At 42.0% G+C, this 72,089-nt stretch overlaps 2 protein-coding genes across 9 annotated transcripts in view; one reads left to right on the top strand and one right to left on the bottom strand.

Annotated features, from left to right (window-relative positions):
- The window catches only part of LOC114682206 (zinc finger protein 501-like), an 18,892-nt gene extending 11,131 nt beyond the window's left edge, over positions 1-7,761 (bottom strand). For 3 of the 7 annotated variants that reach the window (XM_028856009.1, XM_028856008.1, XM_028856010.1), the window contains exons 1-2: positions 7,630-7,761; positions 3,559-3,688 (exon numbers count right to left, since the gene is read on the bottom strand). Coding sequence is in view for 3 of the 7 variants with exons in the window: in XM_028856005.1 (XP_028711838.1) it covers positions 2,960-2,980 (21 nt within the window). In the remaining 4 variants the exon portion in view is untranslated. Of the gene's footprint in view, positions 1-2,959; positions 3,056-3,558; positions 3,689-7,629 lie in introns of those variants that run through there. The other 4 variants (XM_028856005.1, XM_028856007.1, XM_028856006.1 and 1 more) reach the window with 3 other exon arrangements.
- Positions 7,762-20,657: 12,896 nt separating this feature from the next.
- LOC114682213 (zinc finger protein 883-like) lies at positions 20,658-58,884 on the top strand. 2 transcript variants are annotated; one of them, XM_028856016.2, is made up of 5 exons: positions 20,658-20,793; positions 22,200-22,345; positions 44,886-45,012; positions 50,992-51,084; positions 56,383-58,884. In XM_028856016.2, exons 1-5 carry the CDS (start codon positions 20,742-20,744, stop codon positions 58,158-58,160), a joined length of 2,196 nt encoding a protein of 731 aa, XP_028711849.1. In that variant the 5' UTR covers positions 20,658-20,741; the 3' UTR covers positions 58,161-58,884. The 2 variants fall into 2 exon arrangements, with proteins under 2 accessions (XP_028711849.1, XP_028711850.1); XM_028856017.2 differs by lacking the exon at positions 22,200-22,345 and having other exon boundaries at positions 20,670-20,793.
- The last annotated feature ends 13,205 nt before the right edge of the window (positions 58,885-72,089 follow it).

The raw sequence follows: 72,089 nt of genomic DNA, 5'->3' as shown, positions 1-72,089 counted from the left end.
AATGGAGGCAATTGTTCAAATGAAGTTCCCTCTTCCCAGGTATGTCAAGTTGGCAAGCAAGATTAGCCATCACAGAAAATATTCACACATACGAGTATGTTCAAACAATAACAGAATATCAAATTCAAGGTACCTACTGTAGCAACAAAAATATACCAACTTATCAGATAAGAAAATAAATTAAGGTTATAAAAAAATAAATAAATACTACATTCATGGACAAAATTATATATCACAAAAAATACAATAAATGGATGAAGTCTACATCACAATATCATTAATTTTCCTTAGGTCAGTACATTTTCTTCTTAGATGTAAAACAGTTTATTTCAATGTTGTTACAAAAAAAAATTATATACTGACAAAATAGGTAGAGGGGAAAGATGCCCATTAGGAAATCTGATGACCTGGGTTCAATCTCAAGGCCCCATATGGTGGAAGGAGAACCAACTCTCAGAAGTTGTCTTCTGATCTCAACATATATGCCACAAAAAAAAAATAAATTCTTAAAAAATTAACATACAAATACCAACAGAGTAGTGTAGGTTAAATTCCTGTTCTTCAAAATCTAATTCTTCCCCCTGTATTAGTTGCCATGGGTTGCAATAAAAACTTATACAGAATGGATGAAATTAAATTTTTTTCACAGTTGTGTAAGTTAACAGTCAAGGCTGAAGGTGGTTCAGTTCCTCATAATGTCTCCCTTCCTGGCATCCAGGTGACAGCCTAATCATAGTGTTTTCCATGCAAAAACAAAATAATTCTCCCTCTTTTTTTCTGGAACTCAAATTGTGGTTTTAGTCATGGTAGACGAATGCTCTTACACTGTGCTAGCACCCAACCCTTCTTCCTCTTTTGCATAAGGAAGTTCAGCTGTATGTTGTTAGCATCCCACACATATTTCCTCATTTAACGCTAATTACCTCCTATAAGCCCTATCTCCAGATAGTCAGCATGTGGACTTGGATATAAGCTTCAATAGAGAAATTCTGGGGAAAGGATAAACACTTCATCCATAGCCCTGATTGCCATGCCTTTATCCAAGTGAAATACTGACAAAACACAACATTCACATAAGCCAACCTGGAGCCTCTCTTTGCTGAGATCCCTTCACAATGTGAATGCAAGTGATGTACAGTCTTCTGAGAAGCCAGAGGGGTCACATGCAAGGGATGCACAGTCTTCTCTAAGGAGACGTCAAAAGTGTCACTCACAAAATCACATTTTCCCTTTGGCATGAGGGCTGAGAATGTACTACACAAAGAAAAAAATCTTTTTCCTCTGGTACTCTGAGTCAGAGAAGCAAACACTCTTATACTCTTGATGGACTGGTTAATATAAGTAGAAAAGAAAGATTTGCTTCTGATCTTACTGGAAAATTAATTATCATAACAAACATCACCTGAAATAACAAGCAGTGTAAGAATGCCGTTAAACTCTGTCTCAAATGCTAACTGAAACTGAACAAATACTAAATATAAAATGACACTTAACTCCTACCAGTGGTGTAACTTAAGCTATGTTTTACTTATATTATTTAGGATAACTATTAATGTAATACAAGTGTTGCTCAGCGCATCATGTGCTTACTACAGGGACTTAAAACATAAACAACAGTATATTTCAGGTACCGGCCATTGCATATGGCCAAGGTATACAGAGTTATTAATGGACAGTATACACATGCCAGTTTATAAGCATAAAAAGGAGCAAGGAACCAGTGGACATCTGAGGACATGCAGTACTAAAATCTAGACATGTTTCCATCTCATCTTTTATGCTTTAAAATAGTTTAAAAGTTGCCTCCTCTAGTTCAGGCAGGAAAAAAAAAAAAAAAACATAGGAAAAAAAATGTTCTATGGACTAGGACTGTAGCTCATTTCCACAGCAGTCAGCTAGCATGTGTTAAGTTCCATGTTTGACACATTTTTTAAATCCTATAATAAAAAAAAAAGTAAGAAAGATTAAAATTAATTGAAAATGGGGACTTCTTGGGTCAGAAGGAGGAGCAGAAGCTATCTACAGGCAACTCCAAGAACGAGATGATTCAGGGTAACAAAAGACAGACTTTATTCTGAACAGAGGGGAAGAACACTAAGAAACACCAAAGAGGACAGCATAAGTTGAAATGCAGTGAGAAAGACGAGGCAATGAGAAGTAGAAGTGGCCAATGGCCTCAGCTCAAGCAACGCAGAGAGGAAAGAAGCCAAAGACATATCTATGAGGTAAGCTAGGTAGCCTTGGGGAAAACAGACTGGCAATAGCTACCTACACAAGAAGTGGCCCATCACAATCCAGCATGGATAGATGGTGGAACTCATAAGGCCCCATCATTCCTTAAGGAGTAGGGACAGTTAATGAAAGCTGAGTATTCCTTAGTGGTATTGCCACTGGTTAAACAGTCCTTGCAGTCAATAATCCCCTACCCACACTCATGCCAGCAACTCTACTTAAATGCAGATGGCCATTAAAAAAATAAAATACAAAAAAAGGAAGAGAAAGGCTTGTTAGAAAGAAATATTCAGGGTGATATTTTCAGTGGTGATAAAAGGATAGTGGGGGTGGATCAAAGTATACTACACATATGTATGAAATTATGAAACAATTTTTTAAAGTTGTATCATTTATGTTAAAAGTCAAACTCATGAAAGTTTAAAAAAAATTTAATCATCTGAGAACAGAACACAATGCACCCTGTGCCCACTGATGGCCCAGCCTGCTGCCCTACAGTCAGTAGGGAACTAAAGGCACAGAGAGAGCTCCAATAGGAGCTGAAGTAACCTTGCAGAAATGAGACAGGCCACCTGGGTCCCAAGTACCAGCCCATCACCCACCCCACAGAAAGAGGGGACCTGGGATCCAAAGACCCAAGACAGGGTTCCAGCCAATTGACTCCAGAGCCACAAATGATTCCCACCAATTATAGTCCCTGGTTCAAGACGCTGGCCCACACACTCACCATTTCTGGCTTCCAGGGCATCGAGCGTCCTCCCTATGGAACTCCCCGCACCAGCACGTCACAGGGCAACAGAGTCTACAGCACAGCCACCTAGACCTCCAGAGTAGAGGAGACTGAGCCTAGGGACGCATCCCAAGATGACGAGCTTCAGAGTAAAAAGTCCTAGCAAGACTGGGAAAGCCTGCCCCCTCCTGTTCATCTGCCTGATTAGACATTCCTCAACCCAGTGCCTTTAGTTGTACAAGGGGGGGCTACCTCTAGAGCTCTAAGTACCAGTAGAGTCACCAACCCATGAAAGAATAAAACCAGCATAACAGGTACTGTGAGTTGAAACACCAGTCATACATATACATGTCTACATGTATTTCTGTGTAACCTAGCAGTATCTTTCAGTTACAGATAATCAGTACCTAAAAGTACCTATTGTTTTGCCAATATAAGCAAGGTGTCATTAAATTTTGGAATCCTATCTATCATAGGGGGTGATAATTATCTACACTAGACAGCAAGCCCCTTAAGATGTTATTAAGTACAGTATAATTGGGCTGGTCAATAATTTAGGCTAGGACAGGTGGGCTCTTTTTGGTATGAGTACCTACCTGATGGCTGAAGAGGCAGCTGAGCTTCAGAGAGTGACCTGACTGTCAACTGGTACATCTTGAGTCTCCTCCTTGAGTCTCCTCCTCCAGTGCCCTATTGCAGTCTTCCTCTCATGGAGATAGCAGCGATCTGAAAGAAAGGGTGAATACATCCAAAGACCTTTTCAGTGCAGGTACCAAACTAATACACTTTCCTGTTGTTGGTATTTTGACTCTTTTGGGGGGCCCTCCACCCAGCTCCCAAATAAATCCACACTCAGAGGCTTATTCTTACTTATAAATTCCCAGCCTTATCTTGGCTTGGTTCTAGCCAGCTTTTCTTAATTTATCCAATCTACCTTTTGACTCTGGGCTTTTTCCATTCTCTTACTTCTGTAAATCTTACTCTTAATCTGTGGCTGGCTGTGTAGCTAGGTGGCTGGCCCCTGGAGTCATCCTCCTCCTCCTCTGGCTGCTAGCTCTTTTCACTCCTCCATCTCTCTTTGCTCACCTCCCCTTCCCACATTTCTCCCTCTCTATATATTCTCTCTGCCTGCCAGCACTGCCTATTTCTCTCTCCTGCCTTGCTATTGGTCAGTTCTTTATTAGACCATCGGGTGTTTTACACAGGCACAGTAACACAGCTTCACAGAGTTAAACAAATGCAACATAAACAAAAGTAACACACCTTAAAATAATATTCTACTACACTTTCCCACTCACAGCTTCACAAGCAATGTGACAAATAGGCAACTCTGGATCCAAGGTTCAGGAAATAGAGCTCCCTTTCAATGAGATTGTCCTGGTTATGGATCCAGAGAACTAATTAATGGCAACTTGCTAACATTCTGACATTCAGTATCATTCAGTCTTTCCTTGCAGATAAAGTTTCTGTACTTGTTCCAAGTCAAGGAACTTCCCCCAGCAAGTATTAAGCAGCTGACCTAACTAACTGGACTCTGAGTTATGGGGAAAAAAGAACATGAAAGTGGGAGGAGGGCCTATTGGGAGTGCCTGAGGGGAGTAGGGGTGATATGATTAAGACACATTTTATACATGTATGAAACTGTTGAAGAATCAACTTTAAAAAATACTGTTGTATGTTTTGGTTGTGAGTGTAGCCTTCAATGGAGCTGTCTCTCCAGTCATAAAAAATATTCTTTTTATTGAGAAATTTTTTTATTCATTTTACATACCAAGCATAGATCCCCCTCACACCTCTCCTCCCACTTCCTCAGCCTTCCTTCCCAGCCCACCCATCCCCCCATTCCCTCCTCCAAAAAAGTAAGGCCTCCCATGGGGAGTCAGCAAAGCCTGGTACATTCAGTTGAGGCAGGCCCAAGCCCCTCCCCCTGCACCAAGGCTGTACAAGGAGTCCCACCATAGGTAGTGGGCTCCAAAAAGCCAGCTCATGCACCAGGAATAGATCCTGATCCCACTGCCAGGGGCCCCTTGAACAGACCAAGCTACACAACTGTATTGCTTACGCAGAGGGCCTAGTCCAATCCCATGGAGGCTCCACAGCTGTTGGTCTAAAGTTCATGAGTTCCCACTAGCTTGGTTTGGTCGTATATACAAGTATCCCACATCATGATCTTGATGCCCCTTGCTCATAGAATCCCTCTTCTCTCTCTTCCACTGGACTCCTGGAGCTCGGCCTGGTGCCTGACTGTGGATCTTTGCATCTGTTTCCATCAGTTACTGAATGAAGGCTCTATGATGGCAGGGTCTTCACCAATCTGATTACTGGGGTAGGCCAGCTCAGGCACCCTCTCCATTATTACTAGTAGTCTAAGCTGGGGTCATGCTTGTGGATTCCTGGGACCTTCCCTAGCACCCGGTTTCTCCCTATCCCCATGATGTCTCCCTCTATCAAGATATCTCTTTCACTGTTCTCCCACTCCATCCCTGTCCCAGCTTGACAATGTCATTCCCATATGTTCTCATCCCCGACCTCCTACCCTCTATTTCTCCCCCTCAACCCCAGTTTACTCAGGAGCTCTCATCTAAAAAAAAAAAAAAAAAAGCTGATAATACAGGACATGAGTCAATTCAGCCTGACTATAAAGACCATGTATCACCACTAGACAACATGACTCATGTAACTGACCTTGTCTTTTTCAGTCCTAGATAATGAACACTGATTCTAGTAGTAGAACTCAAGATATCAAAGGGCAACAATACATTTCTTAATTTCTCATCACAGGAGGAATTTGAAAACATGTATAATGCAGGTGTGCCAAACATTTCCATCACTTTCAGCACTTACAAGTATATGATTTCTTGTACAGATAAAAAAAAACAAATCACTATGCCTGGAATATCTTATTGTAAAAGTGGCCTGAAGACACGATTAGAGAAAGCATTTCCTCTTGTTGAAATTTTGGAGAAAGACACATCTAAATATTCTCAATTTGTTCATTGATTTCTCACTAGGCAAAGCTGTTTACAAACACTTGAAACTGATGCTGCAATGAGGCAAATATACATAGCACATGGAGAATGTTTCTAGAACCCGAAATTCCATTCCTAATCCCCAGAAAGACTTAAAATCTTCAAAATTCAAGTTGAAATGGACCAATGAAATTAGAATGGCTGTACTAGCCCACCTAGAAATCAATACTCACCTAGAAAGCAATACTCTAATGCTTTCCAGTGGTACACAATGTGAGGGAAGGGCCAAACCCACTGCTTTTTAAGCCAACATCTTTTGTTGGCTTATCTGCAAGTTGGTCTTTAGGTAATATTAAAAATCATGAGGCTAGAGATGGCTAGAGCATTTTAGGATACTTGTTGGTCTTCCAGAGGACCCAAGTTCAGTTCCCAGAACTGATGTCAGGCAGCTCACAACTTGTAACCCCAGCTCCAGGATATCCAATGCTTCTTCTGGCCTCTGAGGCACCTGAATCCTAATGGCATACACTCACACTGATACACATACACACACACACACACACACACACACACACACACACATAAATAAGATTAAATTTACTGCGAAGTTGTGTTTCAGTCTTACCTACTGACATAGATTACCTAATCAATATCATTTGTTCAACTCAGCAATTACTTCATTCCTGACTGAAGTCAATACGAGATGTGTCCTACCATGCATAAGGTATGGCACACTTTGGTTTTCTCCTAGCTTCGGTGAGCATTACTATAAGATGAGCACTACATGGGGGGAAATGTCATCCAAATACTAAAGCCATGCCACTCACTAAATTCAAACGAAAATTGACAGTTCTTAAGGATTGACCAAGGGTGATGACATAAATACCTCAAAATACTACAACTGACCTCATATAGACATGTGTGAACATGGCCAACATTAAAACAAAACTACGATCTATTGTTATTCTCAGATACTTAGGTATGATAATCGTTAACAAGTATTACTTTTTGATGATGTAACATGCATGCTAAAACACATTCACAAATCATTCATGTAAAACTCAATGACTTTTTGCACAATGTTCAGGAGTCAAATAACTTGTTTTCCTCTCTTTTTGTGTTATACTCACAGGAATTTTTTTTAAGTCCTTGAGAAATTATTTTTTCTCTAGTACTCCGGAATTAAAAAAAAAAATAAATTATACAATATTGCATATTTGAAATGAGGAACAGTTAACATAACGGAAACTGGAACTTGGTGCTTGAGAATATGGGCAAAGAGGCAAATTTGGGGGAAGCGCTCTTATGGAAGAAGGAGGGGCGGGTCAGGCTGGCATTCAGGAGTCTGGATTTGGGACTCCAACGCCCAAACATTAGGGAAAATTAGAGGAAACAGGTGGGGTCACAGGAAGGAAGCGGGGACTAAGCGTCCGGGGGACGACAGCTCGTCTCCAGGGAAAAAAAAAACTTGACAGAATAGGACGAACACAACCTGCAGGAACCCCGCAGCCAGCGCAGGGCTGCCCCCCCCCCCGGTCGCCCCAGCGGGAGGGACAGGACGCCCGGGGCTCGGGCAGCCCCGCTGCCCAGGCAGGGGACCCAGCGCGGCCGCCCAGCAAGGCCTCACCGCAGATCCCGCTCGGCCACGGCGCTTCCTGCTCGCTCACCGCCACCTCCGGGCGCCACACGCACACTCACCAGGTCCGCTTCCCCGGGACGCCGGCGGCGCCCTCCAACCATCATCACCCAGCACCCACCGCGCCGCCAAAGCTGCGCAGGAGCCTCCCCGGCGGCTGACACCAAGCCCAAGATGGCGGCTCCCAGACAAAGGCCGGGCGACCGCCAAGGCCCGCCCCCGCCCTCCGTCTGTGTGTCTGATTGGATACGCCTCAGCCCACGGGCTGCGATTGGACAGGACTTCAGGTCCTGCCCCCTGAGTGACAGCAGTTGGCGCCAACGCAGAGCTGAAGGAGCCCAGGATGACAGGTTCCTGGCTGCAGCTAATTTTAAGTAGGGAGGGCTTCTTGTGAAGCACAACATATTCCTGTAATTGGGCATTTGCGGTTTAACCTTCTATCCTTATATCTAATATCATATAAGCTTATGAATTAGATGTGTGTGTGTGTGTGTGTATGTGCGCATACATACGCATACTAGTCACAAGAAGAAGTAAGATGCCAATTTCTCACAGTCTGTAATATTAGGTTATGGGCCCTGTAGCTAATGATTTAAGAGAACTAGATTACACACACACGTATATAAGCAAAGCTTGCTATGTTACAGTGCCTGCCTCCATGACTTTTGGCAAGTGGGCTAGGTCATATGGTTTGATCATAAGAACTGAGTCTGGGTAATGCTTAAAGGCTGAATGTATATGATCTTGGGCAGGCCTCATTGCTTTTCCCAGACATAGCCAAGGACTACCTATCAAGACTTAAATTTGTTTGCATTAAAGATGCCCTGCCTTCTTGTATCCCTGTGAGCGAGATTTTTACTTTGTTATAACCTTATCAAGTGTCCGTCAGAAACTACCTGGTGGTTAATTTTGGGGGTTAGTTTGTATGTGCATATGGGTGTCAATATGCCCTGGTGTGCATATATAGAGGTCAGAGAACGACTTCTGGGAGTTGATTCTCTCCTTCTACACTGTGGGTCCAGAGGATTGGACTCAAGTTGTCAGGCCTAGAGGCCTGTGCCTTTACCGACTAAGCCAGCTCACTAGCTCCCCTGCCCACACACTTTTTAAAGAAGTTATCCCCTCTCTTTTTTACATACACTATGTATTTTCATTATATTCACTTGGGACTCTCCCCCTTCTGGATCCAACCATCATCACCCCGCTGTAACAGGGATGCTGGTAGTTGCCTAGTGGTTTTCTGAGCTCATTTTCTTGAATAGACAGAGAATTGACTAACTGGGAAGATAGCAGACCAAGCCACAAGAAAAGTACAAGTAACTGCTTTTTTCTTTAAGGGTGGGATGAGCCATTAGCCTGGGCATTTACTCAATGCTCAATGGACACTGGCTTGGGTATTTTATAGGGACCCCTGAGTCCTCCCCTTCCCACTATTGGTCCTGTTTAGATATCCACCCTTGCTGCCATTTCCCTTCACAATGTTTTCCAGGAACAAGAAGCCACTATCTTAAGGATGCTGCCTTCTCTTTCCCTGCCTGCCTATGTTCCTCTAGCCCCATTTCCCCAAATTCATTCCAATTTTGAGTTACCCTCTCTAACTGAGCCCAATTTGTGCTGCTTATATACTCAATGGATGTGGGACCATCTACCGAAGGATGGTTGACCTACCATGTCCCACACTCTTACTCTTAAAACAGATTCTTTCTCCCCCAGAAGCCACCAACTATCCATAGCTCCTCATCTCACATTGAGGAGAAGGGCCTCTGGAAAGGTAGGTCCCTGTGCCTTTCCCCCTCCATTCTGAAATGTTGACTGGCTTTATCTCTAACAGGTATCCACAGCTGCTATGAGTTCATGAATGCACCCATCTTGTCATGTCCACAGTACAATATTCAATATATTTTTTTCCAACAGGGTTTCACTATGTATCTATGGCTGGAACTATATAGACCCTGCTGGCCTCAAAATCAGGGAGCTCTGCCTGCCTCTGTCTTCAAAGAGCTGAAACTAAAGGTGTGTGTCACTATACCAGGCAGTTTCAATTTTATATGACATTATTTCTTTTTCAGCAAAGTTCTCAGTCCACACTTACCAATTAACACAATCTGTGCATATAGTGCGTACTTGGGGAACTAGTTGAACCCAAGACAAGATGAACAGTTGAATCCAGCAAACGATTGAAATTAAGTAATGTAGTTAAGACTGGAAAGCTACAAAGCAGCAGCAAATATTTTCCTGTTAATTTAAGAAATCTGCTGGCGCTGGAGAGATGGCTCAGCAGTTAAGAGCACTCACTGCTCTTGAAGAGGACCAGGGTTTGGCTCTCACGCCCACATCAGGCAGCTCACAACCACCCCAAACTCTAGTTCCGGGGGATCCAATGCCTTCTTCTGAGGAAGGCCCAATGGTGCACACCTTTTGATTCCAGAACTCAGGAGGTAGAGGCAAGCTGATGTCTGTGAGTTCAAGGCCAGCCTAGTCTATGTAGAGTTCCAAGACAGCAGGACTAATAGAAAGACCCTGTCTCAAGAAAAACCCAAAAAACAAAAGGGCACACTTCTTCTAGCCTTCACAAGTACAAACACATATATGGTATATACTCACAGGGACACAGACTAATTAAAATAAGTAAAACAAATAAATGATTTAAAAGTAAACATACTGAAAATTTGGATAATATCAACTAAAAAGGATATCAAAGATCTAAAAGGACAAAAGGAAGAACATGAGCCATATGCTGTGGGATGTCTTTCTGTATGCTGTGAATATGTGTTGCTCCCATTGGCTAATAAATAAAGCTATTTGGGCCTACGGCAAGGCAGCTTAGAGGCAGGCAGGAAACCCAAGTAGAGAGACAGGAAGAGAAAGGCGAAGTAGGGAAGACCTGAGCCAGCTGCCCAAGAAGCAACAACATGCCAGCAGACCAGTAAAGCCACAGAACATGAGACAAAACATAGATTAATAGAAATAGGTTAATTTAAGATATAAGAGCTGGCTGGCAAGAGGCCTGCCATAGGCCATACAGTTTGTAAATAACATTAAGCCTCTGAGTGATTATTTTATAAGTGGCTGCGGGACCACGGAGCTGGGTGGGACTGGAGAAACTTCTGGCTACAGTGTTTGGATTTTGGAGTCAGGCAGGGTCCATCCTGAGTCCACTTGTTTAACAGTTGAAGCTTTGGGCTATTAGGGAAATAAATATATGCATACATGTTTGTATTGTGTAGGTACTTTTGCCTGTGAGTACATGGGAAAGCTACAGGTTGATTACAAGTGTCTTCTTTTATCATTCTCCACCTTTTTTCTTTCTTTCTTTCTTTCTTTCTTTCTTTCTTTCTTTCTTTCTCTCTTTCTTTCTTTCTTTCTTTCTTTTCACTGTGGTGGTCCCCCATAGGCTCATATAGCTGAATGTATGGTCATTAGGGAGTGGTACTACTTGACAAGGATTAGGAGGTGTGGCCTTGTTGGAATAGTTGTAGCCTTGTTGGAGGAAGTATATCACTGGGAGTGGGCTTTGGAGATTCAAAAACTCAGACCAGACCTAGTAGCTCTCTCTTCTGCTGCCTGTGGATCTAGATGTAGAGCTCTTGACTTCTTTTTCAGCACCATGTCTGCCTGCGTGCTACCACACTTCCCTGCATGCTAAAAATGGACTCACCCTCTGAAAATGTAAGCCAGCCCCAATTAAATGCTTTCTTTTATGAGTTACCATGGCCATGATGTCTCTTCACAGCAACAGAACACTGACCAAGACAAACAGGGTCTCTCATTGATCTTGGAATTCTCCTATCTCCACATCTGCAGTGCTGGGATGGCATATGGCTTTTTGCATGGGTGCTATGAATCCAAATGCCAGAGTTAATGCACAAGTGCCAAAACCACTGAGCCAATAATTAGCTGACCTGTCAGCAATGTGCTTTAACTGATGCTGCCACTGAAAGGGAAGATCTGCTCCTCACACTTTGGATCTTGACTGGCCTTGTCCACTATGGCTCATACAAAGCTGTAATATGAAAGTGCATTAGCTTGGTACATAGGCAGGAAAGATTTTGAGGAGTCATTTTCCTTTTACTTCGAGAATCTTGCCATCTCCATGAGAACAAGTGCCTAGTAACTAGCTAGAAAATGAAATATTGTTTGGAGGAAAATCAACTGGTATCCCAGTTGGCAACCAGCTCATCTTCTGGAGCTGAGCCACCTTGTCAGGCATCAGATAACTACATACATCAGAAGGAGCCCAGTGAATTTCAGCATAGATGGCTAACCAGCCCAAATCTGAACTAACAACTTTTGGAGGGGCTTGTATCCAGCCTTATCTAATTAGTCATAGCCTTAACAGACAGATGTTAATGTAAATGACATCGGCAAATTGTCAAGTACTATTTTAAGCATATAGAAAACCGACTCGGGAAGTAAGAAGGTCCTCCCTTCTCTCCTCCAAAACTCCATGTTCCTGCAGTAGGAAAGAGTTACCTGGCTAAGAATAGGTGCCATATAGATATTGATTTCCCTTTCCTTTTGTTGGATGTTGCTGAGTTCACAGAAATATGTATAGAAATATATTGTTCCAAAAAAAAAATCACACAGGGGCCCCAGCCTTTCCCGGGGAACAGATGCCCAACTCGGCCTCAGTTGCCAGCCAGCTGGCAGGGCTCCTGCAGGAAGATTCCCCTTCTCTAAGATTCCCCAGCAGACCCTGCAATCTACATGCCCTACCCCCACACCCATCCACCTGAGACCCCCGTCACTTCCTGAGGCTTGGAAACCAACCCCCAGCTCCCATCCAGTCCAGAGGTGAGTGACTCTCTTCATACCCAGAGAGGCCTGCCCGTAGGACCCATTCCTGGGCCCCAGCCTTTCCCAGGGAACAGCTGCCCAACTCTCTGGCCAGTGGGCAGGGCTCCTGCAGGAAGGTTCCCCTTCTCCAAAACCCCTCACCGGACGCTGCAATCTACACGCCCTGCACCCACACCCATCTGCCCAAGACTTCCCCGCCCCCCACCACCTCATGAGGCTTGGAAACCAACCTCCAGCTCTCATCTGGCCCAGAGAGAGAGCTCTCATGGGGCCTAGAGAAAGAGCTCTCATTGGACAAAGAGCTGTCATTGGACCAACAGTAACCTCAGGAGACAGGGAATCTGTCAGCCCCCATTAGACCAAGAGTGACTTTCTGAGAAGCAGAATCTGCCACGTCTCATTGCACCGAGAGGCTTCCTGAAACATAGAATCTGTCAACTCTGACTGGACCAAGAACCCTGATAAGACCAAGAATGAATCCTTGAGTCACAGAATCAACTAGCTTTGGTTGACCCAAAAACAGCTCTCCAAGACACAGAAGCTGCCTGCTCCAGTTAGACGAAGAGCTAAGATTAGACCTAGAAGGGCCCCCTGAGATACAGACACAACAAGTACAGAGTGGACCAACAGCAACTCCCTCAGAAATAGGCACTTTTTATGCCTATTCGATAAGGAAAGGGGCAGACGTCAAGGCAGAAGTGCATACAACATAAAGAGCAATACAGCATCACCAGAACCTAGCCCTCCTCAAACAGCAAGTCCTGAACATCATAAGGTAGAAGAAGCAGAAGAAAGCAACCTTAAGGATAGCATCATGAAGATGCTAGAGGCCTTTCAAAAAAAATAAAAAATGCAATTGAGGAAAAGATGAACAAAAAAGTGGAGGAAATCAATAAAGAAATTGAGGAAAAGACAAACGAAAAATTGGAAGAAATCAATAAATCCCATAAAGAAAGTCAAGAAAACCAGAAAAAGCAATTAAACATGTGAGAGAAACAGTTCAAGACCTGAAAAGGGAAATAGAAATGAACAATGAAGAAGACACAAAATGCTGGAAACAGAAAATCTGAGTAAACGAACAGGAAACACAGATGCAAGCATAACTAACAGAATACAAGAGATGGAAGGGAGAATCTCTGGTGTAGAGGATACAGAGGAATGGATTCATCAGTCAAAGAAAATACCAAAGCTAAAAAACTAATAACATAAAATGTCCAAGAAATCTGGGACACCATGAAAAGGCCAAACCTAAGAAGAATAGGGATAGAGGAAGGAGAAGAATACCAACTCAAAGGCACAGAAAATATATTCAACAAGATCATAGAAAACTTTCCCAACTTAAAGAAGAAATGTCTATGAAGATACAAGAAGCTTATAGAACACCAAAGAGATTAGACCCCCCAAAAAAGTCCCCTCACCACATAATAATTAAACAACTAAACCTACAAAATAAAGAAAGAATATTAAGAGCAGAAAAGGAAAAAGGCCAAGTGACTTATAAAGGCAAACCCATCAGAATAACACCTGATTTCTCAATGGAGACTTTGAGCCAGAAGAACCTGGACAAATGTAATGCAGACATTAAGAGACCATGGATGCCAGCCTAGGCTAATATACCAGGCAAAACTTTCAATCATCATAGACATAGTGAACAAGACCTTCCAAGAAAAAAGCCAGATTTAAACAATACTTATCCACAAATCCAGCCCTACAGAAAGCACTAGAAGGAAAATTCCAACATAAGGAAGTCAGATACACCCTCGAAAACACAGACAATAGATAACACCACAGCAGTAAACCCCAAAGAAGAGAAGTACAAAAACATAACAGGAATGAACAATCACTGGTCATTAATATCCCTTGATATCAATGGACTTAATTCACCTATAAAAGACACAGGCTAACAGAATGGATACAAAAGCAGGATCCATCTTTCTCCTGCATACAAGAAACACAACTCAAATATAAAGATAGACACTACCTAAGAATAAAAGTCTGGGAAAAGACTTTCCATTAAATGGTCTTAAGAAGCAAGCTAGTGTAGCCATCTTAATGTCCACCAAAATAGACTTCAAACTAAAATCAATCAAAAGAGATCAAGAAGGACATTACATACTTATCACAGGAAAGATCCACCAAGATGAAGTTTCAATTCTGAACATTTATGCCCCAAACACAAGGGCACCCACATATGTAAAAGAAACATTACTAAAGCTTAAACCACATATGAAACCCCACACATTAATAGTGGGAGACTTCAACACCCCACTTTCACCACTGGACAGATCTGCCAAATCGTAACTTAACAGAGAAATAAAGGACTTAACTGATCTTATGACTCAAATGAACTTAATCAATAACTACAGAACATTCCATCCTAACAAAAAAGAATATACCTTCTTCTCAGCACCCCATGAAACCTTCTCTAAAATTGACCACATACTTGGCCACAAAGCAAATCTCAACAGATACAAAAAAAATAACACTAGTCTATTAGATGTAATAACATCTTATTTATGGTCTATGTTTGTAAAGAACAAGCTATCATGCTATTCATGTTTTAAACCAGCAGAGTTTCTTACTAACCCTCACAGTGGTTTATTTAAAGTTTAGACTTCACATTAATAACAACAAAAATTACAGAAATTTCTTGTGGAAACTTAATGCTCAACTGAATCACCAATGGGTCAAAAAACAAATAAAGAAAGAAATTTAAAACTTCCTAGAGATCAATGAAAATGAATACACCACATACCCAAACTTATGGGACACTCTGAAAGCAGTGTTAAGAGGAAAATTCATAGCACTAACTGCCCACATAAAGAAGTTGTAGAAATCTCACACTAGTGACTTAACAGCACACCTGAAAGCTCTAGAACAAGAAGAAGCAAAGTCACCCAGGAGGAACAGATGCCAGGAAATAATAAAATTGAGAGCTGAAATCAATAAAATAGAAAAAAGATAATACATATTTTTTTGAGTTGTTATCACTCAGATGTTTTTCTAGATCATATTTGCTGCAAATATGTCATTGTTTTTCTCTGAGTAGTATTCATTGTATATTGCAAATTATATCATTCAGTTGAAGGGCATCTAGGTTGTTTCCAGGTTTTGGCTATTACAAACAATGGCCAGGACTGACCTACTCTGGTGATGGGATGGCCAAACACCCTAATAGTTGTGCCAGAAACCCCATCCAAAGACTGAGGAATCTGGATGCAGACATCCACGGCTAGGCCCTGGGTGGAGCGCTGGGAGTCTAATTAGTGAGAAAGAGGAGGGTTTATATGAGCGAGAATTGTTTGAAACCAAGGTTGGATAAAGCACAGGGACAAATAGCTAAACGAATGGAAACACATGAACTATGATATGAACCAAAGGCTGAGGGGCCCTCAACTGGATCAGACCCTCTGAATAGATGAGACAGTTGATTGGCTTGATCTGTTTGGGATGTATCTAGGCAGTGGTACCAGGTCCTGGGCTCGCTGCATGAGATAGCTGTTTGAAACCTGGGACTTATACAGGGATGCTTGGCTCAATCTGGGAGGAGGGGACTAGACCTGCCTGGACTGAGTCTATCAGGTCGATCTACATTGAGAAATCGAGAACAATACAAAGAATCAATGAAACAAAGGGTTGGTTCTTTGAGAAATCAACAAGATAGACAAGCCCTTATCTAAACTAACCAAAAGGCAGAGAGAGCGCATCCAAATTAACAAAATCAGAAATGAAAAGGGAGACATAACAACAGGCAAATGAAGAAATCCAGAGAATCATCAGGTCATACTTTAAAAATCTGTACGCCACAAAACTGGAAAATTTAAAAGAGATGGACAATTTTCTGGAAGAAGTCAAGCTTTCACTATTTGCAGATGACATAATAGTATACATAAGTGACCCAAAAAATTTGACCAAGGAACTCATACAGCTTATAAACACCTTCAGCAATGTAGCAGGATACAAGATTAACTCAAAAAAATCAGTAGCTCGCCTATATACAAATGACAAACAGACTGAGAAGGAAATCAGAGATACATCACCTTTTACAATAGCCACAAATGATATAAAATACCTTAGGGTAATTCTAACTAAGCAAGTGAAGGACCTATATGACAAGAACTTTAAGTCCCTGAAAAAAAAATTGAAGAAGTTGTCAGAAAATGGAAAGATCTCCCATGCTCATGGATAGGTAGGATTAACATAGTAAAAATGGCGATATTACCAAAAGCAATCTACAGATTCAATGCAATCCCCATCAAAATATGAACACAATTCTTCACAGACCTAGAAAGAACAATACTCAACTTCATATGGAAAAACAAAAACCCAGGATAGCCAAAATAATCCTGTACAATAAAACAACCTCTGGAGGCATCACAATCCCTGACCTCAAGCTCTACTATAGAGCTACAGTAGTAAAAACAGCTTGGTACTGGCATAAAAATGGACATGTAGACCAATGGAACCAAACTGAAGACCCTGACATTAATCTACACACCTATGAACACATAATTTTTGACAAAGAAGCCAAAACTGTACAATGGAAAAAGAAAGCATCTTCAACAAATGGTGCTGGCATAACTGAATGTCAACATGTAGAAGACTGCAAATAGATCCATATCTGTCAACTGTGCACAAAACTTAAGTCAAAGTGGATCAAAGACCTCAACATATATCCAGTTACTCTGAACCTGATAGAAGAGAAAGTAGGAAGTAGTCTTGAACGCATTGGCACAGAAGATAACCTCCTAAATACAACACCAGTAGCACAGACACTGAGAGAAACAATAAGTGGGACCTCTTGAAACTGAGAAGCTTTTGTAGGGCAAAGGACATGGTCAACAAGACAAAATAACAGCCTACAGAATGGGAAAAGATCTTCACCAACCTCACATCTGACAGAGGGCTGATATCCAGAATATATAAAGACCTCAAGAAATTAGACATCAAAATAACCAGCAGTCCAATTTAAAAAAATGGGCTATAGAGCTAAACAGAGAATTCTCAACAGAAGAAGGTCAAATGGCTGAAAGACATTTAAGGAATTACTCAATATCCTTAATCATCAGGGAAATGCAAGATACCATCTTACACCGGTCAGAATGGCTAAGATCAAAATCATCGAAGACAGAATATGCTGGAGAGGATGTGGAGCAAGGGGAACACTCCTGCCTTGTTGGTGGGAATGCAAATTTGTACAACCACTTTGGAAATCAATATGGTGCTTTCTTAGAAAATTGGGACTCAATCTCCCTCAAGACCCAGCTATATCACTCTTGGGCATATACCCAAGGAATGCTCAATCATACCACAAGGACACATACTCAACTATGTTCATAGCAGCATTATTTATAATAGCCAGAACCTGGATGACTAGACTACTACTCACAACTCCAGGGAGGCTACCTAGTAAAAAGGACCCTAAGAAAGACACAGGGATCACCCAAGAGAGAAATGGATGAGATCTACATGAGCAACCTGGACATGGGGTGGGGGGTAATGGAGGGTAAGGGTTTGGGGAAAGAGAGCTTAGGGGAGTAGGAGATACCAGCTGCATAGGAACAGAGTGGGAGAACAAGGATGAAGACCCCATGGGAACAGGAAGAAGCAAAGTGCTAGAGAGGTCCCCAGAAATCCACAAAGATACCTCCACAATAGACTACTGACAATGGTCGAGAAAAAGCCCAAGCTGACCTACTCTGGTGATCTGATGGCCGAATACCCTAACTGTCATGATAGAACTCTCATCCAGTGACTGATGGAAGCAAATGCAGAGATCCACGGCCAAGCCCCAGGTGCAGGTGGAGCTCCAGGAGTACAATCAGCGAGAGAGCGGTGGGGGGGGGCAGGTATTATATGAGCAAGAGATACTGAGATCAGGGAAAAATAGCCAAACTAGTGGAAACACATGAACTACAAACCAATAGCTGAGGAGCCCCCATGGAACTGGATCAGGCCCTCTGGATAAGTGAGACAGTTGATTAGCTTGAACTGTTTGGGAGGCCCCCAGGCAGTGGGACTAGAACCTGTCCTTAGTGCATGAGCTGGCTTTTTGGAACCTAGTGCCTATGCTGAGACATTTTGCTCAGCCTTGGTGTAGAGATGAGGGGACTGGACCTGCCTCAACTGAATCTACCAGGTCAAGCTAAATCCCCAGGGGAGACATTGCCTTGGAGGAGGTGGGAATAGGAGGAAGATTTGGGAGGAAGGCTGGGAGGTGGGAGGAGGGAGGACAGGGGAATCCGTGGCTGATATGTAAAATTAAATTAATCATAAAATAAAAAATCACAATATCCCACATCACAGGAGGAAGCCACACCCACAGGCTGACCATTAAGAACCTGTTATGTTTATCTAATTATTCTTTATCAATAAAAAACTAGAAGTCAAGCCAGGCAGTGGTGGTGCACGTCTTAATCCCAGCACTGGAGAGGCAGAGCCATGCAAATCTCTGTGGGTTCAAGGCCAACCTGGTCTACAGAGCAAGAGCCAGGAACTGCACCAAAACTACACAGAGAAACCCTATCTTGAAGAAAAAAAAAAGTCAGATATCAGATATCAGGTTAAACCCTGAATGATCAGAGAAGCAGCAGAAAAGCCACCAGTGACCTCCCATCTCTTCTGTCCCTCCAATCAAAAGGGCTGAGATCCTCTCTCAGCCCCCACGTTACTACTTCCTGTCTCCTACCTGTCCTCAGTCCTCCAGTCCTCCCAAACCTTTATGGTTAATTTTGGTCAGCTAGTGGCTAGCTCTGCCCTCTAACTCAAAAGCAAGCTTTATTGTTAGAATGCAATCAAAATATCACACAACAGTAACCAAGGCCAAATAGCAAAATTAAAAGGTAATCTTTTTGTTGAACTCTACAAACCAAGGCTGTAGATAGATGTCAAGAGATAGCATTTCCACCTCTTGTGACCCCCACAGTCTCTCTCTGCGGATTCTGTCCAAATCTCTGGAGTAGACCTGTCCTCACCAGCTGTTGGGAAGCAGTGGTTTACCTCTGGGCACTTCTGCTTGAAGTTCTTTGTTCTCTTTGAGGCTGCTACAGTTCCCTTCCTTGGATTTTAGGAGAAATACCGATAGGAATTCATTCCCTCCCCTCTGGGATACCAGGCCCTACTTCCTGAGAAAGTCACAGCTCCCAAAAGGATATTGTGGCTCTTCTAAACTTAGACAAGCTGGAGGCTTAAAACATTTGCTAAGTTGTGAGGTTTTGTTTTGTTTGTCCCAATAGTACATAAAAGTCACCAGTTTTAGCCGGGCGGTGGTGGCGCATGCCTTTAATCCCAGCACTCGGGAGGCAGAAGCAGGCAGATCTTTGTGAGTTCGAGGCCAGCATGGTCTACAGAGCAAGATCCAGGAAAAGCGCAAAGCTACACAGATAAACCCTGTCTTGAAAAAAAAAAAAAAAAAAGTCACCAGTATTACACTGATCAGATTATTAAAATATTTTAGGTGCCTTGGGTTGTTACCATCAATTTCACATGTTATATTTGTTTATTTTGAAACAGGGTCCTCATATGCATTTGCATTCCAAGATGGTATGAAACTCATCTTGTAACCAAGCTGCACTTGAGATTGCAATTTCCCTGCCTTTTCCTTGCAGGTTCTAAAAGTACATACAGGCATGTGCCAACAACATTGATTTTGCCTGTTTCTTTTCTATTTTTAATCTGAATACAAAAAAGAAAAAAGAAAACACCTTTACATTAGACATCTCTTCCCATTTTGAAGGCCAAGTTAATGAGAACACTTTGGAAACTTTAGAAGGGTTTTGAAAACTGGTATCTTCTTCCCGTTTGTGACTAGTACACATATACACGTATTTAACTCATAATCTTATATGACTTTCTTATATACTTATATATCTTTATATACTTATATATATATATTTAATATATATAATTAAATGCAAGTGTGACCTGTGGCCCAGAGAGGACTCTAGCTGGCTAAAAGCACAGTGTAAGGACTTGAGGGAACTTAGCAGAGGCTGAAATCTGCTAAATTTGCAACAGGTCTCATGGCAGCAGGCCAAGTCCCTACCCCATAGCCGGAGGGAACCAAGCAGCAAGCCTCCCACAGAGATGACTGAAGTCCAACCACGGAGACCTGACAGGAGCCAGGGTCCCCAACAGCTGCATCTGAGAACCTGTCGTCCTGGGCTCCAGCAGCTGTACGTGGGCGCCAACTACTGTCACTCAGCGGGCAGGACCTGAAACCCTGTCCAATCAGAAGCCGTGGCTGAGGCGTGTCCAATCAGACACACAGACGGAGGGCGGGGGCGGGCTCTGCGGGTCGCCCGGCCTTTGTCTGGGACCCTCCATCTTGGGCTCAGGGAGGCTCCTGCGCAGTCTTGGTAGCGCCGTGACGCGGTGGATGCAGGGCAATGGTAGGAAGACGCCGCCGGCGTCCCCAAGAAATGGACATGGTGAGTGTACGTGTGGCGCCCGCAGGTGGCGGTGCGCGAGCGGGAGCGCCGTGGCCGAGCGGGGTCTGCGGTGAGGCCGCGCGCTGCGTCCCCTGGGGGCTGCCCGAGCCCGCGGCGTCCTGTCCCTCCTGAGTCAGCGACTGCAGCCGTCTCTGGGTAGCTCTGTGCCGCCTGCCCGTTTGCTCCGGATCAGGTGTGGCGAGGACTTGGTGGATCATCAGGGGATCTCTCAATGTGACGTTGGTTCACGGAAGGAGCTGTGTATGTTCCCTCCATGGCCCACCTAGTCCCTGGACTTTACAGGTGTGTGGGAAGCAGGAGCTCAAAGCCAGAACCTAGGCCAGCTCCCTGAAGTCTGATTCTATCTTCTTAAAATTCCACATCCCCGCCCACACTCCTAAACACTCTTAACTTCCCCTTGCACCGTTTGTGCGCCCCTGAGCTTCCCACAGGTGCTCCCCCAGAGGGGCTGCACTGAAAGCCTCCCGTTTGTTCCTCATAGTATAATTTCCTTATGATACATCTCAAACACATTTTTTTTCAAAAAAAAAAATGTTTTGTTTTCTTCCAGGTACCAAAGAAATGGACTTTAACATTTTTTTTAATTAAAGTGTGTGTATGTGTGTGTGTATGTGTGTGTGTATGTATGTGCACCAAATGAGGGCAGTGCCAGAAGCGGGCGTGTGAATCCCTGAACTGGAGTTACAGCCGGTTGTGAGGCTGCCTAATGTGGATGCTGAGAACCAAGCCCCAGGTCCTCTGGAAGAACAGCAACTGCTCTTAACTGCTGAGCTGTCTCTCTAGTCCCAAGGATGTTTGCCTGTGAACATTTCAGGAGAAGAATCACTTGAGTCCTTGTTACACAAAGACTGTTCCTTTTGTCCTTTAAAAAAAAAAAAAAAACCTCTAGGCCAGGACAGCTTCTGAGAATGCCTTTATGTTCCCTTCCATTTGGGAATTGTCAGAGTCCTCATCCCCCCTCATGTCTTTTCCAGTTGGTAAGTTTCAGAACTGCCTGACACCAAGTTCTTGTGATTGTCAAGTCAACACTGAGTAGACCTGAAATGTGGGGCGAGCTGTGGGAGAGTGTGTAGGAAGTGCCAAAGTCCCATCAGGCTGCCAAGAGGTCCACTGTTTTATTTGCTGCTGGGTGTGTGTGTGTGTGTGTGTGTGTGTGTGTGTGTGTGTGTGTGTGTGTTCTATTAATAGTAATGCTATTTTCATATGGTTGTGTTGATATGTCTTTCTATTGATCTTAACAGTCCAATCCTTTCATCCATGTATATCCATCGATGGATGATATTTATATTTATAGGACCCTTGGACTTTGTTAATCACAGTAATCGAGTTATAAGCTGCATGTTAGTGTCATGTAATGATAGCCAATCTTACTGCTCTTATTCTAGGGTACTGGGTCCTCTCCTCCTCTAGGAGGCTTTCTGAGGTGTGGGGGTGCAGCCTCTCAGGGAGCACCTGGATGCCCTGCTACTGGAAGGAATGTCCTGGTATACTGTCATCTAAAAGGAACTTCAGTTGTTTCCATGTCTGGTCTGTGAGTGTGACTAATGCTACAGCAATCGTGGGAATGATGCCATTTCTTTGGCAATTTGTTGTTCCTTTGAATACATAACCAATATTATATGTTTGGATTATATCGTAGTTCTGCTTAGTTCTTTGGAATGAAACACAGAATAATTTATATTCTCATTAGCATTGTACTAGGATTCCTCTTTTACCATGTCCATGTCTTTTCGAACACTTGTTGTCTGGCATGGTTTTGATACTATTTACTCTGTACTGAAGCTACAGGAGGTCTGCTGTTTGGAGTAGCCAGTCCCTGTTGGGATTCAGGGAGTCACCACTGAAAGAGTGTTCACAACCTCTTCTGTGGTGACAGGTGACTTTTAACTCTTCATTAATGGTGAGAGTTGAGGGCCAATGATGTACTTGTGTGTCCATCTTAAAAGGTCAGTTTTTCCTGTGATTCATGGCCATTTGCACAGGCCCAGTCCCCTCTGCTTCGAGAGTTCTGAGACTTAGAATTAATTCCTTGAAGCGGAATACATTAAAACCAAGACACTTGGTATGTATTAAAACTCATCCCAGGAGGTGGACCTTGTAGATGGGGTGAGCTGGGGTGAGGGTGGGGAGCTTAGAAAGTGCTGAGCACCCATTCTGGATGCCAGAGTTTTTACTCTTTTGTTATTTTTTTCCTACTAGTTAACAGTGTTTTTTTTTTTTAATATGACTGGATTGATATGTGCTTTTATGTTGCTCTTAATACAGACCTCATGTCCATATAAATCTATCAGTGGATCTTACTTATATTGGGATGCCTTGGAGTTTGTTGTTACAGTATTTGAGTTACATAATGTGTGTTAGTATTATTTAATAATAGCCCATAATTGACCAATCTAGGCCCCCTGCATCTGGGTGACAGTTGTGTAGCTTGGTCTTTTGTGGGGCCCTGTCCCTGATGCATAAGCTGCCTCTTTGGAACCTATTCCCTATGGTGGGATGCCTTGTTCAGCCTTGATGCAGGGAGGAGGAACTTGGTCCTGCAGCAACTTGATATGCCATGTTTTGTGGATTCCCAAGGGAGACCTTACCCCATCTGAATGGAGGTAGAAGGGAGGTTGGGGGAGGGAACATGAAGAAAGGAGGGAGGGGAAACTGTAACTGGTATGAAAAATAAAGGAAAAAAAAAAGAATACAGAGATGAAATAAAAAAATACAAGAAATAATAATAGCCCATAATTACTGCTCTTATTCTAAGTTATTTCATGTATACTGTGGATACACACATGTACACAAACATATATATTTTTATATGCATATATTGAACCTTCCAGAAAAGTTCCAGGGTTTTGTGATTCTTTTCCTTCTATTAAAAATAAACCATGTTGAAATTCTGATAGGATCATATTATTAATTAATTTAGGAGAAAAGGTTATGTTTATAAATTTTTCAACACAAACAGTATATGTAACTTGGTTTTATTTATTTATTTATATGTGCCTCTGAATTTTTATTTTCTCATAAGTTCTGCCTATTTCCTTTATGAATTTTATGTCCAAGTGAAATATGACAGGCATATAGTATCTGTGCAGAACTTAGTCTGTACTTCATTGTTAACTACACATAAAAGGCCTTGAGTGTGATTGTCACCTAGGCCACATAATTATTTGTCACTTCCTGATTGTGTCTCCTCTTGTCTCCACTCCCGGGATTTCAGCTCTTGTGTTATTATTTCTGTGTCTCCGGTGTTATCATGACATACATTTATACCTGTAACAGAAAATATTTTGTCTCTTTCATGGCTGCTTTCTCCAAAGGAATATCAACTTACACTTCATTGTGAGTTTATGTACAGTTGTTTCATGTGTTCATCAATACTATTCGTCTATCTTGTTATTTTGTTTTATGTTTTTTCTCATTTCTAAGTGTGCTCTGTATTTTTATGATGATTGAACATGTACATACTTCCTATATAAAACAGCTTTTCAAATCCCTTGCCTACTTTTCTTCCTAGGTCTCTATCTTTGCCTTCCTTATTAATAAGTGATTAGATGTGTGTGAGGCAGTTGGTTTCTCCCACTGTGCCACTTCATTTTTTAACCCTTTGTTTTATTTGATGAATACAATTATTTCAGTGCAGTTTAAATTATGAATTTTAAAATATAGCTTTGTGTATATTTGAAGAGCAATCACTCTATCTCCCATAACACCTTCTGAATGTCTTAGTATGCTTTTAGATTTATAAACTAAATAGTTGTAAATGATTTCTTACTATTGATGAGTTCCTCTATAAATGAGGAAAGGGTGTGCAAACATCTGTAACCATACAGTTGCCCCAGTGTTCCTATAGTTTTCATTGGAAAGAGAGTATTTTCCTATTGTTGTGCAGTCCAGTCTCTGTCGTCTATGAATCTAAAAGGCAAGGATTTTTTTAAGGACTCTGTCTTCATTTCCACAGTTGTATTTATTCTTCTCATTGCCAAGTTCATGCTATATAGCTTTATAATACATAGACATGTGATACATCAAGATGTTATGTTCACAGTAGATTCATACATGATAGCAGCTGTAACATGTAACCGAGGTTTGTATAAGTTTATTTGGTAATGTTTGCAGAATGTCAGAATCACTAAGAACACATCTCATAGGGTGTCTCCACTATGATGTGAGATATAAGTTCAGATATGTAACACAAATGAACATGTAATTTTTCCTTATTGAAGTTACCTGGAATTGCTGATATTCTTTGTGATACGTTCCTTTTCAATACCTCTTTTTTTTTCTTTATTTTGGAATTTTTTTTTAGTCTCCCTGCAACCGTTTTTGAAAATTTCATTTACTTACCTATTTTGTGTGTATGAGTGAGTGAGTGAGCCTGAGACAGAGACTATATGGAGACCAGAGGACAGCATTCAGGAGTCAGTTCTCTCCTTCCATTATGTAGGTCTTGGGAATCGAACTGAGGTCATCAGCCCTGGTGTCAAGCCTTTTATCTCTACTAGTTAAGCCATTTTGTCAGCTTCATCTTTTTTTAAACAAAATATTTATTTTCTCAGTTATTGAGATCATAGATTAGGTAATGAATTCTTAGTCTCATTATTGTTTTACCTAATATTGATTTTTGTCTAATGAATGCCATGCACTTTTTTTTTTTTTTTTTTTTTTTTTTGGTTTTTCGAGACAGGGTTTCTCTGTGTAGCTTTGTGCCTTTCCTGGAACTCACTCTGTAGCCCAGGCTGGCCTCGAACTCTCAGAGATCTGCCTGCCTCTGCCTCCCGAGTGCTGGGATTAAAGGCGTGCACCACCACCACCCAGCCTATGCACTTCATTTTGAACACCAGGATTTGACACATCTTCTTGAAGTTTATTGGCTTATAATTGACATGAGTTGCATATATTTTTGTTTACTAACATGCTTACATTCATAGCACCTATACCACAGCCAGCAGAATTAACATACCCATGATCCCATTGTGTTTTATAGTGTCCTTATACAATCCTTCCTTTATGTTTTCCTCCATCATATTTTGTGTAATAAACATTTCCTTGAACAAAAGAAAAATGTGACAAATATCAAAATTATATAGCTCAGTGAAGTATCATATTAGGGACATGTAATTACTTTGTACATGTAATTAATTACATGTAATTATTGACATGACCTCCTGTGTCAAAAATAGATACCTTTTGTAACCAGTAAAATGTTCAGAATGCGTTAATTTAGCAGACCACTGGCTCCCACCACCCCAAAGCTAACTACAGATAGCATTCTCAGCCGATGCCAGAAGTTTGCCCACTTTGCTTCAACCCATTGTGTTGATTTACATGAGGAATGCCCCCCACAAGCTCATGTATTTGAACATTTGTTCCACAGTCGGTGGTACTGTTTGGGGATGTTATGGAACCTCTAGGAGATACAGCATTGCTAGAGGAAGTACATCACTGGGCAGGCCTTGAGGACTTAAAGCCTTGCCCCAATTCCTACTCTCCCTCTCTGCTTCCTGTGCATGGATGAAAATGTAATCAACCACTTTCTTGCTCCTGCCACCATGCCATGCCTTCCCCATCATGATGGACTCTTACTTTTTTTAAACCATAAGCCAAAATAAACTCTTCCTTACATTGCTTTTGGTCATGGTATTTTATCATAGCAGCAGAGAAGTAACTAATACAGCCACTTACAACCTGATAACTATACCACTCTATTGAGTAATGCCTTGTTTTATGACTTTGTTTTGTGACTATAAAGGTTCATGTTGCCAGGCATGGTGGCGCATATCTTTAATCCCAGCACTCGGGAGGCAGAGGCAGGCGGATCTCTGTGAGTTAGAGGCCAGCCTGGTCTACAGAGTGAGTTTCAGGAAAGGTGCAAAGCTACACAAAGAAACCCTGTCTCGAAAAAACAAAACAAACAAAACAAAACAAAAAAGGTTCATGTAACCACTTCCACCTAAATCCATGTTGCTAGGCCACAACCACTAATATTTGACTTGAAATAAAGTGCATTTTATTCCCTTTGAATGAGAACTATTTTGTGGACACTCCTATGCACAAAGCCCACATATTACCTGATTGTCCCTGCTCCCTTTGTCTCTCCAGAGTTTGGGAAGCTGTGGGCATGTGGACATTCATCTGAAGAGGGCACCAGGTCCCAAGACACCATTCATACAAAATCATAGGTCCCAGAACCATACTACAAATAGACAGGAGCCAGTGGATGAGTGGACAGCTGTGAAATTGGGCTCTAGACAAGTGGTGGCCCAGGGTGGTAAGTGCTAGCTAGTTATGTGGGTTTCAATAGCTTATACATCTACACTTCTGGACTTCCTGGCCCAAATTCATCATGTCCTGCCTTCAGTTGCCCTGATAACCTCCCTATGGCTGCCATATAAGTTATAGTGCAGAAGATGATATTGCATAGCCATTGAAGTTTGTAAGGCTCATAGCATGTGTCTATCACAAACTATACCACAATTCACACATATCCATGTGCTTTAACCCAGTAGCCCCTTTTACCTCCACCTCTTTTCTTTCAGCAAAGCACCTGATTGGACAGCTCAATTATTCCCATTCCTGTAGAATGCAGGGAAGAAGGTCAGTCTACAGGCAGATTCACCTTCCTTTTGTGGATTGTAAGTAGCTCCTGCCAGCCACATTTCCATGTAAACAGAACCTGAAGTTGACCCCACTGTCTTCCTACATCTCCTTCTGAACATGAGGATTCAAGCGTGTACAGAGAATTCCACACTTTGTACTATTGCATTATTGTCATGACATCACTGAGTGATAGGAACTTTTTGTGTTAGCATTATAAGAGCTACCATAATATTGTGTGGGTTGTTGACTAAAATGCTGTTAACACATGACAATACTCTTGATTGGCAGGGTAAAGTATCATAAAAATATGTTCCAAGCATGATATTGTAGCCTTTATTGCATCCACCAGTACAATAGCTACAAAACCTAAAACCTTTCTTTTCTTCTTTGTATCCTTATGAAAGCTAGGCCACTGGTGAATTTTAATATGGAGTCATAAGGAATGATTATGCAAAAACAAATGTTACAACCTCATCTACATTAATTAAATTCAAGCTAAAAAATTATTTCCAACTGTAGATTATGTTAAACCATTAGAGATCTGTTTGTGATTATAATGGTTAGTCTTGCTTGCTAACTTGATGGGATGTAGAAGACAAACTTCTGGGTATGTGTAGGAGAGTCTTTAACTGAGAGAGCTGTTTAACTGAGATTGGAAGATCCACCCAGAAGGTGAGCAGCACTATTTTATAGGCTGAGGTCCCAGACTGAATAAAAAAGGGGAAAGTTAGCACACCAGTATCTATTTCACTGGGCTTCCTGACTTAGACATATTGTGACCAGCCACCTCATACCCCTGCTGCCATACTTTCCCTGTAATATGGTCTGTACACTCAAATTGTGAGGCAAAAGAAACTTCCTTAAGTTGACTTGCCATGTATTTTATCATAGTAATGCTAAAAGTAACCAATACAGAAAATTGGTAACAGGAGTGGGAACACTGTTTCCAGAAATCTGAGTATATGGCTATTACATCCTCTGAACTGCTTGTGATAGAGACATTGAAGAAGGCTTACAGACTAGGAAAGTTTTAGAATCCCCTAAGCAGAGCTTAGTGGAGCATTTGCTGAGAGAAATGTGGACTGTGGAGACCTGGCTCATGAGGTTTCAGAAGGGAATAAGGATTTTGCCAGGAACTAGGCTGGAGGTCATTCATATTACATTCTCCCTAAGTATCTAGCCTCATTCTGTCCATGTGATGAGAACTTGCATGAATCTTGATTCACATGTAATGGGCCAGTCTAGTAAGATGGCTCAGCAGGTAAAGATGCATGCTACGAAGTCTGATGGCCTGAATTTGATCCCTGGGACTCACATGGTGGAAGAAGGGACCAGCTCCCAGCACTTCTCTTCTTACATGGTACATTCGCACCCTTCCTCCTTGCATATAACTGCATAAATAAATGTAATTTAAAATTTTTAAATGGTGGATTAATTTGTTTTGTGGGGTAAGTTTCAACACAGTATCATATTCAGGTTGTGCCATGGTTACTGCTCACTGCTGTTATCCAGATGTACAGGGAGAATGGTCAACAAGTGCACCAGAGAGAGGTGTGAAAAACTGTGCAGCAAGGTGCTAACTTAAAACAAACATGTAGATCAGTGGGATAGAATAGAGGACCCAGAAATAAACCCACATGGCTACAGGCATCTAACCTTTGATAAAGAGTTCTTTAAAAATACACTGGAGCAAATACAACCCTCTTTAACAGATGGTACAGGCAAACTACCCACATGTATATAGCAGAATGAAACTACGTCTATAATATCACCCGGTACCCCCCAAAAAGAACCAGTTAAGAATGAATCCAATACCTTAATGTAAAACATGAAATGAGAAGACACTTGAAGATATAGTTACAGACATTCTGAAAATGTCTCTGGTTGCTCAGAAAATAAAAACTTGAGAATTGTCCAAAGGATTGAATTAGATAAGAACTGCACAACAAAAGAAACAGTTGTGGGGTAAGATACAGCCTACAAATGAAATAAGCCTTTTTTAACTCTACATCTGACAGGACTAATGTCTAGAACATATAAGGAACACAGAGCCAGTGAGATGGCCCAACGGTAAAGGCACTTGCACAAAAGACTGATGACCTGAGTTTAACCTTCAGAATCCACATAAAGGTAGAAGGAAGAATCAATTCCACAGAGTTGTTCTCTGAACTCCATACATGGACCCTGGCACATGCGTGCATCCCTGCCCTAAACATACACACACACGCACACGTAGCTCAAAGTCCTCTGCTACATAGTAAGTACAAAGCCAACATGCCTGAATGAGACTCAGAAAAAGCAGCAACTACAACAAAAAGAACAGCCAGATACACAAATGCTAAACAATTAATAAATGGGCAAATGAAATAGACAGTTCTCGGTGTCACAGGTCTTTAATCCCAGCACTTGGGAGGCAGAAGCAGATGGGTCCCTGTGAGTTTGAGGCCAGCCTGGTCTACATAATGAGTTCTAGGACAGCCAGAGTTATGAAAAGAGACCCTATCTCAAAAAAAAAAAAAATCTCAAGAGAAGAAATACAAATGGTCAGTAAATATATAAAGAATATTGAACATCCTTAAGCCATTGGGGAAGTGCTGTGACATTCCATCTCACCCCAGTTAGACTGCCATTGAGAAAACAGATAAATGTTGGTGAAGATGAAAGTGCAGGGCAGGGACATTATACACTATTTGTGGGAATGCAAATTCATACAGCCAGTGGAAATCAGTGTGGAGAGTCTTCAAAATACTTTAAGTAGTCCTGTCACCCAGACATACCACCACTGGATATATGTCCAAAGATACTTATGTGTCTGTTTAGTGCAGTATTATTCAACCTAGACAACTTACGGAATTAGCCTAGATTTCAAACAGGTGACTGGATGAAAAAGAATGTGTATATTTTCAAATACAAAGGACAAAATTAAGTCATTTCTTTCAGGGAAATGGATGGAACTGTATATCATCCTAAGTGAAATAAGTTAGACTCAGACAAATACTACATTTTCTCACTATGGATCCTAAATTTAGAATCCTATATGTACATATATGATGTGAGAGTAGCAGCAAGACTGCAGAAACAAAGCAGAAGAGTGGCGGAGGGAGAAATGAGATGGCAGGGTGCATATGATCAAATTATATGATATGCTTGCATTAAGATGTCTGTGAAACCTATCACCATGCACAATAAATGTACGTCAACATTTTTAATTAAAGTCACTTTAATTTTTTTATTTGCTGACTTAGTGGTTGTTTTAGTCACTGTTTTATTGATGTGAAAAGACACCATGACCAAGGCAACTCATAAAAGCAAGCATTTAATTGGGGCTCACTTCCAGTTTCAGAGGTTTAGTCCATTATCATCATGTTAGGAAGCATGGCAGCATGCAGGCAGGCATGGTGCTGGAGAATAGCTGAGAGTTCTACCAGACCCACGGGCAGCAGGAAGAGTGAGCCACTGGGCCTGGCTTGGGCTTTTGAAACCTCAGTGCCCACCCCTAGTGGCACACTTCCTCCAACAAGGCCACACCTATTCCAACAAGGCCACAGCTCCTAATCCTTCTCAAGTAGTGTCACTCCCTGATGATGAAGAGTTCAAATATAAGCCTATGGGGGCCATACTTACTCAAACCCCCACAGTGGTTGTGCATAAGCACACACAAACATCCAACAGTACACATGTGGAAGTCAGGTCACTTTTGGTGATCAAATCTCACCTCTCATTCTGTGGGTTCTGGGGTTGGAACTACAGTAGTGAGACTTAGTGGCAGGTGCCTTCATTCACTGAACCATCTCCATGGCCCACTGTCGTCACTCCAGAGGTGGTGGGACCAGGGAGAATGGAGCCGATGAATGAGGCAGACTAAAGTCTCATGCAATAGCCAACTTTATTTAGAATGTCAGACAATATATACTTTGAGAATTAAGAAAGGTCATATGCTGGACTAGACCCTGTGCATATGGCAGACAGTTATGTAGCTGGGTCTGTTTGAGGGGCTCCTGGCAGTGTGATCAGGATCTACCCATGGTGGTGCATGAGCCGGCTTTCTGGATCCCATTAGCTATGGCTGGACACCTTGCTCACCCCTGATAAAGCAGGGAGGGGCTTGGACCTGCCTCAACTGAACATACCAGGCTTAGCTGTCCCCCGTGGGAGAACTTACTCTGTTGGAGGAAGGATAAGGAGTAAGTGGGGAAGGTGAGGGAGGAGCAGGAGGAGGGATGAGAGGGGGATCTGTGGTTGGTATGTAAAATAAATAAACCAACAAAAATGGGGGGGGGGAAGGTCATATGAGTAAAGAGCACATGATTCAAGCTGTAAGCATTCTGAATAACAATAGTAAGTGGCAATGGGTACTCTGAAGCAAGCCCACTCCAATCTGCTACACCTGGGAAGGCAGGAAAACACATTCCCTGAACAATCCCATGTTTTGAAGAAACTTAAGTCACAAGACTCTTGTTCTGTTTTCTTGGAGTGTTCTCACAAGCACTCAGAATTCTCTTCACACAGCTCCATTCCTGGACCATGTTCCAACAGCCTACCTTTAAAACTTTTATAAAGTGGTCTGGAGAAATAGCTCACTTTAAGAACACTTGCTGCTCTTGAAAAGAACCTGGATTTAGTTCCCAGCACCCACATGATGGCTCACGACCATCTGTGATTCCAGCAATAGGCTTGTATGTGGCACACTTAAATACAAACACCCATATATGTAATTTAATTTTTTTAATGTTTCTGTTGTTTTGAAACGGGGTCTCTGTGTAATCCTGGAACATTGCTATCATGCAGACCAAGTGAGCCTCAAGACAGAGATCCACCTTCATCTAACCCCTAAGTGCTGAGAGGAAACATCTTTTTAAAAAAATAGTAAATCAATAAAGTTACATGTCTGCCTTAAATTTTATTTTATTTGCATCAGATATTATAAATATATAATTCATGAGCTGATATGACCTTATGTGCAAAGTTAAATGCAAATCTCCAATGGTGGGCTAGATTCTCCCACAGAAAGCTCTGCCTTAAAATACCTACAGATGAGAACTTATTATTCTGGTTTCATTCACTAGTGGGTTGGTGCCATCCTCTAAGGTATGCATGCATGCCCTGTGAACACGTGTTTAGGTTACCCCAAACTCCACATCCCTGTGTAGTAACAGTTTTATGTAGCTTTTTCTATTTAAAGACACTTTAAAGCACATGGTAGAAACATCCTGTAGGCAGGTTATCACAAAGCAAAGAATCTCTGTTATGGCCCTCAGATGCTGTGTGATGACATTCTTTGCTTTTGTGTTGGTAGGGCATAAGAGGAAGGAGGGTAAGGGGAGGAGGCTGTAACTGATACACATGGACCTCTCAGGAGTGGATTAGTCACAATGTCAGGGTCTGTAGTGGAGTCCCTTCCAGGCTCCTTTGGCTGTATGTAAGACATCTCTGACCATCTGACTTCTCTCATAAAGTAAGCCTAATTGTACTGCAGTGTGTTCAAGGCTGCCACGAAACAGCCACTGCTGTAGTTTCTCTAATCTATATTGTAACCAGACCATATTGTAGGAAAATAAAGGTGCTTTCTCTTTAGCTTATACAGGTCAAGTTGTTTTTGCTGGTTAAGTATGTAGCCAGTTGGAGATTTCAATGGGATTGATGGAGTATTCTAATAGAGATCTAAGGACAAGGAGGGTAGGTCATTAAAAGTCTAAAACTTTATGGGGTGATCTTTATCCATAACTAAGCCTCAAGATGCCAGACCTCTCTGGATCTTAGATGGACATAGTACCTTTTCCTTAGAGTGACCTCTTCCAGTTATGTAATGTCTCCAAACATGAGAGTGACAGTCTGTCCTTAGAAGTGCTATATCCCCTGCAGATGATTGTGAGCCACCATGTGGGTGCTGGGAACCAAACACAGGTCCTCTGAAAGAGCAGTCAGTGCTCTCACCTGCTGAGCCATCTCTCCAGCCCCACTGCATTGATGTGAAATTCCAGCAAAGCACTAGGGTTTCCTCCTCAGTGCACCAGTGTCCTCTCAAAGGCTATTTTTGTCTGACAGTGTTTTGATCATAGCAATGACCACTGTGTTCAGGCTGCAGGCATTCCACAATGTGTTCTGGGATGTGTGTACTTTAGAGCCAGGCTGTGAAGTAGGCACTGGAAAAGTAAAATGTTCCTCAGGGAATAAATGGAGATCTGTACCTTTCCCATCAATCCCTGTGTTCATGCTAGAGATTTGAGGCTATAGATGTACTGTATGTCACTTAGGACATTTGTTTTCCTGGGATCCAGCATTATTTGCACATGTCCAGATGCCTTTGCTCCCAGATCTTGAAGATTTGGCATATATTCCCTCAAATACAATGTGTTAAAGTTGAGACATTCAGTGCATAGCAAATTCCATATTGGAGGAACCAGAGGACCTGGGAGATGTCAATGTTGTGGGCAGTGGCGGGGGGGCCTCAGGATATGCAGAGTTCCCAGGTAAGCTGCCAGAGGCCTATTGATCTTTTCTGGATTAACTCTCTGGGGCAGGTTGTATAAAAGCTTAGCTATCAGCTCATGAATTAGCAGGCTGCACTAATCCATTTCCAGGGATAAACTGGGTCTCCTATGCCCTGATCCCAGGGGCTGAAGTCAAGGGGAGTACTTATAAACCCATACAAACCCATGAGTTCATTCTATGGACTAGGTAGATTCATGCTTGCCTAGATCTGTGCCCTCCCAGTGTGAGATGAATTAATATCCACCCATATAAGACTATAGAGATAGGGTACCACATGCATGCAAGATTTCCAAATCTTCCACTGGCAATTATTTGTTAAGATCATTTCTCAATGACATGGTATGTTGCCAAAGGTGACATGCCCAGGTGTGCCTCTACTTTCCCTACCCATTTGATAGGGACTATTTCCACAAATTCTTAGTACACAGAAGTCTGTCAACTCATTTATGCCTTAAAGAGACTTGAAACATCTACATGTTCATTCAGATTGTTTATGGATGGAGTAAGGATGCATGACATTGTACCTTCTGGTCATACACTGTACCATAGTCTTATACTACCAGCCCCAACATCTGCCTTTTCATTGTTCCTTCTTTTCATGTTTAATTTAATTTTTATATACTGTTACTGTCTCTGTGTGTGTGTATGTGTGTGTGTGTGTGTGTGTGTGTGTGTGTGTGTGTGTGTGTGTAAGAGAAAGAGAGACAGACAGACAGGGAAGAGAGGGAAAGAGAGACAGACAGACAGCGAGATGAGAGAGAGAGAGAGAGAGAGAGAGAGAGAGAGAGAGAGAGAGAGAGAGCTGGGATGTGTGTTGTACATGTACATAAATGTTCAAATATGCATACACATGTGGAAGCCAGAAATAGACACTAGGTGTCTTTCTCTATCACTCTCCATTTTGTTTTCCAGAGAGACCATCTCTCACTGAACTAAAAGCTCACTATTTCACTTAGGCTGGCTGGCCAGCAAGTTCTCAGGATCCATCATGCTTTGTCCTCCATCCCAGGGCTGGGATTGCAGATATATACATCCATGCCAAGCTTTTTATGTAGGCTAGGTAATTCAGGCTCAGGTCCACACAGAAAATGTTTTACACACTGCACATCTCCCCAACCCCTATTGCTATTTTTTAAAGATTATTTTATGTATATGAATATCTTGTTATGGTTTCTATTGCTGCGACAAAACACCATTGTAGATGTAACCAACCATCTTTATTAAATAAGAAACATAGAACCAATGCAAAGAAGAAAGCCAAGAGATCAGAGCTAAGAGCCTTACCCGTCTGCTGCAGCTAGCCTCTTAAGCCAAGAGACCTACTTCCTGTGTTTTTGTCTTTATGTAGACTTTCTGTTCTGCCTTCTCATTGGTTGTAAACCCAACCACATGACTGCCTCATCACTGCCTGCCTGTACAGACCTCCAGGTCTTCTGTGGTTGGTATTGAGATTAAAGGCATGTGTCTCCAATGCTGGCTGTATCCTTGAATACACAGAGATCTACCTAGCTCTGCCTACCAAGTGCTGGGATTAAAGGCATGCACCACCACCGCCCAGCTTTTGCTATGGTTCTAATAGCTCTGGCCCCTGGGCAACTTTATTTATTAACACACAAATCACATTTTAGTACAAATAAAATATCACTATATTTCCCCTTTTCTATTTTAATAAAAAGGAAAAAGGTTATAACTAACATAAGAAAAACTATATACAAAAGTACAATAACTATATACAATATATACAAGTAATAAATACCTAAACAATGTCTAGTCCATTTGTATTTGACAAATTCAGAGAAAATAATTCCATTATCTATCCTAATTTGGTAAGTCCAAAATGTATCTAATTCACTTTCTATCCTAATTAATCTTCAACTATAACTAACTAATCTTCAACTCCCTCAGAGATCCAAGAAGGAAAATAATATTACCTAATAAAAAATAAAAACAGGAAGTGCATGCAAGCAGCTTCCAAAAAAATTCTGAGTTGACAGAAACAGCCAGCTGCCTGGACAGTCACCTGAGGTTTCTCCACAGTGTTGGGGCATCATCTTCAGCCTATAGGCTTAGTGTATCTGACAGACTCATTTGTGAAGTACAATGTACACAAGGTCAATAGTTTGACCTCACACTGGATGAGTGCAGTCCATGTACCAGAAACACCTAAATTCCACTAGTGTCCTGTCATGATTCAGTATTTTAAATTCTGGAAATTATTGATTTTTTTTTAATTCAGCTGTCCATTCTTCTTGGCTGTGTATATGTGGCTTCATCTCAGCATCCCGTTCTTCTTCACATCCCTCTATTAAATGCCAGTCTACTATTGAGAGGCGTGAGCTTAGTTACTCTTCAAGAATAACTGTTTCAGCTGCTGTTCCATTGCACATCAGAAGTCATCAGCCCACTGCATATTCAGCTGCCTTCAAACAAAAGGGCACTGTATCTTTTCCAGATTGCGAAGGCCACTTCAGGGATGGTGCCATATTGTCCTGGCCTCAGAAGATGCCTTTTGATAAAGCCATAACCATACTTGTTTTGGCAAGAATCAGTAGTCCTTTGTTTCTTGTCCTGTCTGTCCTGTTTGTCAGCAGTTGATTTGAGGATACTTTGTTGTCCAGTGGCTAACTTTTGCCATAATGAAAGTTAACTCCATATGCATTTTCTTCAATGCCCATATTTTCTCTGAAGCAGATTGGTACTGCCAGGAGCCCACATGTCTCATAGTCATAACAAAAAAGAAAAATTTTCTAAGTTATTAAAACATTTTAAATGCCATATTCTGTAGATCTCTGAAGGGTTTGAAGATGACCTGTCTATCTAAAATATATCTGCTCAATTTTTAAAACATACCTAATATGACTACAAGTTCTATTATAATATCTAACTACTAACTTTCATTTCTTTATATCCTAATAGTTGGTAATAATAACATTCAAGGGTCAGAAAATTGCATTACATTGTTAAATGAACGGTATAAGTACAATTAGAAATATACATATAGCATTTTCTAACAATATCAATTTCAATATATATAAATTGTATACAATATAAAACAATCAAATCCAATGTAAAGTATTTAAAACTAGTATTTGTCTTTTTCTTTTCTTTTTACTTTAAAAAAAAAACAAGAATCTTAAATCTAATCTCCTTTGCTTAGCCTTTTTCCTAACCCTAGAAAACAACTTGTAACCAACCCTCCTAAACAATGAAAATTATTCCAGATCCAAAACCCATTAAAAAGACCAAAAAAACCACCCGCCCCACACCACCTCTTTGAAAATGTGGGTGTAGTAGTCTTAAAATCGCTTCCTGCTGGGTATGGGCGAAGGTATTTTTATCCTGAAAGAAAAATTTTAGGTTAATTGTCAAATTCTAGGAAAGGTAACTATATCCTTCCTTATCCAGTCTGTGTATAATGCCAAAGTTCAGGGTTTATCTCAAGTCCTTATTCAAGTAGTCTTTGAGACTGGATCATCTCAGCTAGTCATCTCAACATTGCTCTGAGCACTTTGTAGTTCAATGTTGATCTGTAGATGATGTTTGTCAGATTAATGATATTATTATTGCCCACATGGAATTGTTGTTGTTGTGGGGCCCCATCTTCTTCCTTGAGACTTCAGTTGATGTTAGGCCTGGCCATGATTTCCTGCAGAAAACTGATAAAGGATTCGAACACAAAGACATATGTATGCTGTTAATTGAAGGCTTTTTTTCTTTCTAGAATAAGTTAGTACTCTATATGACCATTCATATCTTAACAAAGTTTAAAATGTGTGCGTGTGTGTGTGTGTGTGTATATATATATATATATATATATATATATATCTTGTAAATTTTGATATAAAATTCATACTTAAAGAAAAATTTAAAGAATCAGAATAGAATCAAAGAGTTGAGATTAGTAATAGAATAGTCCCTTAATTAATTTGGTTTTTCTCCTGTCCCATAGCAAAAGATGGCTCTTTTCTTCTGGCATGATACAGGGAGTTTGCATTTTCCTTTTAACAACATGTTTGAGTTTAAAGAAGGAGAGAGCCATTCTCCAACTCCAAAGTCAGCTTTAAATTTTAAATGAACTGGGACTACTAGAAGACCAATAGTGTTAAATTTCTTTAGAGAAGAGCAGAAACAAACATTTAGGAAGACTTATAAAATTTTTTAGATGATATACCCATACCCCATTTCACTCTGTTTCCAGGGATAGATGATTTGTCCCTTTTCTTCAGTTGTCTCATTCATCCTGTGTTCTTCAGATTCCTTAGCCTTCATTCCCCTAAAAGACAAAAACAAAAACCTTTCCCCAAGACTAATTTTGGGGATGTTCCTTTTTGGCAAGTTATTATCTGATTAAATGAAAAGGCATTTGTTAGGGTATAAGTTAGTTTAAATTGGATGTTCATGCTGGTTGATGAACTATTACCTCCTCTAATTAAGAGGTCTCTCTTGTTCAAATCGAACCTTTATCAATTTTGATGGTGCCCACAGCTTATCTTCTCCTGTAGAAACAAAAGCAAAACCTCATCCCCAACGAAACACATATTCTGGTTTCCATTCTGAGGTTAGCACATCCTTAAAGTATATAGGCTGATTTAATTCTGTAGTCTTTTCTATTATTCAATGTCTCTCTGCAGCTGTTGTTCCTTTCTCATTGGCATTAAGAAAATTCAAAGTAAATAGAGCATTATGCAGTCTATTTCTGGGGGTTTTCGTTACCCCTTTCTGTTTATTTAGCATATCCTTTAGAGTTCTGTTTGATCTTTCTATAACTGCTTGACCTGTAGGATTATGTGGTATGCCTGTAATATGCTTTATATTGTAGTAAGGAAAAAACTGTTTCATTTTAACAGAGACATATGATGGAGCATTGTCAGTTTTGATTTGTGCAGGTATACCCATGATGGCCATAACTTCTAGCAAATGCGTGACTACAGAATCAGCTTTTTCAGAACTCAAAGCAGTTGCCCATTGAAATCCTGAATAAGTATCAATGGTATGGTGTACATATTTCAATTTTCCAAATTCTGCAAAGTGAAACATGTGCACCTGCCAGATTTCATTCCTCTGAGTATCCTTTGGGTTACATCCTGCTTATAATGGTGTTTGACTATAGAAGGAACAAGTAGGGCATTTCTTTACTATTTCTTTGGCTTGTTGCCAGGTTATGGAAAAATCCTTTGTTAAACCTTTACTATTGACATGATTTTTTTATGAAATTCCGAGGCCTCCATCATATTTCCTATCAATAATTTATCAATCTCATCATTGCCTTGTGCTAGAGGGCCTGGCAGACCAGTATGGGATTGGATGTGAGTTATATATAAAGGGTGACTCCTTTTCCTGACTGTATCTTGCAATTGAATAAATAGTGAAGTTAATTCTGAAGCATCAGGGATAAATTCTGCAGTCTCAATATGTAATACTACTCTTTCAGCATACTGAGAGTCAGTTACTATGTTGAGAGGTTCTGAAAAATCCATTAATACCAACAGAATAGCATACAATTCTGATTTTTGAACTGAATTATACGGACTTTGAACCACTTTACTTAAATTTTCTGATTTGTAACCTGCCTTTCCTTGTTTGTTGGCATCTGTATAAAATGTACGAACTCCAGATATGGGTTTTCCCCCCGTACAATTCGAGGCAAGATCCAATCAGCTCTCTTTATAAGATCAATTCTATCGCTTTTGGATATTTGCTGTTAATTTCTCCCAAAAAATTACTGCAAGCTCTTTGCCAAGGTTCACTTTCTGTCCATAATTTTTCAATGTCCTCCTTAGTTAAAGGTACGACAATTTCTGCTGGGTCTATTCCTGCTAATTGACGAAGTCTCAATTTTTCTTTCCAAATCAAGTCAGAGATTTTTTTCCACATAAGTTTTTAATTTTTTATTTGGTTTATTTGGTAAAAAATATCCATTCCAATATAATATCTTCCCTCTGCATTAATATTCCTATAGGAGAATGCCTAGAAGGTAAAATAAACAAAATGCAATCTAGCTTTGGATCAATATAATCCACATGCCCTTCATGTACTTTCTTTTCTACTAAGACCAATTCTTTCTCAGCTTCAGGTGATAATTCCCTTGGACTATTTAAGTCCTTGTCACCTTCTAAGGTTTTGAACAAATTATTCAGTTCATCATTTTTTACCCCAACAATAGTTTATAGATGAGAAATGTCTCCAAATAATCTTTGAAAGTCATTAAGAATCTGTAGTCAATCTCTCTTAATTTGCACCTTTTAGGGTCTAATTTTTTGTAGCTCTATTTTATATCCTAAATAATTAATAGAATCTCCTCTTTGTATCTTTTCAGGATCAATTTGTAATCCCCAACAAGGCACATTTTTCTTTACTTCTTCAAACATTCTTTCTAAAGTATCTGCATTTGAGTCAGCTAGTAAAATACCATCCTTATAATGACATATTATAGATTTGAGAAATTTTTTACGTATCACTTCCAATGGCTGTTGTAGAAAATATTGGCACAGAGGTGGGCTATTCAACATTTCCTGTAGGAGGACCCTCCATTGAAATCTTTTAACCGGTTGAGAATTATTATAAGTAAGCACTGTGAAAGCAAATCTTTCTCTGTCTTTTTCTTGTAAGGGTATTGAAAAGAAACAGTCTTTTAAATCAATAACTATGAGAGGCCATCCTTTTTGGTAACAGAGTAGGCCAAGGAATTCCAGATTGTAGAGAGCCCATTGGCTGACTTTCTTTGTTAATTGCTCTAAGGTCTGTTACCATTCTACAATTACCAGATTTCTTTTTAATAACAAATACAGGAGAATTCCAAGGGCTGGTTGATTCTTCAATATGCTGAGCATTTAACTGTTTTTCTACCAGCTCTTCTAAAGCCTAGAGTTTCTCTGTTGTTAAAGGCCATTGCTGAACCCATACAGGCTTCTCTGTTAACCATTTTAAAGGTAGAGCTGTTGGTGTCTTTGGGAGATCATCAGTTGTTGTGCCCTGTTCTTGTACAATCTGGATGGCTGGTGACTACTCATTAGAATAATACCTTCTAATATTTCTCTCAGAAACATATGTTAGTTTATGATTTGTTTCTGAGGTTGGAGGGATGTTAATCTGATTATTCCATTGTTGCAACAAGTCTTGACCCCACAGGTTCATAGCTATGTTAGCCACATTTGGTTTTAAGTTTCATCTCTGTCCTTCTGGACCTATACATTCGAGCCATCTTGCACTCTGTTTCACTCGAGATAATGTCCCAATTCCTAACAATTGAAAGTTACCTCTGAAGAGGCCAAGTTGGATGCCAAAATTCTGGTGCAATTATGGTAACGTCCATACCTGTGTCTACCAGACCAGACAACAAAACACCATTTATTTTTATTATTAATTTTGGTCTTTGTTCATTTATAAAAGTTTGCCAAAAAAATTTTCTTTATGTTTTTTCCTGAATTTTCTATTCTCTCTATTTCATCATCCTGACCAGCATGATTTAATTCAATAGGCATTTGGTTATTTAGTTGCTTTGAGTAGGGGTTTCCTCTACAACTTCAGGAAAGGTTTGAACTGGATTTGCTATGGGGGCCTGCCTGAGGCCCCTCTGGGAGTTTCCCAAAGCCTGAGGCAAAGGATTACCTTGCCTGTCCCTTGTTGATCTACATTCGGTGGTCTAGTGTTTTCCCTTACCATATCTTCTGCATACACCAGAAAGAAGGGGCATTCTGATGCCAGTGTTCTTTGAAGAAACATTGTTTCTAGGAATGACCTGTTTACAGTCCCTTTTCAAATGTCCTTGCTTTCCACATCCAAAACATCTAACATTTCTCAAACCTTTTGAAATTGCTTCTCCTACCCACATATCATCATGGTCATAAGCCTCAACATTAACTGAGTCTCTAATCCAATCTTCCAAGGGTGCAGATCTTGCCTTTAATGGCCTGATTATTCTCTTGCATGCTGCATTTGCATTCTCAAAAGCCAAAGATTCGATTATTATCTGACTGGCTTCTGAATTGAGGACCATTCTCTTTACTGCTGAAGTCAATCTTTGTAAGAAATCTGTGAAAGATTCTTTTGGGCCCTGTATAACCTTTGTAAATGACTCAGTTTTTTTTTCCTGGTTCCTCAACTCTGTCCCATGCATTCAAGGCTGCTGTTCGACATAGAATTAGGGTTTGGACATCATATAAACATTGTGTTTGTACTGAAGCATATTGGCCTTCTCCAATAAACTGATCCTGGCAGACTTGTAGTCCTTTATCCCTCCATTGTTTTTCTATATTTTTAGCCTCCTCCTTGAACCACTTTTGCCACTGGAGCTTTTGCCCGGGTTCCAGAATAGCCTGTGCCAGCTCCGGCCAGTCCTGTGGCAGAATCCTATTACAAGTTGACCAGGTGTTTAACATTTGCTTTACATATGGGGAATGCATGCCATAAGATGCTATTGCCTCCTTAAATCTTCATAAGTCTAACATTTCAATTGGAATCCAAGTATTTTGTCCATTCTCTTCACCAGGTAGCTGCTGTACAGCTACCAGATAAATTAAGGATGATTGTGTGAAAACAGGCTTTCTTTCTGTAACCTTATGATCCAATTTTGAAACAACTTCACTGTTAATTTCTTCTGTCTGAATTTGAATTTCTCTATAATTCATTTTTACAGGTTTAACAGGTTTTTCTAAAACTGTTATCCTGGCACTTAAATTGACTATCTTTTTAAATAGTAAAATGAGGATAAGGAAAGTAATAAAGTGCATAATTCAATCAATATTAATCTTCTCATATAGTTGTTCCATTGTCAGACTGCCTAAAATTTCAAACAAAGCCCAATTTTCTTCCAATGTACACATAAAACCCATTTTTTTAATGTGGAAAAAAATCTCTTTTAAATAGTTTCCTTTAAAATATTTGGTATCTTAATTGACTTACAAAGTCTGCGTGGAACAGTAGAAATCTGAGGGAATTTCAAAACAGCCACCTAGTGTCCAAGGTGTGAATCCAGAGAGAGAGAGAGAGAGAGAGAGAGAGAGACAGAGAAGAGAGAGAGAAAGCTGGAAAAGCATACCAGCCGTTTCCACTTGAGCCGAGTCAAGCTTCTGGCTCTAGCTCCACCACGTGCGGCTTTACAGTAGCTGCAGGCCTGATTGTTGTAGCACAGCTTAAGTAGTAGCAACAGCTGCATGTAACCGCTTGGGGCTACGGTCTGTCTGGCCTGAGACCAAGCTGACCTGGGCCCAAGCTAGGGAGCCAGGCAGCCCAGGCTAGAAACTGGACCTGCCACCAAGCCAAGCCAAGTGGTTTTTAATGGATTCTTGTCATGTTGGGAGCCAAATGTAGATGTAACCAACCATCTTATTAAATAAGAAACACAGAACCAATGCAAAGAAGAAAGCCAAGAGATCAGAGCTAAGAGCCTTACCCGTCTGCTGCAGCTAGCCTCTTAAGCCAAGAGACCTACTTCCTGTGTTTTTGTCTTTATATAGACTTTCTGTTCTGCCTTCTCATTGGTTGTAAACCCAACCAACATGACTGCCTCATCACTGCCTGTCTGTACAGACCTCCAGGTCTTCTGTGGTTGGTATTGAGATTAAAGGCATGTGTCTCCAATGCTGGCTGTATCCTTGAACACACAGAGATCTACCTAGCTCTGCCTACCAAGTGCTGGGATTAAAGGCATGCACCACCACCGCCCAGCTTTTGCTATGGCTCTAATAGCTCTGACCCCTGGGCAACTTTATTTATTAACATACAAATCACATTTTAGTACAAATAAAATATCACTATACACCATGACCAAAGAAACTTGGAGAGGAAAGTGTTTATTTGTTTACACTCCATATCACTGTCTATCATTGAAGGAAGTCAGGACAGGAACTAAAGCAGGGCTGGGATCTGGAGGCAGGAGCTGATGCGGAGGCCATGGAGGGGTGCTGCTTACTGGCTTTCTCCTCAAAGCTTGCTCTGCCTGCTTTCTTATAGAACCCAGGATCCACCAGCCCAGGGATGGCATCACTTACAATGGTCTCGGTCCTCCCCCATTGATCTCTAATTAAGAAAATGTCTTATAGGTCTGCCTACAACCCAATTTTTTTTCTTGCTTGCTTGATTTTGTTGTTGTTGTTGTTGTTGTTATTTGAGACAGTTGAGATAGGTTTTCTCTGTGTAGCCCTTGCTGACCTGGAAACTTACTCCACAGACCAGGCTAGCCTTGAACTCACTGAGTCTGTCTCTGCTGGGATTAAAGGTGTGAACCACCACCACCATCCAATTTTTGTTGTTTTGTTTTGTTTGGGTGTTTTTGGTTTTTTAAGACAGGGTTTCTCTGTGTAACCTTGACTGTCCTGGAAGACCAGGCTGGCCTTGAACTCACAGAAATCCATTTTCTTGAGGTTCCCTACTCTCAGGTGACACTTTTGGTGTCAAGTTGACATAAAACTATCCAGCACAGTTAGTGTTTTACCTACATGCATTTATGTGCCCCGTGTACATGACTGGTGCCCCACAGAGGTCAGAAGAGGGTGTCAGCTCCCCCAGAACTGGACTTACAGACAGTCGTGAGCTGCCATGCGGGTGCTGTGAATTGAGCCTGGGTCCTCTGGAAGAGCAGCCAGCACTCTCAACAGCTCAGCCATCCCTCAGTCACCCCTCTAGTGCCTCCATTACTTTAATTCTATTAAAAAAGCAATAAAACTTTTCATCCATAGATTTTGTTTGTATTGTGATTCCTAGGAAACTAATTTTTTTAATCCATGAATTGACCCAAGGTAGGGTGTTTATATTCAGTTTTCTTTATCATATGAAATAGAATATAAGTCAAGCTGTATCTTCTATTAAACACTAACAAGACAGTAGTGTGGTGTGGTGTGGTATGGTGTGGTGTGCGTGCGTGCGTGCGTGTGTGTGTGTGTGTGTGTGTGTGTGTGTGTGTGTATATGAGAGAGAGAAATACACGAGCTCTGATTTTGTGTTCTCAAGGCTAAGGACTTGGGTTGACCAGAAGTGTGTCATTACAGGGGTTGGTATCATTTGAGGATGTGGCTGTGGACTTCACCTGGCAGGAGTGGCAGGAACTGGATGCTGCTCAGAGGACCCTCTACAGGGATGTGATGCTGGAGAACTACAGGAGCCTGGTGTGGTTGGGTGAGTCTCACTCCTCTGGAACTCTCAGCAGTAATTGCTTTCTTCTTTGTTGATAAGTTAATAATATCTGTTCATACTCATCAGTAGTATACATTTTCAACTGCCATGTAGTACTCAGACTATACAGCATTAGAAATTATTCCTCCCCTCACCGTAACCCAGGATGCACTAACCATCCCCCTCCCCTCTTCCTTCCCCACATGCTGTAACCACTACTCTGTTCTTTACTTCTTTGAGTTCAACTGAAGTGTCCAATGAGAACATGCAGCCCTGTCCTTTTGGTTTTCTCTTTCTTTCCTTATTTCTTTCTTAGCTTTTGGTTTTTGTTTTTTGCTTTTTACCCAATATATTTCACTTATGTTTTGTGGTTTTCCTGGAGAGGCATAAAAGAAACTCTGCCCACCCCAAATAAGAGGAAGCTGACCAAAGTATCTGTCGAGTTCCCTTTGCCGAAACTCCAAAGTTAGTTTATTAAGTGCATGTACAGTTGGGCAGGAGGGAGCCATTATTGGAATTTCATGTGAGGTGTTAATGGCTGTCTTAAGAGGGGATGTTAACATCCCATTACTATTATTAGACCAGTGGTTCTCAACCTTCCTAATGTTGCAACCCTTTAAAACAGTTCCTCATGTTGTAATGACCCCCAACCATAAAATTATTTTCATTGCTACTTCATTAAATGTAAGTTTGCTACTGTTATGAATTGTAATGTAAACATCTGATATACAGGATGGCTTTAGGCAATCCCTATGAAAGGTTCATTCAACCCCCAAAGGGTAACAGCCCACAGGTTGAGAAACTCTGTCATAGACCTAGATGTCTGCTATATAGTTCACTCCATTCTGTTGCTATGAGTAGGCTAGTGTCTTCTGCAGGCCACAGCTGCTCTACTTCAAGATGGTGGTGACTGTTCACAGAGGAACTAGATGTACTATAGCTGTACCACACTCCTTTTCTGTCATGTCACTAGGACAGAATTTTCATTTATTTTATTAGAAAATGTTCCATTTCTAAGTATACTTTTTATTTTATTTTACTACTATTCCTGTGTTAATAAACACCTACATTGATCACATCTTTTTGATTTGTGAACAGTGCTGTAATGAACACAAGACCAAAGGTTTTAAACCAGGAATGAACCACCGTTCATTACCCTCCTGCAATCCTAGCACTCAGGAGGTGGAGGCAGAGGACCAGAAGTTCAAGGTTATTCTTTATCTATATAGTGTGTTCAAGGCCAAACTAGGCTGCATTAGACTACTTCAAAATGAAAAACAGGGCTGGAGAGATGGATCATGGGTTAAGAGTACTTGCTACTCTTCCAGAGAACCTGAGTTAGTTCCTAGCACCTAGATCTGGTGGCTCACAGCCAGCTGTAGCTCCAGCTTCCAGGAACTCAACACCCCTTTCTGTCCTCCAGAGGCACTATACTCACATGAGCATGTCCTCACACAGAACAGACACACACAAGTACATACAATTTTTAAAATAAATCATTTTAAGAAGTAAAATATGAAATCAATAACAACAGATGCAGGTTTCAGCACTCCAGTATCATATCAATTGAAGACATGTGCAAACAATCCATGTGCCAGTGTATTTCTAGACTCTGAGGACCTTCTGTACTGGTTTCATGGTAACTGGACTCATTTACCTGCCCATCATCAGTGTGTAGGACCTTCCGGCACTTGTGATTTTGTTCCTTGGATAACATTCTAGCTTCAGTGTGCTGATATCCTGTGTGGTTGTCCCAGGCATTCTCTGATGGTGTTGAGAATTCCTCAAACTATTTGTGTGTCCTGATGAAGAAGCATTCATTCACATCATTGTCTCATAGGCATCTTGTGGGGGGGGGGTGTTCAATCACACTGTGAGCCCCGAGTTTGCATTTATGTTAGTTAAATAAAATTAACCTTGGGTCAGGAGCTTCATTAACAACTAATTGACAGAAAGTAATCATAGAACCTCAGTGGGCATCCAGGAGAAATAGAGAGAGAAGGGAAGTAATAGGGTGGGGTTTGGAGTGGCACAGTTTTTTCTAGTTTGGTGAAGCCAAAACACAGGTCTTTCAGAGAGGCCAGCAAGGAGGGAAGGTTAGCTAATTGTGAGCTAGAAGGTTTTCACCCAGGCCTTTGAATCTTGAGTCTTATTTATAAGTAGAACGATAGAGATTTAGTTGCAGCTACCTTTAGAGGCAGCGACAGAGCCCATTGCCTGCAGGAACAGAATTCCCACCTGGCTGCTGCTAGAGAAGCAGGCTGGTAACTGTGGAGTTGTAATTGTGGGCAAAAATAGCAGTGGATTTAGGCACAGCCACTATGCTGAAGTTAAAACAACAGCACCTGAAGTATTCATATGTTCTAAAAGCTAATATCTGGACAGGTTGTTGGCCTATATTTTCTTATTCTATATGTTAGCTCTGATTGCTTGCTTTTCTGAATTGGCAATTTCAAATTTTTTTATAATAGTTACTGATTTTTGCTTTTATTGATTTGTTTTTTGGCATTATGTCAAAAAGACTTTTTGCCTAGGTCATTGTACTGAAGAATTGCACATATATAGTATGAGTTCATAGCTTCAGGTCTTACATCCCCTTCTTTGATTGTTTTCAGATGATTTCCATCTGTGGTGAGAAATGGGAATTTGACTCCTTTTCTCAGTTAGTGTGATTTATTACTGAGTATTCCTGGGTGCGAGTGCATGAAAGCTGTGTTGAAAATCAGTTGGCTGAATGTGTTAGTCAGAATTCTGTCACTCGGAAAAACAAAAAAGATGCTTGACACAAGCATCTTGAAAGAATTCTTTTGGATTGCGTTTTTCAGAGGTTTCAGTCGATGATCAGTTGGCTCTGTCACCCTTGTTCTGTGGTGACATCATGGCAGAGCACACATGTTAGAACAAAGCTGATCACCTCATTGCAGCCAGGAGGCAAAGGAGGAGAAACTGCTGCCCAATATCCCCTTCACATTTGTCCTTATGACCCCATTTCTATTAGGTCTCATCTCCCAGCAGCTGATGATGTCCATGATCTTTAACATGTTTTGGATCCAAAGTGTAACATTCAAAGTATAACACGGCATATAAACAGAGCTGTATCTGGGTTCTCCGCTCTGTTCCATTGGTGTATGTCTCTTTTTATGCTGAGTCCACACCATTTGAGTTACTGGATCTTTGGGGTGTGTTTTGAAAATATGTATTATAATGACTGTAGGGTTGTTCTTTTTGTTTAAAGTTGCTTTCACAGTTTTAGATCTTAAGATGTTTAGGACAGCATTTTTCCAGTTTTGTGGAGAATATGATTGGTACTGAAATGGGAATTTCATTAAATCTGTAAATCATGTTGGTTAGTTGGAAATGTTAGCAATTTACTTTTAAACCAGTGAACATAGGGTATTTTTTGTGTCTGTGTGTGTCATTTTGTCAGTGTGTCCTCTTAAACATTTCTTCTCTGTTTTAGAGTTCCAATGTGTATCCTGGTTATTGAATTTTTAAATTATTGTAATTTTTAAAAATAATTTATAATGGCTGGAGAGATGGTTCAGTAGTTAAGAGCACCTGCTGGTCTTCCAGAGGTCAATTTCCAGCACCCACATCAGGTGGTTCACAACTGCCTGTAACTCCCCTGAGGGCAGGGATCCAACTCCTCCTCTGGCCTCCACCATCACCCACATACACAACATACACAAACATAAATAATAAAATAAACATAAATAATAAAAATATTTTATAGCTATTGGAGATTGAATTGAATTCTGAATTTACTTCTCAGCAATTCTGTTATTAATAAGCATGTAACTTCAGATTTGGGTGTTTTTACTTTGTGTTCCGTACTCCCAGGGAACTGATTCAACTAATCCAACTATTGTTATTTTTATTTATGTATTGTGTTTGTTTGTTTGTCTTCTATATAAAAATCATGTATCCTACAAAACAGGACATTTTTGATATTGCCCTTTCATGTTTTAATTCCTTTTATTTCTTTCCCTTACTCTACTGTTGTGTCTACATTGCTGTACTTATATTGAAGAAAAGGGTTGAAATAGTGCATCCTGGGGCTGGAGAGATGGCTCAACAGTTAAGAACACTGGGTGTTCTTCCAGAGGTCCTGAGTTCAATTCCCAGCAACCACATGGTGACTCATAACCATCTGTAATGAGATCTGGTGCCCTCTTCTGGCCTGCAAGCATACATGCAGGCAGAACACTGTATACATAATCAATCAATCTTTTAAAAAAAATAGTACATCCTTATCTTGTTTGAGAGCTTAGAGGAAATAATTTCTGGTTTTCGTCATTCATTAACCTGTGGACTGTGGGTCTGTTGTATATAACTCCCATAGTATTGCAGTATGGTCCTTCTGTCTCTAATTATGGAGTTTGATGAAGCTAGGATGTTAAATTTTCTCGAGTCCTTTTTATGCATGGATGATGATGTTCATGTGGTTTTATATTCTTCATTCTGTTGGTAAGGTGGTTTATGCTTGTGAGTTTTCATAACATGAAAGTTGTACCCTGGAACAAATTACAGAGAATCACGGTTTAGTGTTTGGAAGAAATGGCTAAGTGGTTAAAAAGCACTTGTTGCTCTTGCAAAGGACCAAGGTTCAATTTCCAGCACATACACAGTGGTTCACAGCCATCCATAACTCCAGTTCCAAGGGATTTAATGTCCTCTTCTCACATCCAAGGGCATCAGACATGCACATGATACACAGATATACATGCAGGCAAACAAGATAAATAAATGCAAAAAATTAGAATCACTGTTTATTATCTTTTTATATTCCATTTGGTCTGTAGTTGGTTTGCTGTGTCCATGCCAGCTTTAAAATCACTGCAGTGCTGGTCTGTAAGGTTACAGCTACAGTGGTTGAGACTTGTCTTAGTTGTTTTTCTATTGCTATGAGGAGACTCCATGATCAAGGCAACTCATAAAAACAAAGCCTTAATTTATGGTAAGTCTGATTATAATGGCAGGGAGCAGGCCTGAAAGCTTGCATCTTATCAGAGAAAGAGAGAGACAGAGAGAGAGAGAGAGAGAGAGAGAGAGAGAGAGAGAGAGAGAGAGGAGGGAGGGAGGGAGGGAGACTGAGTCTTGTGTAGGCTTTAGAAACCTCAAAGCCCACCCCTAGTGACACACCTCCTCCAACAAGGCCACACCTCCTAATCTTTCCCAAACAGTTCCACCAACTGGGAACCAAGTATTCAAATATATGAGCCTATATTTGAATTCCTCTAATGGCCTTTGTTTTATAAGTAACTATAGACTTTTCTCCAGTAGATTTTAGAATATTCTTTGCCATGGAGTTTTGTCAGTTTGACTCTAGTATGACTCAAAATTATTCTTGGTCCAGTCTGGTAGGGTTCTTAAGCATGTTATATCTGGACATAAACATCCTCTCATGACGTAAAATCCTTACGTTCGATCTGTGTGTTGATGTCCCTTTTCCTTTTGGAACACCATGATGAAATGCTTGCTTTCTCCACAGCAGTGCGTGTCCATCAACAGCTTTGTCATTCTTTGTATTTCTTTCAGTTTTGAAAACCTGCCTGGGTTATTTTTAAATTCCCTGTAATTTGTTCTCCTGCCTGGTGAGATCTGTGATTTCATCCATCAGCTTTCTTTTATTATTTCATGAATTGAGGCCTTTACTTCTAAAACTTCTGGCTGGTTCTTTTGTGATCACTCTCTACTTTCCCCGTTTCTCTTAAAGACCATGAGTTATAGTTCCAATGTCTCTGTTTTCCTTCACTTCTTCTGTTTCCTCTGCGCTTTCTTGCATCATCACATTGGGTTATGTGTCATACAACTGAATTCCCCATTAGGGTGATGCTATTCCAGTGAGTGAAGACGATGGTGTAAACCCTCTCTACCACAAGTTCTAGTTCAGCCACTGTGACAAAGATCCTGAAATGAGACCGTTGTCTTTTCTCCATAAACCTGACTTGGCACAAATCTTTTATTATTTCCCATTTACAGGGCACTGTTTAGCCAAACCTGAGTTGATCTCCAAGTTGGAACAAGGATTGGTGCCATGGAGTGGTGCAGAAGCCACAGAGCAGTGCCTGCCAGGTGAGTCAATGCTATTGGGATAAGAGTCAGCAAAAAATGAGCAACTCGGCTATTGGTCGCATTGAGATGTTTTCACCAACTTTTATCAAAGCCAGCCATTTCTTCTTATCAAAGCCAGACATGAAGGGAGTGGGCTCTTGAACATGACACTTACTTTATATACTTTCCAAATCAGGGACTCCATGTCAAACCATTTTTCCTGGTTTGGTTTGGTTTGGTTTGATTTGGTTGTTGCTGTTGTTGAAGTATCCTTATGTTTGCCCAAATTCACCACCACTATGTGAGACTTCTCATCCATTTTTTTTTTTTTTTGGTTAAATACTTTCCCTATTTTTCTACTTTTTTTTTCAGTGCTAAGGATCAAGCCCAGGGATTTGTGTGTTCTAGGAAAACACTCTAGCACCTGAGCTCTATGCCCACCCCCACCCCTCACTTGTCCTTTCCTCCTTCCCATAGACTGATTTCTGTTAGGCATTTGTTGACATGTTGGGTTTTTTTTTTTTCACTTCTTGAGCTTTGATTAGCTTAAGGGTTGTTGTCTTTGTAATTGTTTAGGTAGCAATAGTCATCATACAAATGTATCCTGAGAAGGAAAAGTGAAACAAAGATAGAGAGAAGAGTCACAAAGGTTGTTGAGCCAGAGGAGAGGAAAAAGCATGGGGTTCTATTTTAGGAAAAGCATCAAGTGAACTAACATCTAGTGAATTACTTACAAAAGAAACACTGGATTATGATTGTGTACGTTAATTTATTGTCATCAGCATAGACCAGTGTCATCTGGGAAGAGAGAAAATGCTTCCATCAGATTGGCCCCTAGGCAATCCTGTGGGCCATTTTCTTCATTGGTGATTGATGGGAGGAGAGCTCAGCCTACTGTGTGGGGTGCCACCCCCCCCCGGGGGGGGGCAGCTAGTTCTGCATGCTATGATAAAGCAGGTTGAGCAAGCCATGGAGAGCAAGCCAGTAAGCAGTGTTCCTCCATGGTCTGTGCTTCAGTTCCTGCCTTTAGGTTCCTACCCTGATTTCCATTATTGATGGAGTGTGAGCAATATGTTTAAGACAAATAAACCCTTTCCTCCCAAGTTGCTTTTGTTGATGATGTTTCATCCCAGCAACCAAAACCAGCATCTTGGTTAGTCTAGATAAACAAATATAAAGTTGCCTACAGAAAGTTTTAAGGTTACAGATCAGTGAGGGAGGGCCCAGCCCACTGTGGATAGTGCCATCCCTGGGCTGTTGGTCCTAGGTTCTATAAGAAAGCAACCAAAGCAAGCTGTGAGGAGCAAGCCAGTAAGCAGCACCCCTTCATGGCCTCTGCATCAGCTCCAGCCTCCAGGTTCCTGTCCTGACTTCCTTCAGCGACGAACAATGCTGTGGAAGTATAAGTCAAGTAAACACTTTCTTCTCCAACTTGCTTTTGGGTCATGGTGTTTTGCTGCAGCAATAGAAACCCTAAGACAGAGCCCTGGTCACTTCTGGGTTTCTACAGAGAATAGCAGGACTCAGTCTGCAGTCAGCAGATTGCTTCTGAAGTCTAAAACCTCAATCAGACTCAAGTAGACATCACCTTCCCTCCATGCACAAACTAGTCTCTGGAGCAAGCAGGATCCTGCCTGGCACACACACCACCAAGTTCACTGAGGTCAACAGTGGCTCTTTCTGCAAACACGAATGATTCTAAATGAAATACAGCCTGTCACAACATAGCCTTGATTGGCCTAACTCTCTGCCAGCACCCAGCACAGATTGATAATGTGATAAAGACTCCAGGCACAACCTCAGTCTCCACTCCTCACTGCTGGAGGCAATGTTAGAACAGATTAAAAGCTTCACCAGTTCCTTTTCTGGCTTGTTTTCTTTTTGATGGGTTATTAATATTACTGTTCACTTTCATTTTTTAAGTTTTATTTTATTTTAGTCCTCCTTGTACCTGTCTCTACTTTTATGTGTGTTTTTTTTCTTACTTTGTAACCAAATGCTTTTTGTATTATGTGCTCTCTTCTTCCACTCACTTTTTTGGGGGCCTGAATATTGTTTTATTTTTGAGACAGAATCTCTTTATTATGTAGCTGCAACTGTTCTGGACTCGATATATTGACCTCACAGAGATCTGCCTGTCTCTATTCTCCTGAGTGCTGACATTAAAGGTGTGCACCACCATGCCTGGTCTTTTTCTGTCTTTTATTTAACCCCAGTTCTCTCTTTTATTCCTTTCTTTCCCTCCTTCCTTTAGCTCGTTCTTTTATTATTCATTTGATTTTTGTTTTTAACCTCACAGTCTATTCACCACTGTTTATTGCCTCTCCCTACCATGGGCATTGGCGAGGCTGGCAGTTGTCCTTATTTTTCATGTCTGGATCTGTTGGTTTGGATGGTGCTGTTCAGTTTGTGTGTGATCTCCCTAATGTGCTCTTGAATTGGATTTGCAAGAATCTTACTGTGGATGTTTGCATCAGCAATCATCAGGAAGATTGTCCTGTCATTTTCTTGTATCCTTCGAAAGTTTGGGTATCAGGTCGGTGTCTTAGGATGAATTGGGTGTGATGTTTCTCTCCTTTACAGAACAGTGCAAGGAGAGTATTCTTGCCAGCTCTTCTTTGAAGGTTTGGGAGAATTTGGCAGGGAATCCACCTGATTCCTAACTTCTCTTGATTGTATTTTCACTACTGTTTTGATCTTTAAAAAAAAAAAAAAAAGACATACTAACATTTATGGGCTTTTGACCAGGTTTATAGTACCAGGCATGAAATACTTCCTGTGATGCAAGCCCCCTATCTAGGCAAAAAAAAAAAAAAAAAAGTGGTTGGTTATCCCCTTACCCATCACTACCACTGTCACACCTATGGGCACATCTTACCAGGCAGGTCAGTAGTAGTCATGCAGGGTCTAGCACAGAGTAAGACCTCGGATGCCTTTGCACCCCCAGCAGCCTGAAGGGCAATTTCTGGCACTGTGTAAGCTCCACAGCAGAGACCAAGCTTCCTACTCAGCTGAGGTTAACTTCAATATGTCTGCATCCACAGTGAGTGGTGTCTTCAGTAACCATCAAGTTAATAGTGGGCAGCCAAGAAAAAAAGTCAATAGCCTGTGTTGTTTTGGGTACCTCTGGGGTCTCGGTGACCAGTAACTCACAGGGAAGCATCCTTTACCTTGCACTGAGATTTTCATGTGGTAACTCATGACTTCTGCATTGTACACCCATAAAGGGTACTTCTGTTCAAACTCCTGTGTGTGTGTGTGTGTGTGTGTGTGTGTGTGTGTGTGTGTGTGTTAAATTACTTTACAAACTAGTAGATTTTCATAAGCCTTATCAACATCCTTAGTTTTGGCAAATCCACTCCATGCCCTCTCTTCTCCCTAATCCCTCTATTCACTTAATCCTCTCCAAGACAGACAGACAGGCAGACACACACACACACACACACACACACACACACACACACACACACACACTTGCTTCATGTTGCCTGTGTTCTGCTATCCCCTCCCCCCATTCCTTCCAGTGTCCTCTGTAGAGCTAGCTTATTGGTCATAAGTTCTTTAATCTTTTTTCTCTGGCTTGGCAGTTGATGATTCAGAGCTTGGAATACATTTTTCCAGGCACTCTGCCTTTAAGAGTTTCTGTGGCACGATCTACTATTATTCTCTTGGCCTGCATTTATGAGTAAGTTGACCTTTCTCTCCTGTAGCTTCCATGCCCTCTCTTGACTCTGTGCTTCTAGTGTTTTAACTATGGTATGTTGTGGGGAATTTCTTTTCTGACTCTGTTTATTTGGTGTTCTGTAGGCATCTTGTGCCTGGATATGTGTATCTTTCTCTAGACTTTGGGGTATTTCTTTTATGATTTTTTATTTATGCCTTTGGTATGGTATTCTTCTTTTTATGTCCAATAATTCAAAAGTTAGGTGTCTTATGGTGTTGCATGTTCTGTTCATTTTTTAAATTTATCATTGACTTTTATTGTGTAATCCAATTCCTCTCCTGTGTCTTCTAGCCCTCACACTATTTTCCATATGATCCATTTATTGATGAGGCTTTCCATCACAGTTTTTATTTGGCTTATTGAGTTTTAGTTTCTAGCATTTGATGCAGTTTGGATTTTCTTCAGAAATTCTGTCTCTTTATTGAATTCTATTTTCATGTCTTAGATTGACTTCCTTATTTCATTCAGCTGTGTTTTTGTTCTCTTGCAATATATTCATACCATTCTTTGAGTTGTTTGAACATAGTTACAATCATTCTTTTGAATTCGTTGTCTTGGAATTTTTCCAGGTCATTCCACTGGGGTCATGACTATGGGCTTAGTAATTGGGGGAAAGCAATTTTCAAGTTATTTTTGTTTCTATGCTGGGATGTGCATCTGAAGTAATGTGTTTATTGAGTCTCTCTTTCTTTTTGTTCAAATCCATTTCTTTTTCAGTGCAGTTATGTGCACTGTTCAGGAGATGACTAATTTGTAAGAGGGTGGGGCTTTATTTCCCCTGTGGGGTTAGTATTGAGGGCTGCACATTCTGTCATTGGTAGTCTTTTGAGGGTCCTTTACTGTCTATGCCAACAGTCATCTAGTGATCAGCATACCTCTTGCTGGTCCTCTCTTTCACGGCCTTCTGGTGTCTCTCCATGCCTGGATGCCCTGTGTTAAGCTCTGGTCAACTGGTGGAGTTGGGGCACAAGATCCTAGGAAAGCTAGCTGTGGTGTCAGGAGACCTATAGGATTCGGAGAGTGGTTCTACCTAGGAACACTGGGAAATGAGATCCTAGAGGAGCCTGGAATCTTTTGGAAATAGAGGAACTACTGAGGACATGGGGCTGTAGTATCCCAGAGAGGAGGGGTAGTCTAGCATCCATCACAGGGGAGTGGGATTGTGAAAGAACAAGACATAAAGTCTGTTGCCTGGCAGCACAAGGAAGTGAGATCTTGGAGAAGGCAGGTGTCCTATGGGGTGATAAAGAGCAAGGCCTTCCTGGAGGAACAAGGAAGCAAGACTTCAGAGGAGCCTGATGACCTATGGGGTATGACGGTATGCAGCCTACCTCTCATTTTTTTATTTTAACATATAGCAAATTTCACTCTTCCAGTTTAGTGTATGGTAACATAACCATCTCTTCTATAATCAAGATATAAAAGAGAGTTTATGCGCCCTCAGATATGTTTTTATTAAAAGTGACATTATGTAATTTCTAAGATTGATAGTCAATTTTCTATAAATAGCTGTGAATGTCAAATGCAAGTTTTTAATATTGTCTTTTCAAGACCATATTTCACTTATTAAATGATCATTTTTAATACCATTTTAGATGTTTATAAATGGAGTACCCTGGCTGAAACAAGACAGCAAGCTCAAGAGAAGTATTTAGGCCAACTTGAAATCACCAAGAGAAATTCATCAAATGAAGATATGGTTGAAGTAGAAAAAATATTCAGTGTGGACTCAAACGGTATTTCAAATATGAACATGAAGAATGAAGTCTACTCTAGAATGTTCTATCAAGATCTTGTTAATCCATGGCAAGATGTACCTTTGCCTAGTGATCCTGATGAGAGGCATGTAACAGAAGTAACTCATGATTTGAATGGAATTCAGGAAGTTCTCTCATATCCTGACCATTTTACTCACCATAGCAAGAATCAGTGTTCAGAGGGTCATTTTCAGTATTTTGTGCCAGATGAAGCCTTCCACATGAACACAATATTAATACCTAAGAAGTTTCATGTTCAGGAAACCTCTAAGAAGTTCAGTGAGAAATCCTTGGATGAGGTAGCTCTTCCTGACCAAAATATGACTCAGTTAAGAAAGCAAGCTTTGGGATGGAATACAGATCATAAAATGTTCCCTAGTAGGACTGAACTCAGCAACCATGACAACATGCACATGGAAGAGAAAGATTATAAATGTGATTATGAGAAACCCATCCTTAACAAATCACACCTTACAAAATATCAGGAAGCACATGCAGGGAAAGAGCCCCAAGGATGCAAGGAAAACATCAAATTATTCTGTCTGGATGCTGAACTACAAACGGTTGATCAGAAAGTGCACGTAGAGAAACAAATTTATGAATGTAAAGTATCTGGGAAAACCTTTGACCACGAGTACATCGACCATCAGAGATCACACACCTGTGAGAAACCCTGTGAGTGTGAAGAATATAGGAAAACTATCTATGATAAGTCGACCCTCACCCAACATCAGAGACTTTATACAGATGATAAATCCTGTGAGTGTAGAGAATACAGCCAGGCTTTCTACCATAATTCCCTACTCTCTCAATATCAGAGAGCTCACACAGATGAACAGCAAAATGAATGCAAAGAATTAATGAAAATTTACTTCTATATATCAAGTCTCACTCAACATCACACTCCTACTCTTGAGAAGCCTTATGGATGTAATGATTGCATGAAAACTTTCTCCCACAAGTCACAACTCACTCGCCATCAGAGAACACATACGGGGGAGAAGCCCCATGAATGTCAAGAATGCAGGAAAGCTTTCTGTCACAAGTCACACCTTACCCGGCACCAGGGAATCCATGCACCTGAAAAACCCTATGAATGTAAAGAATGTAAGAAAACTTTCTACCTGAAGTCACAGCTCACTCAGCATCAGAGAACTCATTCAGGTGAGAAGCCCTATGAGTGTAAAGAATGCCGGAAAGCATTCTTCCGTAATTCACACCTCACTCAACATCAGAAAATCCATACAGGGGAGAAGCCACACAAGTGTAAAGAGTGTGGGAATGCTTTTGCCCGTAAGTCACACCTCACTCAACATCAGAAAACCCACACAGGTGAGAGGCCCTACGAATGCAAAGAATGTGGGAAAACCTTTTCTCGTAAATCGCAAGTGATGCAGCATGAGACAACTCATACCGGTGAGAAACCCTATGAATGTAAAGAATGCAGGAAAACTTTCTATCTTAAGGCATACCTCACTCGACACCTGGTAATTCATAAACCTGAAAAGCCGTTTGAATGTAAGAAATGTGGGAAAGCTTTCTCACGTAAGTCATACCTCACACGCCATCAGAAGACACATAGAGGTGAGAAACCCAATGTAGGTGAGAAACTGTAGGGATGCAAATGATAAAGAACGTCCTTCAACTAGCTCAGACTCAACAGAGGCTTACACAGACGAGAAGCCCCGTGCGTGTAGGAAAATGTGCTGCTGTTACCCTCAGCCAACATCAGAAAACTCATGGCAGTAATAAACCCTATAAATGTCAAAGTATGAGAAAGTTTTATACAGGAGTCATGTCTCACTACATGTCAGAATACATAAGCAGTTGGGAAGCCATAGGAAATGCAGGGATCTATGTTTAAGTTACACCTCTCTATAAGTCAGTGAATTCATTTAGTGAGAAACCCTATGAATATACACGATGTAGTAAAGCTCAACACAAGAGATGGTGTATTCAGGCATAAATGCTGTCAATGTAAACAAAGCAGAAAAGCTTTCCATCATAAAATATTCACTTACTGCCTGAGAACTTATAACTGTGATGCCATTTAAGTTCAAACAACATGGGAAATTTTTCAGCAAGTCAGACCTCACTGCCTGCCAGAAAATCATACAGGTGAGAAAACATGCTAATCTAGGGAAGCTTAGAGAGCCCTTGGAAAGTAAGGAATCCTGTGAGTATAAATAATCCAGAGATGTTTCAAGGAGCACTTGCTTTTCCCCCCATCTCTCTGAGCACTGATGCTTACATTTCACTTGTACTGAGACAAGGCTAGCCTGGACAACAGAGTAATATGCCCTGTCCTTTTTAAAAAAAGACTAGGTCTGTCTATGTAAACCAGGCTGGCTTCAAACTCATAGAGATCCACCTGCCTCTCCCTCCAAAGTACTGAGATAAAAGGTGTGTCCTACCATGCCTGGCTTGTAATAAAAATGTTTTTAATAAAGAAAGTCCAGTCAAACTATATTGGATCCTCTCCTTATAGGACATTGGAAACACACCAGTTTGGAACTATCTGAAAGTACTCTTAAAAACTTTTAGTGGGATTTGAAGTTTGGCTGGCATCAGAATACCATGAAGACAGACATACAGGGAAGAGTATAGGGACTTTGCTGCTGTACCTCACTCACCTGTGCATCAGAGGTCCATGCTAGAAGCCTCCATATGTCGAGATTGTGAAGTTCCTCAAAGTCACACATCTACAGACATTGCAGAGTCCATTTGAATGTCAACGGTTGAAAAAGGCTGGCATGTGGTCCACTGTCAGAGTCCATGTCATGTGTTACCCATCCTTTCAAATTCATGCAAGTAGCCTGTGTTGTCAAATATGCTCAAATTAATTGCAGTCCATTGATAATGCTTTCTTTGGTTGCATTCAGTAAAATAAATCTTAACAATTTTTATTTTTAATTCATTTATTTTGTATGCGTGTGTGCAGTGTGTGTGCTTCTTGTGTGTAAACATGGGCATGCATGTGCCACGGCATATGTCTGAAAGTCAGAGCACAACCCTGGGTGTTAGACTTTGCCTTCCACTCTGAGCCAGGGTCTACGTGTGCCAGACTGGCCAGGATGCAAGCTTCTGAGACTCTCCTGTCTCCACCTCCAATCTCACCATGGGAGTACTGAGAGTACAGATGTTTGCCACTGCATCCAGCTTTCCATGGGTTCTGGGGATTCAAACTCAGGTCCTCATGGCAAGCACTTTACTTACAGAGTCATCTCCCTAGCAACAAGTTTTTTTGTTTGTTTGCTTTGTTTCATGTATTTGATATTTTAGCTGAGGGCTTGAAATATAGTCAAGGCTGTCTTCAAACTCATAATATAACCCTGGATAATCTCAAAGTCTTGATCCTCCTGCCCAGCCTCAGATGTGTTTGGATTACTAACACTTTGCTAGCCATAAATAAAGAAATAAATAAACAAATAAATAAATAAAGGAGTTGGTGCATAAACAGAGGTTCCATGCATCAGCAATCTGTGGAAGAAAGTATCAGTTCATACAACTTGATGTTAGTTTTCAAATAGACTTGTTAATTGTGGATTATGAGTCACAATTTAAATTACAGAAAAGTGTTCTAATAAACATGAATGATGCTCTGTTATTCCACACATACTGGACTGTCTTTTCATATTGGAGGCTGGTAATTGACACAGTATCCCAGTAGACAGAGCCAAGCATGCTGCTGAGCAATGGACACTATATATACCATCCCATATATGTCTTGAGGGAACCCACCATTACTGAACAGATAATATGTACACAACAAGTGTGACAGGAGGTATGAGTGTACCTCCCTCGGTGATAGGGTACATGCTTTTGCATTTTGTATCCTCAGGCAAAATCTCCAGTATACATAAGGTAGATAGATAGATAGATGATAGATAGATAGATAGATAGATAGATAGATAGATAGATAGATAGATAGATAGATAGATAGATAGATAGATGTGACAAAACATAGCTTAGTGTCTAGAGCATCATTCATTATAGTGAGACCTAACTTAAAACTGGGCAGAACTATCCTACGGCCAAGGGAGTTTGAACTACATAAGAAAGGAAGTTGAGCATGCACCCATCCATTACTCTGCTTTCTGGTGTGGATGCAATGGGACCAGATGCTTTGAGCCTCATCATGACAGACTGTTCCATGAACTATGAGCTAAGCAAACCCCTTCTCCCTTAAGATGGTTTTGCCAGAGTATTGTAACACAGCAATAGGAAAAGAATTTTACTATAACAATATTGTTACAAGTTAAATCATGTCTCAAGGTATGTGTTCAAGTCACTGTCTCTGATTAAGAAAATGTGACCCTATTTGATGGTTAGAGGTGAGATGTGGGGTGACTAATCATCTAGTGTAAATGGAATCCGTATACAGAGATGAGAACACTATGCGATAAGAGATCAATGGGAATGACAAAGCCACAGTCCAAGTGTTACTGAAAACGGAATGCACCTGCATCTGCGGCGGAAAGACAAGTTTTTATCCTGTCTTACAGGACGCATGGGACAGTGAAAACTTAATTTTGAATTCCTGCATTTCCAATCTATGAGAAACTGTGACAGCTCCCAAGGGAAAGGGTAGAGTATATATTTCCAGATAACACAGGCAACAACAGAAAACAAATGACAATCACAGGGAATTCATTCTTTCTCTAGAGGTAGACGTGGTTTATTAAAGCTGTGGTTGCTATGTGCAGATATCCCAGGTTTTCTGGGGTTATCACAGCTGACAAGGCCATTGGAATAGTGGAGACCAGTAAAATGGTACACAAACCAGATCCTTTCCTTGGAAATTGTTATGGGGATTTGTACTTTGAGAGAGAAAGGGGGCACATGCCTTTAATCCCAGCACTCAGGAGGCAGAGCCAGGTGGATCTCTGTGAGTTCAAAGCCAGCCTGTTCTACAGAGCAAGATCTAAGACAGGCACCAAAACTACACAGATAAACCCTGTCTCAAAAACTGAGAGAGAGGCAGGGGGCATGCTCTGGGATCCTGGGCATGGACATGGCCAGTATCCAAGGACCTAGCCATTACCAGGTGGTGGTGGTGCACACCATTAATCCCAGCACTTGGGAGGCAGGGGGCAGGCAGATCTCTGAGTTTTAGGCTAGCCTGAGCTATAGGCTAAGTTCCAGGACAGCCAGAGCTACACAGAGAAACCCTGGAGGGTGGGTTGAGAGGGGGAGGCTGGAGGAGTAGGAGGAGGGAAGAGGGGGGATCTTTGATTGGTATGTAAAATGAATTTAAAAATTCTTAATTTAAAAAAAAGACTCTGGGTTCAACACCTAGCACCACAGAAACATGCAAGACAATAAATCTTATGTTTCTTTAAAAAAAAAAAAAAAAAAAAAAAAACCACTGAGACTCAACATCCTGGAACATCTGGCAGGACATTGAGAGGCACTATAGGCCTGCTCTTCAGTTAAGTGGTAAAAAACAAAAGAATCCAATAATCCAATGTCATACAATTCTCTAGAAATGATCCTGTTCCACAGCATCTGTGCACACACACGCACACACATACACATGAATATATATATATATGTATATATATGTATGTATATATGTATGTGTATGTATGTATATATGTATGTGTGTATGTATGTATGTATATATGAAAGCCTGACATTTGAACCAAAACTACTTTCTTCTCCTTCCTAGGTCAGAAAAGTGGGAAACCTGTTCTGTTGTAGACAAGAACATGAGGCTAGCTCTGGGTTCCCATGGAGAGATATCTCTTTAGGCCTGTGATTCAGCACACCTCCTTCCCTGGTGATCTGTTACAATGCCTTGGTCCTGTATGTGTGTGCAGTGGAAAGCAAGGCTCCCTTCTTGCCCTGATCTATGCTTGGGTAACAGTGGCTCAGCCATGGGTTCACTGTGGAAATGCCCATGCTTCAAGTTCCCTTACTGTTGATCAAGTGTAGATTTTCCATTGCAAGGAGAGGTGAGCTCAAAGGACTTTAGGCTTCTGTCCCAACCCACTGAATGCTGAGCTTCTCAGTGGAATGTCAATCAGAAAGTGACTGTTGTTGAGCTAGCTCCAATCCCAAAACACTGGCACCAGGAAACAGTTTGACTGGTCAGAAAACAGTTACCCCTTCCTTGTCTCAAAGACCCTCAAAGGGTCTTCCCACTTCGAATAATTTAATTTAAAAAAAAACACACGTGTACCCAGCTGCTTGGCTTTTTAGTTAATTCCAGATGTAGTCAAGTTGACGATCAAGAATAGCCATCACACGGGGTCTCATGCATCCTATGATTCTGGGATGATAGGTACATTCCACCGTGTCCCTATTGTTTACTTCCATTAAAACCTGAGCTGCTAGCCGGGCGTGGTGGCGCACGCCTTTAATCCCAGCACTCGGAGGCAGGCAGGCGATCTCTTGAGTTCGAGCAGCTGGCTACAGTGAGCTCAGAAGGCGCAAAGCTACACAGAGAACCTGTCTCAAAAAAAAAAAAAAAAAAAAAAAAAAAAAAAAAAAAAAAAAAACCTGAGCTGCTTACGAGACATATCACACAGCTCATTTCTATATACTCATATAATTGTAGGTCATACTTCACAAAGGGTTAATGTGGCCCACAGCACAGTTTAAGGACTTCTAAAGGCTGGGGTATTAGACAAAAAGTTTCAGACTAAGTCTAGGGAGATCCTAAATACACACACACACAACACACACACACACACACACACACACACACACACACTATTGCTCTTGTTTACCACAAATAGATGGTAAGGACCTATTACTAAAGGCACAATGCCTTTTGGTTGCAGGAGAGAAATGCAGCTGGGAGTGAACTGAAATCTTGTGGTGAGTCTTCATGGTGCCTCAGAATGCTCTCCAGGCCACTCTCCACTCCTAACTTCTCTTGGCTATCCCAAACGTTCCCTCCTTTATCCTGGTCATGCACTATGCATAGAGGCTAGGATTAGAGAGGAAGTAACCGCAAGCATGTCCATCATTCTATACACTAAGGTAAGAGCACAGACTGGGTCCCAGTCAGAGGAAAAGGAAAGGCAGACTTGCTCTCCTGTGAGATGCATCCTCATCCTTCAGGCAGTTCAGGAGAAATGGGCATGTACCCTAGCAGGAAGCCAAAAGCAGACAGAATCCTCACAGTCCATCATGCATCAAACACAAACACGGAGACTCTTTGCCATCACCATAAACCAGGAAGGAGCCATCCATCTCTTTCCACAGTTCATAATCTCTCTCTTTCTTCAGCCTGCCTATCTGAATAGCCCGGGCTAACCTCACCATCCTCCTGCCTCAGCCTTTCAAGTGAATGCTGGATTGACAAGCCCTAGGTACCAAGCTAGGGCAGACATAATTTCAAGCCATTTCTGAACATGAGAAAGAGAGCTACATCTCTGTAAGCAGAGCCCAGTGAAGAAGATGCCAATTCATAAAAATGGATTCAAGACTTGACATGTCATGGTATAAGCTCATCTCACACCTCCATATAAAGTAATAATGATAATTAAAGATACTTGTGAGGTGTGCTAGCTCACTTCTTTCATGGCAGTTTTCAGGAGGCAGAGGACCACTGAAGTTCTAGCCAGATAGAAACAATCTCTCATAAACTGTGTGTGGTAAGGCAGGGTTGTCATCCCAGCTACTCCGGTGACAGCTGGCCTGGACTGAGTGACCTTAAGGCCAGCCTTATGTGGGGATGGTCATGGAGGACTCAGATATAAATTAACGGCAGACTATTTACCTATCATGGGGGTGGCCCTGCATCACTGCTTAGAGGCCAGAGAAAGGTTGTCAAATGCCCTGAAATTAGAGTTATAGACAGACAATGGCTTCCATGTGAGTCCTGGGAATCGAACTTGGGTCCTCTAGAAGAGCAGCCAGCACTCTTAACTTCCGAGCCATTTTTCCAGCCCATAAGAAAACCATTTAAACATTACTTTGGTCACAAGAGGAAGGCTTCTGATCTAGATCCCGTGTTTGGTGAAAGCTAGTTTGCCAACTGTTTCCACAAGTTTGGGTGTTTTTGCTGTCTCCTGGGGCTGGCAAGCTGGCTCAGTGGGCAAAGGCACTCCCACCAAGCTTCAATCCCTGGGCCCCCTGTGGTGGAAGGAGGGATCTGACTCCTGCAAGTTGACCTCTGGTCTCCACATATGGGCTATGGAACGTGTCTCCCAGCCCGTGCGCACATATAAAATTAATTAATTTTTTAAAATCCCCTGGCTCTGTCCTGACCACAGCTCTGTGCTCACTAAAGTCTCCGCTCACTAGGAGGGAAAGCTAAGTGCTGTGTTTGGGTGCCCTCTTCTGGCAAACAGGTCTCCTTGCAGTTTTCCTGAGAAAATGAGGTGCATTTTCTCAGCAGGCCGCCAGGAGTCGGTCCTTTTTTGTCAAATGTCATTGGTTTCTAGAGAGGAAAGAGAGTGGGGGGGGAGAGGGAGGGAGGGAGGGAGAGAGAGAGGCCTAGAATGATTTCTAGGTGTCCACTAACCTGAAAAGATTCCCTAGAGAATCCCCTTTCATTCCACAGCCATAGTCCCCAAAGGAGAACTGTGGAGGCTGCAGAGTTGGCTCAGTGGTTAAGAACACTTAACTACCCTTGCACAGGACCTGAGTTCCCATCACCCACAACCCACATCAGGCCACTCACAGTCATTTGAGATTTCATCTCCAGGAGGATCTGACACCTGTACTCACATGTACACACACAAAAACCTATTATATGTGTGTGTGTGTGTGTGTGTGTGTGTGTGTGTGTGTGTAACTAATTTTCATCCCTCTTTCTCACCTGCTCACCCATGTATCCTAATGCTTTCCTGTGTCCCCTCCAGCTCACTGCTTGCGACAATCCTTTTTCCCTGCCTAGCTCAGAGAAATCTTCGGGCTCCCTCTAGTGGACACTTGGCTCAGCCGAAGAGAGGTAACCTGGCCTCTGGTCAGTCAGGTAACCAGGCCTCATGTCAGTGGGCAGTGCCCAAGGCCACCAGGTTATAGACTTCCCTAGGTACATGTCAGCAAAATGGGGATCCACTGGAATCAAGGACCAACATCCATACACATACCTCACATTCAGGTCAAACTTGAAAAATGGCCAGTGCCCCTCACTCTGCCCCCAGGCTACGGAGCCAGCAAGGAGGGAAATAAGCCAGCCCCCTTCCCTCTGAGGACTGACGGGGACCTGACGGTCTACAGGGCCCTGCATTCTCTCTATCTATGGATGAGCCTGGATAACCCCAGATGTGGCAGGAAGGAGATTGCTTTCCTTTTGTTCCATGCCAGTTTTTCAGCCCCGCCCACCTTTTCTGATTTGACCTTTGACCTTCCGATCATTCCTCACTGTCACTGATGGGAGACCTCAACAAGCCTGGTTTACACCCCCTTTGCATAATGGACAAATATTTCCCACCGTCCTCTATGATCCTAGCTAGTTGTCCTATTCCCCTCCCGGGCGAGATGCCATGCCTAAACTTCAGCCCCGTTTGAGTGTCTTTGACAGTCTAGAGGCTCTTGTGGCATTCCAGACACCAAGTGACCTGTCCTAGAATGGCTCAGTACAGGATGGGGACCTCAAGGACCCTCCCTATAGTCTCTATGATAGATCTCTACTTCACCTGAGTTTCCCCTGAAGCATGAGGTACCACCAAAATCCATGATAAGGCTAAATTTCCCAAGAAGGACTCAGATTCTGTGACCTCTGTAAAGCTTGTGACTTGCCACTAAAGAAACTACTGCCATCTGTGAACCGGGCAGCCTCAGGTCGAGGTGTGAAGTCTTACAGATCTGGTTTAGCACTACAGGATAATGTCGATTGTCCCCACAGAGGGATCCTATAGAGAGTCCTCGGGGTTAGAAACTGAGAGCGGGCTGGTGGGATACCTGCCCTGGACCATGTGCTTCCCGATATCCAGAGGGATGCTGCCACGGACACATGACCCGAGGGGCTGTGGACACGGGACCGAATGACAACCCTTCCAGCGGCATTTAAAATGTAATGGTTTGTATGTACCCTGCGCGCCCTCTTGTGGCCTCAGCGGGGCTGTGCCTACACTGGTCAGCGCTGCCCAGTTCTCCAGAGCTTGCTGAGCATCACGGGTTGTTGAGGTTGGTGGAGCAAATGCAGTGACCCTGGCGGAAATGAAGATATTCTAAAGAGACGCATGTGTCTTTCCATCTGACCATCAGACTTTAGAAACAATAGACCCCAGAGAAATGGAAGTTTCCCCAGGATCTCATGTTAGGAGAAGGAAAAGGCACCAGCCGCAGAGGGAACTTTGTTTCCAGGAAAGAGATTTCACAGAATTCTAACAACTCATCAGGCCACTTTATAGGATAAGACTGAAGCCACAGCTTGACCAGGACTGCTTAATGTGCATACCCTTGACCCTCTATGTAAACTTGCATCTCACCTCAGATGACAGGGGGTGGGGGGTGTCTGAAGCCCTTTGACCCTTTCCAATGTGGTCACATTAAATAAATCTCCTTGTTCTGCTTTCCACTATTCATTCAGCTATTTCAAATGGCATATTTAAAAAAAAAAAAAAAACAGGCAGGCAAACCGGGTGGCTATTAAAAATGGGTGGGTGACAGCTCCAGAGAAGGTAGCTAATAAGGAGGACCCAAAGAGGGATGCATGGATTGCCCTGGGAAGGGGAAATAGAGGAGATCTTCATGAGCAAACTGGGGTGGGGGGGCAGCAATGGAGGGTAGAGGATGGGGGACAAGAACATAACAGAATGGAATATTCTACCTGGAACAGTGATGGAATGGGAGAGCAAGGAAAGAGATACCATGATAAAGGAAGACACCATGGTAATATGGAGAAGTGCTAGGGAAGTCCCCAGGAATCCACAAGGATGACCCCACCTTAGACTACTGGCAATAGTGGAGAGAGTGCCTGAACTGGCCTATTCCGGTAATCAGATTAGTGATTACCCTAACTGGCATCATAGAGCCTTCATCCAGTAACTGATGGAAGCAGATACAGAAGGCCAAGCTCCAGGAGTCCAGTGGAAGAGAGAGAAGAGGGATTCTATGAGCAAGGGGCATCAAAATCGTGATGGAGAAATCTACAGAGACAACCAAACCAAACTAGTGGGAACTCATAAATTTAGACCAACACCTGTGGAGCCTTGATTCTGCATAATCGAGACAGTTGTGTAGCTTGATCTGTTTAAGGGGCCCCCTGGCAGTGGGATCAGAATCCATCCCTGGTACACGAGCTGGCTTTTTGGAGCCTACTACCTATGGTGGGACACCTCGCACAGCCTTGAGGCCGGGGGAGCAACTTGGACCTGCCTCTACTGAATGTACCAGGCTCTGCTAACTCCCCATGGGAGGCCTTACCTTCTTGTAGGAGGGAATGGGGGGTGGGTTGGGAAGCAAGGCTGGAGGGGCAGAAGGAGGGGAAAGGGAGATCTGGGACTGGTAAGATGAATAAAAAAATTCTTAATTAAAAAGAGAAAAGAAAAGAAAATGGGTGGACGAACCTGGCTTGGGGCACAGGCTACGACCCCAAATTCAGTATTACAAGGCTGCCCTGAACCTGGAGGCACACAGCTGACCTCGGAGGTTCCCCCAGTACAAATATACAGTCATTGTGAGTTACCCCTGGAAACATCCCTCCACTAGCCCACATTCACACACTCATACCCACTGTGGCCCAGTCCAGCCCTGTGTGCCAGAACAGCCTGTAGCAAACCTGGACCACTTGGCCCTCTCTGTGAAGAGGGCTAAGACCAGTAGCTTGGGCCACCTAGTGTGTCCCGGTACCACCTAGATGGTGCCAGGAAGAAGCAGCTCTCCAAAAGCCACCCCCTTTGTTCTCGGCAAGAGCCCAGTAACTAGTTTTGCCCCGGGGGTTCTGTGCCCTAGTTACTCGCAATTGGTTAGACAGAGCTCATCCTATGCAGTACAGAGAGCCAGCTGTGCGTCTTCCAGGAATGACCCCCAGTGCATCTTCCTGATCTTCCAGGAAGGGCTTCTCTAGGCAGCTCCAGACGCGACCCACTTGGCCTCCCTTGTATGTCCAAAGTCTATTCCCGGCTCACGCTCTTTGAACAGCAAGAAACACGGAGCTGAAGGCCAGAGGGTGGGGACCCTCCACACGAGACACCTCTTCCAATTTTGACTTCTGTGATGCACTTCCCCCAGGACAAGCTACCCATTTTCAGTGAGCAGCTGGTTTTACGCTTATGAAAAGGCCCCACGTGGAGGATGAAAGATCCGACTCAGCTGTGATGCCTGTGAAGCCACGCCCAGTGGTCAAATGGAGTGCTACAATCCATGCTGGGCATCATCATAGTTACTGCGCATGCGTACGTGCGTGCGTGCGTGCGTGCGTGCGTGCGTGCGTGCGTGTATACGCACCCCAGTGTCTGCAGGGGCCAACCTCAGCTGTCATTTCTCAGGTGCTTTCCACCTTGTTTTATAAGACAGAGTCTCTCTATGTCCTAGAACTCACCAAGTAGACTAGGCTGGCTGACCATGGAGCCGCAAGGACCCACCTATCTCTACCTCCTCGACACTGGGATTAAAGTACCCACCATCTATGCTGGCTAATTTCGTGTCAGCTTAACACAAGCTTTAGTCATTTGAAAGGAGGGAACCTAAATTGAGAAGATGCCTCCAGAAGATTGGGCAGTAGGGTGTCTTAATTCACGCTCGATAGGGGAGCACCCAGCCCATTGTGGGTCCCATCCCTGGGCTGGTGGTCCTGGGTTCTATAAGGAAGCAGGCTAGGCAAGCCATGAGGAACAAGACAGTAAACAGCACCTCTCCACGGCCTCTGCATCAGCTCCGGACTCCAGGTTCCTGCCTAGTTTGAGTTCCTGCCTTGTAAATTCTTTCCTACCCAAGTTGCTTTTGGTCATAGTGTTTCATTACAGCAAGAATAACCCTAATTAAAACACCATCACACACAGCTTTAAAAAAAAAAAAAAAAAAAAAAAAAAAAAAACAGTGGGTTCTGGGACTTGAACTCATTTTCATGTTCTCATGATGGCACAGCACTCTGCCGCTGAGCACATCCCCAGCCTTGTCTCTCTGTTTTAACCTAAACCTTGTGTCAGCGCCCTGGAGACCGGTTTTGGCTTTTGGTTTTTATAGTTTTGTTTTTGTTGTTCCGGGCGGGTGTGTCACTGGCCCTCTTTGTTCCTCTTCCCAGCGGGACCACATTGAATAAATCTCCATTCTCTGTTTATCACAGTTGAGTGTCTTTCACTGGCGTCTGAGGTAACACTAGAAGGCGCTGCTGCCGCTGCCGCCGCCGCCGCCGCCGCCGCCGCCGCCGCCGCCGCCGCCGCCGCCAGTCCCATGGCTAGAAGCTGGGATTTAGCCGGGATCACTGCGCTGAAAGCCCAAGGTAATCAGCCTCCAGCCTGAATGCTTGAAGTCACAAGCCAAAGGCTTCTAAATCCTGGAGTGGTCACTCACTCAGGGCTTGTCGCCGTGAGATTCTGGGTCTGCTCGGGTAGAGCAGAAAGACCCTGGCCAGAGGATAGGCAAAGCCATTTAGCATCCCCTCCCCTCCCACTCACCAGTACAGGGTCCTCCCTTTGAAAGGGCCTCTCGGGATAGCCTTCCTCCACAAGTCCCACAGGTCAGCCGGGTGAGGTTCTTTTTGATTGACAGCTGGGAGGTTTGTCCCTGGACCCATTTCCAGGGTCAGGGGGTAGAGTGTTTTGCCCTGTGTGTGGGGGGGGGGGGGGGGGGCGGAGCTGAAGCACATGAGACAGTTTCCTCAAACTATCTAAATATCTACCCGTAGGTGTCTGTGTCTCTATGTGTCTATGCGTATGACTGTGTGCGTTTCTGTTTCTATGTGTCTGTGTGTCTGTGTTTATCTCTGTATCTGTGTGTGTGTGTAGTGTTTAAGTCTCTGTGTGGCACATGTGTGGCACTTGTCTATGTCTTTATGTGTGTCTCTGTGTTGGTGTCTAATTGCCTTTGTGTGTATATGCCTATGTATCTCTATGTCTAGTGTCTACATATGTCTATGAGCTTGCTTCCGTGTGTCTCTGTGTATGTGTGTCTCTGATATGTCTCTATGTCTCTGTCTCTATTTGTCTGTCTTTATGTGTCTCAGTACGTGTGTGTCTGTATGTCTCTATGTTTCTAGGATCTCTATGTGTCCCCATGTTTCTATTTCTCTGTGTCTGTGTCTGTGACTTTGTGTATCTGTGTCTGTATATGTCTTAGTATGTGTTTATGTGTCTGTATGTTTCAGTATAAGTATCTGTGTGTCTCTATGTTTCTAAGTATCTGTGTTTCTGTGTGTTTGTTTCTGGTGTTTGTATGTGTCCCTGTATATCTCTGTGTGTCCATTCCTCTCACAGGACAGTCAGAACCCAGGGTCCATACACACAGTCCACACCCATATCTATCCTTTTGGAGACACAGGGCAGTCAGTGCCCTGGAAAATAAGTGCCACAAGCGTCTCTGACTCACAGAGCCACTTCCTCATGGCCACCCACCCCCACAGTGGTCAGCACAGGCGCCCACAATGCACAGCCACAGTGTGACTCACCCACCTGATAATCTCTAGTTGGTGGTTTCCTGGGAAGTACAGATGAAGACATGGGAAGAAGCCCTGAAGAACTGGACTCCCTTACCTGGGACTAAAGTGGATAGGGAACTCCAAGCCTTTTCACCTCAAGCCAAGACTAGCCAGTAGGATCTGAGAGAGAGACTGGGATACCATGAGAGCAGTGAGCCCCAGCCAACGACCCGGCCTTACCCTGTTAGATAGCATGTCACCAATGCCTTGGCCTGAGTCGGCTGACTTCTCAGGGACTGTGCCTACGATGGAACACCCCTGCCCATCCAACCCACTCCATCCTGCCCTGAGTTTGCACTATTTTTACTGGCCCCTCTTGAAGCATTTTGGCAGCTACCCCTTGTCCCAGTGAGTGGCTTCTCCATTTCAGGTTTTTGTGGGCTTTGTGTTGTTTTAATGTTCTCTTTAAGTTAATTTGTTGTAGTCGGCTGGTTTTTCCAATCCTGCCCAGCTCTGCAGTCCCTCGGCTGCTTATAAAATAATCATTCAGAGGCTTAATATTAATTATCAACTGTATGGCCTATGGCTGGCTTCTTGATAACTGTTTCTTATAACTTAATCCATTTCTATTAATCTATAAGTTGCCACATGGCTGTGGCTTACCAGTACTTTCACATCTTGTTTCTCCTGGCAGCGGCTGGCATCTCTTCTCCTCCCAATATCTCCCTTGGATTTTCCTGCCTGGCTCCATCCTGCCCTGCCATAGGCCAATGTAGCTTATTTATTAACCAATGGGAACAACATATGTTCACAGTATACAGAAAGACATCCCCCAGCAGTTTGTTGTGTTGCTTTGTTTTGTTTTGAGATGGGTAACATATATCCCAGACTGGCCTTGTGAGAACTTTCTACCTTCAGGGCAGGGGAGGACTTAGCAATATATACTCTCCTAATAAGGTCCCAATGACAAGCCAAAGCTTACTCTGAGGAACCAGTGATTTTATTAGGCTTGTTTACAGATTGTGGGTGAAGAGATATGAATAGGAACATGAATGACCTTGAA

The sequence above is a fragment of the Peromyscus leucopus genome, chromosome 23 (genome assembly GCF_004664715.2).
Source record: "Peromyscus leucopus breed LL Stock chromosome 23, UCI_PerLeu_2.1, whole genome shotgun sequence".
Lineage (NCBI taxonomy): Eukaryota > Metazoa > Chordata > Mammalia > Rodentia > Cricetidae > Peromyscus > Peromyscus leucopus.
Note: the sequence above shows the minus strand (reverse complement) of the source record. Positions and strands in the feature narration are given on the sequence as shown.

Bases quoted from the DNA above. Each gene is read 5' to 3' on its own strand.
- LOC114682213 (XM_028856016.2), top strand. From the start codon at position 20,742: ATGCAGGGCAATGGTAGGAAGACGCCGCCGGCGTCCCCAAGAAATGGA. The intron at 20,794-22,199 runs GTGAGTGTACGT...CTCTTATTCTAG, and splicing joins GTCCCCAAGAAATGGACATG to GGTACTGGGTCCTCTCCTCC. The intron at 45,013-50,991 runs GTGAGTCTCACT...TCCCATTTACAG, and splicing joins CAGGAGCCTGGTGTGGTTGG to GGCACTGTTTAGCCAAACCT.